General features: G+C 56.7%; 3 protein-coding genes across 3 annotated transcripts in view; 2 read left to right on the top strand and 1 right to left on the bottom strand.

The window, feature by feature from the left end:
• Window positions 1-32,212: 32,212 nt before the first annotated feature.
• On the top strand, window positions 32,213-43,017 carry LOC111152659 (cholinergic receptor nicotinic beta 4 subunit). Its single transcript, XM_022511205.1, has 6 exons — window positions 32,213-32,267; window positions 36,253-36,401; window positions 38,296-38,340; window positions 38,443-38,552; window positions 39,276-40,260; window positions 42,877-43,017. The coding sequence occupies exons 1-6, from the start codon at window positions 32,213-32,215 to the stop codon at window positions 43,015-43,017; spliced, it is 1,485 nt and encodes a 494-aa protein (XP_022366913.1).
• A 2,642-nt stretch (window positions 43,018-45,659) lies between these two features.
• On the top strand, window positions 45,660-60,941 carry LOC111152661 (cholinergic receptor nicotinic alpha 3 subunit). Its single transcript, XM_022511208.1, has 6 exons — window positions 45,660-45,799; window positions 47,373-47,512; window positions 47,621-47,665; window positions 48,590-48,699; window positions 53,109-54,120; window positions 60,813-60,941. Exons 1-6 carry the CDS (start codon window positions 45,724-45,726, stop codon window positions 60,939-60,941), a joined length of 1,512 nt encoding a protein of 503 aa, XP_022366916.1. The 5' UTR covers window positions 45,660-45,723.
• A 3,584-nt stretch (window positions 60,942-64,525) lies between these two features.
• LOC111152658 (cholinergic receptor nicotinic alpha 5 subunit) overlaps window positions 64,526-69,359 on the bottom strand; it is a 10,426-nt gene continuing 5,592 nt past the window's right edge. Inside the window, exons 3-5 of the mRNA XM_022511204.1 lie at window positions 69,071-69,180; window positions 66,735-67,566; window positions 64,526-64,687 (exon numbers count right to left, since the gene is read on the bottom strand). Of these exons, the coding sequence (XP_022366912.1) occupies window positions 64,526-64,687; window positions 66,735-67,566; window positions 69,071-69,180 (1,104 nt within the window). The remainder of the gene's footprint in view (window positions 64,688-66,734; window positions 67,567-69,070; window positions 69,181-69,359) is intronic.

Genomic DNA, 69,359 nt, shown 5'->3' with positions numbered 1-69,359 from the left:
GGGCAGGCTCAGGCCGGGCCTGGCCAACACCCCATGCTGTGGACCTCCCTCCCTCCTCTGAGGGCTGGACCAACCGGCCCCCAGGAAGCCACCCCTGGCCAAGGGCCAGAGCTCGATGAGGGGACACACAGCCCCAGATGCTCCCTCGGTGCTGCAGCATTTCTGGAAACTTCCCGATGGAGGAACTTTTTGTGCCAAGTGCTTCCACCTCACTGAGCCCGCCATCCTTCCCCGGCTGGAATGCGGCAACTGTCTCGCTGGCTCGGACGATCAGGCCCACTCTCCAGTGGGTGCAAGGAGACGCAAGGCAGATGGGAGAAGGTGCAGGAGCCCGGCCCCAAGGGGCCCAAGGGAGAGCGAGGGGCTGGCGAGGGGCTTGAGGAGAGCCTCTGTCCTCGGCAGGCGGGTTGGGACCTGATCTCAAACACCACCCTCTGCGGGGCCACCCGGGCAGGAGACCCCAGCGGTCAGGGAACAGAGCCGCAGCCACAGAAGTGATCTCAGAGCCTCCCGATGCACTGACAATGTGGGCACAGCCACACGCAGAATGGGGACCCCGAGATTCAGCGAATGGAGCAGAGACAAATCCCAATGCAGACGTCCGTCCCTGAGTGACTCAGATGCAGCCAGCCCCACACATGACTTAACAACAGATGCAAATCTCCAAAAGCCCCAAAACGGGACCTAAACCGTCAGTGGTTTCTCTAGGCTACGGAGGAGGGGCTCCTGCAGCACAGGACAAATGTCCCCAGGCCTCCCCCAGACACTTGTCCCCACACTGCCTCCCTCCAGTCCTTGCCATATCTGTCACGTTTTGTCTTGCTCCCTCCATGCCCTGAAGTCGAACCCTGTCTTTCTGCACCGGCCGCTCCCCCAGGAGCCCCCTCCTCCCCACTGGGCTTCTCCATTTCTCCACAAGTCTGTTCGGCCTTCCTTAGCTTCTCCAAGTCTGTCTCTCGACCCTTCTCCCTTCAACACACTATTGTTCCCAGGAGGACCCTCCCTTTAGAGAAGGGTGGACGGAGGGGACAAGAGATGTGACAGAGGGGACAAGAGATGTGACGCTGCTTCTACAGGCGGCACGGAGCCCCTCCCAGCCCAGCGGCACAGATCCATGACCAGCTCCCGTGAGGAGCTTGGGAACAAGCAAGCACGGCCAGGGAGCCTTCGATGAGGCCCTTGGCAGCCCCCCTGCAGCCCTCCCGTGCACTGACCCCTGAGCCTCCCCATTTTCCCACAGGGCTCCTGCCCAGGCTGTCACTGCTGGAGGTCCCTGGATGCTCACCCCAGAGCAGGCCTTACAACAGGACCAGCCGGGGTTTGGGACCAACCGGGAAGCTAACGTGGATGGGGCCGGCTCCAGGGTGAGCAAGTGGGCCGGAAGTCGGGGTCTAGAGCCCTCAGAAGTGACCCCTCCCCACCCCGGCTTCCTCCTGGCGTCGGTCCCAGATCCCCCCTGCATGGGCTGGGAGCCTGCGGAGCATGAGTGGAGCCCCACGCCTGTGCCTCGGGGATGGAGACGATGGGGCCCCAACAGCATCAAGAAGTCTCAAGGTCACAAAGCTTCTGAAAGAAGGGCCTGGACCCAGGTCTCAGGATGGCCAGGCCTGTGGTTTCCCCGGAGCCAAAGGAATGGCGTGATTTCCATGCTACGTACAGGGATGGTGGGCCGGTGTGTTGCAGTGAGTGGAACTGAAAATGCCATCACTTGTTTGCCTTTTAAGTGGAAGCCCAGGATCCCTGACTTAGCGGCAAATCTGCTGAGACAGGCTCACGGCGCCAGTATCTCAGGGCAGACGGCGGCCGCAGGACCCCACAGACACACTCGTTGCCCCAAGTTACACAGTGCACCGGGCTACAACGGTGCCTTTTCTGTCACATGTACTTCACTACGGTTACCGAGGATTCTGCTCAGCTGCAGTAAACAGAACCTGGAGGAAGGACAGGCCGGAGTCTGTTCAGCATCTTCCCTTCACCGCGGGGCCCGGGAAGGGGGGCGGCTACTACAGAAGGATAGACCGAGCGTGTCTCCATGGACAGCCATGTGGGGACCACCAGTTCCGTGTGTGGACAACGAACCCTTCCTCGCAGCTCCAGGGAGCAGGCCACCTCGCCCCTCACCCTCCCCTGCTCTCCTCTGCATGTCCCAGCCACCACCCCCCACCACCGCCGCAGGCTGCCCTCCCCGCCTCCCGGCTTCCTCCTCTGCCCTCAGCAGCCCCACATGGAGAGACACCAGGTGAGAACAGCCTGCCCTGCGCCCATTCACCCTCAGCAGAGCTTTCCCAGCCCTTTCCCGCAGGTTTACAGGCTCATTTCAGTCTGTGCGGGGCTGGGGAGGGGCTCCAGGGGGGCAGAGACCTCCAGTTACTCCAAGCCCATGACCTCAGGGAAGCTCTGGAAGTACCCCAGAGAGAGGATCCCATCCGGGGAAAGGGGGGACACGGGGTGGCAGCTGAACCCTTCCGCCCTGACCACCGGCTCTGCAGACCTGGGCCCTGACGCAGTGGGCAGGGCAACCGGGGGTCAGGGGGAGGGAGTGTCCACATCACCCCAAAAGCCACTCCTGGCTTCGCCAAGTCCTGGCCTCAAAGGCATTGACCCCCCCAGGGGCGTCTCTCCCTGAGACTTGGAGACACGCTCTGGTCCAGAGAGGGGAGGGAACAGGCCACGGCCCCCACACGGCCCCCCAAGGACCCTAAGCCTGAGCCCCGGGTGCGGCAGGATTCTGGGGGTGCTGAGCCGCAGACCCCCCACTTCCCTGCGGTGACCCCCGTGAGCCAGCCACCATGGCCCAGGGACCCCGCCACCAACCTCAGGGGACTGGATGAGGTCCCCAAAACTGCGGTCACAGATCACTGCAAACCCGATGGCTGGAAACCACGGAAATGTGCTCACATCCCAGAGGCCGAAGCCTGACATCGCAGCGTCAGCACGGCCACGTTCCCTGCGGCTAGACAGCGGGAAAAACCTCTGCCCCCGGTTCCCGACACAGGGCCCCCGAAACCTTTGTCACTTTCTGGGTGACAGGAGTGTTCCTTATTCTAATGAGGTGACCCCGGGTGGGCTCCTGGAAGGGGGTCTGATCATGAGAAAGACCCAGCAGCCATGACCCCCTCCCCATCTTCCTGAGAAGGGAGAGAGCCTGGAAATGGAGTTACTCGTTGATCATGCTGATGTGGGGAAGCCGCCATCAAAATCCCTCATGTATGAGGTTTGGGGAACTTTCGGGTCGGTGAACACATCCACGTGCCAGGAGGGGGACGCATCCCAAGTCCACGGGGACAGAAGCTCCTGCCTGCACTCGGGACCCTCCCAGAGCTGGCTCTGTCCCCCTTCATGGGGCTGTTCACCCACATTCTGTGTCCTGTCCTTTAACGAACAGGTACAAGCGTGTCCCTGAGCTCTGTGAGTCACCAAGCAGATCCAAGGGGAGGACGTGGGGCCGAGCTGTTCTGACCCGTGGCCATGTGGTCTGGAGGACAGAGGCCCCGGCCTGCAGGGGCAGTGCCGTCTCCAGGGGCGGAGGGGAGGGGTCAGAGGTGAGGGACCCAGCAGGATACCCAGCGTGTGCCGCAGAGACGTGCTGGCAAGGAACCCCCACACCTGGTGACCAGAAAAACAAGTGTTCCGCCTGAAAGTTCTGGAGACGCGTGGGACAGAGCGCTACCCACCTCCCACCACCCTATGCACTGCAAAGGACCTGCCGGTCCAGGCCCAGCCAGCTCAAGCCAGGGCCAAATTCTGAGCCTGGGGTCAGAGAAAAGCCACCATCCTACTCCTCTCCACAGTGTGGGAAGCACGGGCCCTCTCTGACCCTCTGGGAGCTGGGCTGAAGCCCGGGTTAGGGACTCTTTTTCATGAAAAGAAAAAGGCTCTGAGGTTCGCAGCCACTGAAAGGTAAAACAAGGCCAACATCACAGGCGGGGCGCCCTGTCCTCCCCCCGACAGCCTTCCCCCGAGCTGCCCCTAGAGAGCATGCGTGACCTTTGCACGCCCCACCCACCTGGATCCCAATCCCACTTCCTCAGGGCTACCTCTCCATGCACGACTGCCCCCACCTGTCCGAGGGCCTGCCTGCCGCTCACGGTCTCCCTTTGGATCCTTCCCTGCTCTCCCAGCTGAAACCCCTCTCCCTTCCACCCCTTAAAACACTCATTTTGCTGACGTCACATTGCAGTGAAATTCTGGATTCTCTTATCTCTCCAGCCCTCCCCCGTCTGCCTTCCGGTTTCCCTAAGTGCATCTCCATGTCCCGTCTCTCCTGGCCTCCCTCTCTGACCCCATCCCTGACTGTCAGGGTCCTCTGAGCCCCACACCGTGCCCTGCCCTCCCAGCCAGAGTCCCCCCTTCCAGGCCCTCGGCTTGGCCCTTCCCAGCCTTGTTTCTGGGAAGCCAGATTGAATTAGCGGCTGGACCCATCTGGCCGGCCCTCGGCCTAATACCATCTGACAGCTCATGCCTCAATGCCAACCCCAGCCCCGTGGCCTCACGGCCAGAAATCCAATTTGCCACCGCTTAATTGAGCCCTGGACTCCCGGGGGCACTGGCCCTCAGGCCCTCCCGCCCGGCCAGCAGCAGATTTCCCGGTGATTAGAAGGAGGGAAAAAATGACAGGAGCCAAGTTAATTTCAATTACCCTCGATTTCTCCCTGGAGCAGCCCGCGCCCCGGCTAAGTGCATCTTGGTGTCGGCTGCGGGGACACTAAGAAGTGTCCAGTATTCTGAGCGCTCGGGATACCCCAGACGCCCTGCACTGGCTGCTCCCTCTGCTGGGAGAGCGGAATGCACCCCCAGATATTGGTCCTCAGGCTTAGGCCTCTTTAGAGCCAGAGAAGGAGCTCTGAGACGCCCCCTCCCCCGCCCCCGCTGCCCCAGCCCCGCCTGCCACTGCTGGAACCGAAGACGGGGCTCCAGGAAGACTTTCTGACTGATGAGAATCACGCCACTCCCCCTCCTCCGCCCCGTCTTCCCGGGAGCTACCCTGGGGCTGCCGCCTTCACCAAGATCTCCTGGAGAGGGACCAGCTTTGCTGGGGATGGTCACCTGTCCTCTGCCTGGATACACCTCGGTCCACATGTGTGTCCAGGACAGCGGTCCACAGTTGCACTCTCTTGGTCCTTAGGGATGATGAGGCCCAACCCTGAGGCCCAGAGACTGGAGGCCTCATGCCCAAGGTCGCACAGCAAGTCTATGTGGTTCCAGTCCTCCTCTCCATTGGCCTGGGGAAGCAGATACTGGGGTGGGTTCCTGACCGAAGAGCCTGCTCCCTGGCACACCTCTGGGAGGGGTGGGTCCTCCGCCCTGGGGACGGGGAGGCAGCCTGGGGGAAACGGGACTCGGTCCACATCTGGTCCAAGGCCAGGAACAGGAAGTAGAACCTGAGGAATGACATCAGGCCACCTGACTCCTTCCCCTGTGAGCACTGGCAGAGGGCTGAGGAAGGTCAGGACCTCGACCTGAGTTTGAACCCGCCCCAGGCCGCCCCTCGTGGAACAAAGGGAGCCTCGGAGCGGATCTTCCAGCACAGGTGGGCCTGGCTGGAGCGACGGCCCCCACCCCCAGGGTTCTCCGGACTGCCGACTTGGGGAGACCCCAGGGCAGCCGTCCCACCGACCCCCACGAAGGCAGGCAGGGCCCAGGCAGCAGTGAGGCCCTGAAGAACCAGCAAGGATCTCACGGGCACGATCTGAAGCTGCCCAGGCCAGACAAGCAGACCGTGGAGCAGAGGGGCTCGAAGGGGGCGGGGTCGGGGGCAGGGAGATGTCGGTTGAAGGGGACAGACCTCCGGCACGAGACTAAAACATTCCGCGCATCTAGCGTGCAGCTAATACCACCACACAGGTAGGAAGCGTCGCTAACGCAGAGATCCAAGATGCTCTCCCACAAGAAACACGTGGTAGCTACGCGACACGGCGGACACAGTGGCCAATGCTGGAGTGATCACCCGTCTGTAGCCTACAGACGCATCAGGGCACCTGGGGGGCTTATTCGCTGGGTGTCTGCCTTTGGCTCAGGTCGTGGCCCCGGGATCCAGGGACCCCCGATCCCCCGCGTCAGGCTCCCTCGCTCAGCGGGGAGCCTGCTTCTCCCTCTGCTTGTTCTCTCTTTCTCTGACAAATAAATAAATAAAATATTTTTTAAAATCTGCAAATGCATCAAGTCAGCACACTGTAAACTCACACAGTATCATGCATGAGTCACACCTCAGTGCAGCTGTGAGAAAACGATCAGTGCCACAGAGGCTGGGTTTCTAAGGGTTTACCTACTGATTGACCATTTCAGATATTAAAACAGGTATTTTAAAGTATTTATTTCAAGATAACAATAAACCACTACATGTCCACATGTCTTATGGAAGCACATTTTCCAAAGCAAAAAGAGCGTAGAGGGAAGAGCGGCGTTGTTTCCCGCCCGACAAGCCTCCCCTCCCGTCGGGCTTGAACTGCAGAAGCCCAGATGCCCGACCCCGGGTCTGCGTTCCATCCATCCTAAGGTGGAGCTTTGGCTGAAGCAGATGAAGAGAAGACGGTCTCAGGGTTTTAATAAGAAACAGGAGAGATTTTCATAATCTTTTCAGATAGTCGCGCGTATTCTTCTCAAGTACTACCTAAAAATCAACGAGTGGGACTTGTTAAAGGCCAGCTGCCACGTGAAATCTGAAACCGCGTGAAAATCTGGTACTCTGACATCAAGATCCGTCCGTCTAACTTTGGATGAATCCTTAATCCACGCATCATTTGTGACATCACTCACCGGTCCTTCGGAAAATGCCAGTTTCCTGAGCTCTACAGATCTTCCAAACAATGACACATTTTGTTATACAATATTCAAAAAATAATCACTTTATTAATACTATCAGAGAGCTCATTGGACAGTTTGGAAAAGAACTCAGCTTGTGGCAGCGGATACAAGTTTTCCCAAATTCTCATCTTCGCTTAAAGATTTTATCGTTGCCAACAAGGACTGTCCATTGTTTTCCTAGAAAACAGCAGGGGCCAGGGCACACGGAGACACAGGGTCGGTTTGCCCGGCCCGTGACAGACCCATGCCTCCCATAGCCTCCACGCTGTTCCACACACGCCCTGCTCTGTGTTCAGGGTGTTTTCTTTTAAACACGTCCACACAAACGAGCTCTCGGGGTCTCTCTACAAGGCACTGGGTAATTCTGGGGGTCACAGAGGAGGACAGGGACAGTCACGGGGGATCACAGAGTCCGCTCCTCTGGTGATAGGACTGCAGGCATCTGGAGTCTTGGGGACAAAGGCCAGTGAGGGGAGGGTGGTACAAGGGCACCTGCTAGCAGGTCTTCCTTGGCCAAGAGCGGGAAAGCGGGGGAGCCAAGAGGAGGCGGGACTGGCCAGCTGCTAGGGACGGGCGAGGCTGCCTCCGTGGCGAATGGCACAGGATGCGGGTCTAGATGCCCGCCCGCCGGGAAGGGGTGAACGTGGGCCATGCAGAAAGGAACATCTGGTGTGAGCATGCTCTGCCCTGTCCGTCTGCAGGGCCTATCTGGGGGGAGCAGGCTGTGGGCCCAGGAAATGGCAACACTGTGCACAGATAGTCTAGGCCAGGCGCTGGGGGACTTTCCTGAACCACGGCTCAGAACCTCCCTCCAGAGTCGTTCGCGTGGCCATTAACAAAGGAGAAGACCGTGCGCGCTGTGCTAAGTGTCGGCGATTACGAGGACCAAGGAGGGGCCTAACTCAGCCTGGTGGGCGCCACGGGCTCTCTGGAAGAGGCGACCCAAGGGGCCGCGGATGCTAGAGGAGGACGTAGCAGTCCCTCCGCACGGAGCAAGCACAAGAGGGGTATAAGCATCCCTCCCCCACAGATGAACTTCAGCCACCCGGGGATACATGGCCCGGAAGGCAGATGTACCAGCTTGGCTCCCCGAGGAGCTGCAAAGACGGAGGCTGGAGACACAGACGGAGCCCAGCTCACAGCAAGCCTCGAAGGTCATGCTCAGGAGCGCGGATGGAACCCCGCTGGCTCTGAAGGTCAGCTGAGGAGTTCAAGCGGGGAAGCACCTCGTTCAGATCCCTTTCAGAAGGTTGCTCTGGCTGTGGTGGCTGTCCTGGGGGGCGGGGGGGCTAGAGGGCAGAGCAGCGAGGCTGAGACAGGGCAGCAGCTGGGCAGGAAGGCGGGGGGTGGGCAGGCGGGAGAGCCCCCCGGGTGTGCAGACAGTGTCCTCATGCAGTGGCCTGGGGACCAGGTACTCAGGGGATCCAAGCTATCCCATGACAACGGGACAGGCAGTGAGTAAGGTCCTAGGACCAGCGGGGTCCAGTTCAAGGCAAGAAGTCAGCCTTACACTCTCTGCCTCGGAAGCGAGGTGTCACTGCCACAAAGAGGCTGGGAAGAGACCCTAGCAGATGCAGGTTCTCAGCACACTTCTGGAAGAAGGAAGGGAGGAGGGGGCCTTTGGGACGGATTCCAGGGAGCAGAACCTCGGAGACCATCATCGCAGAGTGCGAAGTGAGAAGCCGGCCGGGTCTGGCGGAGCCCATGGTGCTCCCAGTGTGGGGCTAATGCCCTTTCCCCAGTGCGTGATCACGCCCAGGCCCTCAGCCCAGGAAGACGCCCAGAGCTTCCTCTCCATGGGCAATCAAATCAGCCGCCCGCTGGGAGAGGATATCGGCGCTCTTGACCGAGGCCCCCGTGTTCTAGCATTTTGGACGCCCATCTGCTCACTGCACGCCGCCCGCACACACTGCACCCCAGGTCTGCCGGTGCCAACACACGCACTTGATGAGAGCTCCCAACAGGGAGCCGCAAGTAACAGCGGTCCTCAGAGAGCACACAGAGCACAAAAGTTCACCTGAACAGGGCGCCTGGGGGCTCAGTGGGTGAAGCCTCTGCCTTCAGCTCAGGTCACGATCTCAGGGTCCTGAGATCGAGCCCCGCGTCGGGCTCTCTGCTCAGCAGGGAGCCTGCTTCCCCCTCCCCTCACTGCCTGCCTCTCTGCCTGCTTGTGATCTCTGTCTGTCAAATAAATAAAATCTTTTTTAAAAAGATTTTTTAAAAAAAGATCACCTGAAAAAGGCAGGAAGGCAGGCATATGTTGGAGTCATTGCAGGTCCGGGTCCAGACGACCGCCAAGAGTGCAACTACCACAGCAAGTAAAAAAAGAAACTCAGTATCCTCAGAAGAGCTCAAGGAGAAATGGCATCTTAGCAAGAAGAAAAGAGGGAAAGAGGGAGCAGAAGAAGAAAAAAAAAAAAAAAGAAAAGAGGGAGCAGCTAGAGAAAGAAACGACTGTTTAACAAGTGTTTACATGATAGGTCATTTACCATTTTAACTTTTTCTAAGCGCAGAGTCCAACAGTGTTAATACTACCACCCTGCTGTACAGCCACCACCGCCGGCCACCGCCAGAACTCATCTCACCTGGAGAAGGGTGAGTCTGCACCCATGGGACACCAGGCCCCTCCTCTCCCCCAGCCCCAGGCGCCACCCACTGCTTTGTCTGTAGGGGCTCCTCAACAACAGGGACCTCCTACAAGGAGAGCCATGCAGCGTATGTCCTGTTGTGACAGCTTATTTCTCTAGCACAATGTCCTCAAGGCTCGTCCTTGTTGAAACAGGTGTCAGAATGTCCTTTTTTAAAAAAAAAAAAAATATTTTATTTATTTGACAGACACGGATCACAAGTAGGCAGAGAGGCAGGCAGAGAGAGAGGAAGGGAAGCAGGCTCCCTGCCGATGCGGGACTCGATCCCAGGACCCTGGTATCATGACCTGGGGTGAAGGCAGAGTCTTAACCCACTGAGCCACCCAGGCGCCCCAGAATGTCCTTTTTTAATGCTGAAAAATATTCCATTGTATGTGTGTGCCACATCTGTTGATGGGCACTTGAGTTCTCTCTCCCTTTTGGCTAATGTGAATAATGCTGCTAGGAACACGGGGTATATAAATACAAAACAAATAATTTTTGAAATTAAAAAATATACTTGCCACCATAAAACTTCAAATAGATGATTTGGAAAATAAAGCTGGTGAGATTTCCAGAATGTGGAACGCAACATCCAAAAGAAAAATAAATAAGAGGAAAGGTAATACTGAGAGGAATAACTCAGGAAGTTCAATATCCAGTCAGCTGACATCCCGGAAAGAGAACAGAGAAACATGAAGGAGAAGGACTTATCCAAGAACTGATAAAAACAACGTTCCCAGAGCCACGGTTGGGCACGCTGAGGCCCTACATACATGACGCACCACGTGGACCCTGGCATTAATATGGGCGCAGTCCTGCCTCGTCCTTAAAAACCTGAGGGAAAGAGAGAGAGAAAAGCAAGCAGTTGCATAAGCTCATGTACAGGTGAACTCCAGAATGCACACCCCAAAGGAGGCCATGAAAACTGAGGCCAGGGCAGGGCTTCTGAGACCAGGACACGTGAGCTCAGGGAAGCAGGCAGGAGGGATGGAGGGCTGTCAGGGGCAAAGCCAGGGGGAGTGCATAGAGTCTGAATATCTACAAGAAGGGCGCGTTCTGGCCTGAACACTACAGGACCTCTTCTTCATAAAGCCGTTACTCTCAGGAGCAGACACATACCAGGCTTTTCTAACACAGAGAAGACAGAGACTTCGACAAAATGCCAAGATGGAGGATTTCATCCCAAATGAAAGAACAAGGTCAAGTCATGGCGAGAGATCTAAGAGAAACAGATAGAAGTAATACACCTGGTGCCGAATATTTTTTTAAAGATTTTTATTTATTTGAGAAAGAGAGAGCACAGAGAAGAGTAAGAGGGAGAAGCAGGCTCCCCACTGAGCAGGGAGCTGGATGTGGGGCTCGATCCCAGCACCTTGGGATCACGACCCAAGCAGAAGGCAGACACTTAACCAACAGAGCTCCCCAGGTGCCCCGCTGACACAGAATTTAAAGCAGAAATCATAAGGATATTCACTGGGCTCGAGAAAAGAAGAGAACACATTGGGGCACCTGAGTGGCTCAGATGGCTGGGCGCCTGCCTTCAGCTCAGGTCATGATCCTGAGGTCCTGGGATCAAGCCCCACATCAGGCTCCCTGCCCAGTGGGGTGTCTGTTTCTCCCTTTGCCTCTGCCTGTCTCTGCTTCTCATGAATAAATAAATACAACATTTTTTTAAAAAGAATAGAAGACATTGGTGAGACCCTTACCACAGACATGAAAGAGTTAAGAAACAATCACTCAATAATGAAAAATGCAGTAAGTGAGATTTGAAACAGACTGGATGCAATGAACTCAAGGAAAAAAGAATCAGAGGAAAAAACCAGTGATATAGATGATACTGAGTGGAAAATAATGGAAATAATGGAAAATAATGAAGTTGAGCAAAAGAGAGAACTATGGGTCACAAGAACAGACTTAGGACACTCTGTGACTACATCTAAGATCATAACATTTGAATCACGGGGTCTCAGAAGAAGAAGAAGAGAAAAGGGGGCAGAAAAATTATTTGAGGAAATTATAGCCGAAAACTTCCCTAATCTGGGGGAAAGAAACACATATCCAGATCCAGGAGGCACAGAGAACGCCCACCAAAATCAACAAAAACAGGCCAACACCAAAACATATTGTAATTAAATTTGCAAAATATATCAATAAAGAAGAGGTCCTAAGAGCAGCAAGACAACAGTCCCTAACTTACAAGGGAAGACCCATCAGGCCAGTGGCAGACCCCCCACAGACAACTGGCAGACCAGAAAGCAGGGGCTCGACACAGTCAATGTGCTGAAAGGGACAAACTGCAGTCAAGATGCTGTCCTGTAAGGCTGCCCCTCAGACCAGAAGAAGAGATAGAGAGCTTTCCAGACAAGCAAAAACTGAAGGCGCTCGTGACCACCAAACCAGGTGTGCAAGACATATTACAGAGGACTCTTGAGTGGAAAGGAGAGACCAAAACTGACAAAAACTAGCAAGGACAGCAAATCTCCAGAAACAATGACAAAATAAGTAATAAAACAACACAACATTCCTATCTTTCTGAATAATCACTCTCAATGTACGTGGACTAAATGCTCCAATCCAAAGACACAGGGTGTCGGAATGAATTTAAAAAATATAGGACCCATCCATATGCCACCTACAAGAAACCCATTTTAGACCTAAAGACACCTGCAGATTTAAAGTCGGAGCATGGAGAAACACTGGGCATCAAAAGAAAGCTGGAGTAGCCATACTTGCATCAGACAAACCAGATGATGAAAACGGGCACTATATCATAATAAAGCAGACTTTCCAACAAGAAGACCTAACAACTGTAAACACTTATACCCCTAACTTGACAGCACCAAAATACAGAAATCAATTAATAACAAACTTACAGAAACTCATTGATAACGATACAGTAATAGCAGGGGACTTGAACACCCAACTTAGAGCAATGACCAGATCATGTAAACGGAAGATCGACAAGGAAACAAGGGCCTTGAATGACACACTGGATCAGAGGGACCTCACAGATATGCTCAGAGCATCCCATCCTAAAGCAAAGGAATATGCATTCTTCTCAAGTGCACATGGAAACTTCTCCAGAACAGATCCCACAGTGGGTCACAGATCAGGCTTCAACAAGTACAAAAAGACTGATGTCATTTCATGCATATTCTCAGACCACAACACCATGAAACTCAAAGTCAACCACAAGAAAAAAACTGGGAAAGACCCCAAATACATAGAGGTCAAAGAATATCCTACTAAAGAATGAATGAGTTAGCCAAGACACTGAAGAAGAAATTTTAAAAATACATGGAAACAGATGAAAATTGAAATGAAAGTACAACAGTCCAAAACCTTCGGGACGCAGCAAAGGCGGTCCTAAGAGGAAAGGACATAGCAACACGAGCCTTGTTCAAGAAACAAGAAAAGTCTCAAATACACAACCTAACCTTATGCCTCGAGGAGCTGGAAAAGGAGCAGCATATAAAGCCTGAAGCCATCAGAGGAAGGGAAATAGTGAAGATTTCAGCAGAAATCAGTGATACAGAAACAAAGAACCCGGTGAAACAGATCAATGAAACCAGGAGCTGGCTCTTTGAAAAAATTAATAAATTTGATAAACCCCCAGGCAGACTTACTGAAAAGAAAGGACCCAAATAAGAAAATCATAAATAAGAGAGGACAGATCACAACCAACACCACAGAAATGCAAACTGTGAAAGAATATTATGAAAAAGTATATGCCAACAAACTGGGCAACCTGGAAGAAATGGACAAATTCCTAGAAACATATAAAACTGAAACAGGAAGAAATAGAAAACCTTAACACACCCACAACCAGCAAAGAAATTGAATCAGTAATCAAAACATCTCCCAAAAACAGAAGGGCAGGCCAGATGGCTTCCCAGGGGAATTCTACAGACATTTAAATGAGAATTACTACCTAATCTTTGCAAACTATAGCAAAGAATAGAAATGGAAGGAAAATTCTCAAATGCATTTTATGAGAGCAGCATTGCCCTGAGACCAAAACCAAACAAAGACTCCACTAAAAAAGAGAATTACAGGCCAGGGTCTCTGATGAACATGGAAGAAAAATTCTCAGTAAGATGCCAGCAAATTGAATCCAACAGTGCATTAAAAGAACCATTCACCTCTTTGACATCAACCACAGCAGCTTCCTTCTCGACACGTCTCCTGAGGCAAGGGCAACAAAAGCAAAAACAAACTATCAGAACTTTATCAAAATAAAAAGCTTCTGCACAGCAAAGGGAACAGTCAACAAAATCAAAAGACAACCAACAGAATGGGAGAAAATATTTTTGCAAATGACATACATGAAAAAGGGCCAGTATCAAAATCTATAAAGAACTTATCAAACTCAATACCCAAAACACCAATAATCCAGTTAACAAATGGGCAGAAGACAAAAATAGATATTTTTCCAAAGACATCAGATGGCTAAGAGACAAATGAAAAGTGCTCTACATCTCTCGGCATCAGGGAAATACAGATCAAAACCACAATGAGATACCACCTCACACCTGTCAGAATGGCTAAAATCAACAAGTCTGGAAATGACAGGTGTCGGCGAGGATGTGGAGAAAGGGGAACCTCCTACACTGTTGGTGGGAATGCAAGCTGGTGCAGCCACTCTAGAAAACAGCATGGAGGTTCCTCAAAAAGCTAACAATCTTTTTGTTAGAGCCACCCTATGACCCAGCAATCGCAGTACTGGGTATTTACCCCAAAGGATACAAAAATAGTAATTCGAAGGGATACATGCACCCCAATGTTTGTAGCAGCAGTGTCCACAACAGCCAAACTGTGGAAAGAGCCCAGATGTCCACTGACAGACGACTGGAAAATGAAGATGTGGTGTATATACACAATGGAACACTACGCAACCATCAAAAAAGAATGAAATATTGCCATCTGCAATGACGTGGATGGAACTAGAGTATTATGTTGAGTGAAATTAGTCCAAGAAGGACAAATACCATATGATTTCACTCATATGTGGAATTTAAGAAAGAAAAAAAAATGTACATGGGGGTGGGGGAAGAGAGGAAAACCAAGAAATAGACTCTTAACTGTAGAGAACTCACTGATGGTTACCAGGGGGAGGGGGGACACAGGTGATGGGGAGTCAGGAGGGCACCTGTGATGAGTGCCGGGTGTTACATAGATAGGTTCAATCACTAAGTTCTACCCTGAAACTAATATTACACGGAATTCAAATTGAAATTTAAATAAAAACAACAAAAAAGAGAAAGGATTATAAATAGTTTCAATGAGTTAAATACATTGGTACTCCCGTATGCTTCTACACTTGGGTTCACAACTACTTATATCTTAATAAAAGAAGAGGTTACTCGAAAAACACATGCGTGTGTACATACGTGCATGCGTAGGTATAACACATGGAGGAAGGCAGGCAGGAAGGGCAGGAAAGGAGGGAGGAATGAAGAGGGAGGGAGGGAGGAAGGCCGGCCTGTGTGGCTGGAGCTACCCAGTGGCCTCACGGGGGTGTGGGGGGTGAGGGGTGCGCAGACCTCTCGGGCTCCGAGGGTCCAAGGGCAGCAGGAGGCCAGGTCCCAGAAAGAAAGCAAGTCCCCAGGGAGACAGGAAATGCTTTCCAATCCTTCTGGACACCAGGACCATGAGCCTGCCCACTGGCTTGAGTCCTGGTGGGGACACCCTGCTCCAAGGGAAAGAGCTAATTTGGCCCACGGCACTGGGAGCGGCCCCCGAGGGAAGCACAGCCTGAGCCCTGACAGCCTGGACACAGGCTGTGGGGACATCCGGGCAGGTGTGGCCCCCGTTCAGCCGGCTGTCACGCCCCGCCCGAGGTACAATGGAGCCCCGCGTTCATTCTGCACACGCAGCCATTCCTTTGGGGTCCGTTTCTAGAAAGGGGATTTCTGGTGCAGAGATGGAAGTTTTTAGGACTCCCGCCCAACACAGCAGCTGTACCGGTTTCCGGCCCCAGAGGCAGCCTGTCGGCGTCGGCGTCTGCGCCCGCCGGCCGGCCGTCACTCCGGCGGGTGCAGCTCAGCAAGCCAACCCCGGCGCTGTGGGCTGCATTCTCTCCTCCCACCGCTGTGACGGTCATGGGACTACTAGCTGCCCCTGCACTGTGCTCGGCCACGCCTGCTGGGGGACGTGTTTCCTTTGTCGGATACACACTGACCTCGCCCGGTTATCCTTTGCTTAGTAACGTCACGACGTTTTCCACGCATACAACCTTTCGCTGTCACATTTTGCTGGTTTCTGCTCTCAATGTTAAGCTCAGGAACTTAGAATTATATAAGTATTTTCTCCTACTTTATTACCTTTCTGGTATCACCTATTACATATAACTCTTTATCCCATTTGGAATTTGTGTTAGTGTGTGGATCGGGGAAAATAAAACCCTTAATTTTCCAGCCGCATTTATGCACTTCTTACCCCTTCTGAAGTACCCCATGTGTCCTACTCTAAATGAAGTATCTTGGGGACCTCGGAATATCACAGCCTCCTCCGTCTTTTTTTTCTTTCTTCCAATATTTATTTGACTGTTTTCTCCCGGTTATTCGTAAGGTTTAGAATGAATTAATCAAGTTCACTACCCCTCTGCTCCCCTCAAGCAATTCCTTCACATACCGATTGGAACTTACGAATTGACTTGGAGAGAACGTCCCACTCACACATTGTTCTCTGTCCAGCAACGACACCCCACATGAGAGCATGTTAAAAAGAACCAAGGTTGGGGCACTGGGTGGCTCAGTCATTAGGTGTCTGCCTTTGGCTCAGGTCATGATCCCAGGATTCCAGGATTGAGTCCCGCATCGGGCTCCCAGCTCTGCAGGAAGCCTGCTTCTCCCTCTCCTACCCCACTGCTTGTGTTCCCTCCCTCGCTGTGTCTCACTCTGTCAAATTAAGAAATAAAATCTTAAAAAAAAAAACAAAACTAACTAAAGACAAAAGAACCAAGGTCAAAGGTGGTGGGTCCAGTGGGCTCCTGTGAGCCCCGAGTCTCCCTCGTCCCGCCCCAGCCTTGAAAGCTGTGTGGGGAGGAAGCGGTCCCTCCCTCCATCTTCATGACCCCCTGTGCCCCGTGAGCCAGGTCAGACAGCAGGAAGGGCCTCTGCTCAGCTCCCTGCCATGCCACCTGCCCCCGCCTCCGGCCCCCAAGCAACCGACAGCTGCAGGGAGAGGGAGGGAGCGTACCTGCCAGCACCCTGGGGTCCTGACAGCAGGGGTGGGCTTCCCTAGACAGGACAAGAACACAGAGGTCTCTTTATGTCAGTGGCAGGACAGAGAGAATGAGATTAAGAAAGGTTTCGAAACACAAGTAGAAGCTGAATGAGAGGGTCTTTCCCCCGAAGACACCACACCCCAGCTACCCGGACCTCAACCCCTCCATTTTGCTCCTCGCTGCCCAGCCTGCTCCAGCCCCATGGCCAAGGCTCTCCTGAAAGCGTGGCGCGCGGACCAGCAGCAGCCACCCTCCCCGGAAACCGGTTAGAAACCCCCGGGGCTCATGCCTTCCCGAGCGCCCTGTGTGTTGGGGGGGGGGCACTGAGGTGCTGGGAGCAGACTCATCGCCAGGGTGTCACCTCTACAAAGACTCTGTGTCTGAAAAGCGTCACACTCAGAGGTCCCAGGTGGAGTCAAACGCGAGGCGGACGCCGGCTGCAGCGGGGAACGGACTCCTCGGTGAGAACCATGGCGACGGCGAACGGCTCCCCAGTCACCGCCGAGCTGCGGGGGTCACCACACATTCCCGGGCGTGCAGGGGCAAGCTGGGCTCCGGCAGAGAGCAGGCTGGCTCGCTGGTGCTCACCCGCAGGAGAGGCCAGCCTCCGTGAGATGGGAGGTCGGAGGGCAGGAGCAAGGTGCCCACGGGCACAGGGAGAGCGTGGTCATTGCCCTGAATGTCTGTGCACCCGCGGCGCGGCTCTCAGGCCCTGGAGAGGGGGTTCTGGGAAGCGGAAGACGCATCGAAGGGGGAGAGACGATTTGTGTCTGCAAGGTTTCCAGAGTAACTGCCCAGGAGCAGGGGCTCGGGGTCTGTGCAGCACCAGGTTCTGGCTGGAACACACTGGAATTCCCCTGGCGGCTGGGGGCTCTCCCTGGCTGGTACTGCACACGGGGCCGGGGTCACCCCGAGATGTGGCCTTCACGGCTAGAAACTCCACGGTTGTTCAGGTCTTTCCCTGTGGGGGCCAGGGGTCGGCAAAATCCTCTGTGCCGAGAGTATGCAGGCTGTATATGCCAAAGTGGAGGCCCAGATGGAAAAAGGAGTCTGTCGCTGAACCTAAGTTTGGGGGAGACACCATCCGACCCCGAGGCCCCTCACTTCCCTCACTACTGACTCATCATTCACCTGGTGACCCAAGTCCATGCCCAGGAGCCATCCTTGACCTGCCCTGCCCCCCACCCTCCCACACGTCCAGCCTCCACACGTACAGCCTCCAGCAAAGCCCCCTGGCAGCTCCACGCCCGGCCAGTATGTTTCTTCCCACCTTGGCCTCTCCTGCCCAGGCCTGAGCCACCAGCCACTCTAGCCTGGGCTCCCAGGAGCCCCCTGACTGTCCCCTGCCACCACTTTGGATCCTTAGCAGGTGGAAGACGCCCGTGAAAACGATTACATCATGTCACTACCCAGCGTCCGGCCATCCAGAAGGAACCCTAACCGTCCCGCGTGACTGCGAGGCCTTCAGTGAGCGGCACTCCGGTCGCTGGTCCATCTCACCACGCTGTGCACTGCCCCCCCTCGTTCACACCGTATTCCACGCTTAAGCCACGTGTGCCGCTCCACCCGCTGGAGCCCAGGGGGCCGGCCCTGCCCCTACTGCCTGGAACACTCTCCCCCAGCTCCACAGACACGACCCCCGCGGGTCACCGGGTCTCCGTGCCAACGCCACCCACAGAGCCTCTCCCTGTCGTCGTCTCCCCCGCTCCTGTTCCACCTGTCTCAGGCCGCCCGCCGCCACCGCCATCCCGTCCTCTTCATTTACTCCCTTACTTGCTCCCAGGCCCCCGAGGACGCGCGAGAGCTGAATATCGTCGTGTTCCTTCCTCCGACCCCAAGGCTCGGCCAAGACTGGGACAGTGACCGAGGCAGAGCAAAAGAGCACATGCTGACCGAGAAGAGAGCCAGGCTTGCTTCTGGCCCCATGAGGTGCTGTCCCCAAGGCCCACCAGACTGTCCCCAAGACGGGCTGCTCACCCCAGCGGCCCAAAGCAGTGGGTCAAGGATCGCTTCCCGGCTGTCATCTCCAGACGAACGGACCTGACTTTCCGGGGGAAGGCCACTGCTTACAGGGCCAAGGCCTGGCTCAGGTCAGGCCCCAGAGGAAGCACCCCCAGTCTGTGGCTAACCACAGGCGCTCTCGGGAGGAGAGTAATGGCCTCCCCGGGTCTCGATTCATCCGGCGTCAGTGCCTCGCACGCAGGGAGCCCTTCCGGACCATTAGGTGGGAGGAGAACGAAAGGAGATCTGTCTATGGCAGACACAGCTTTCCTGGTGCGATGGGGGGAGGGGGTGCCACTGGTCTGTCTCGGAACCTGGAGGACTAGGTTTGTACCCCAGTTTTGCTGCTTCCTAACCAAGCAGCCCCTGACCTGCTTTATCCACTGTAGACAGAGAGCGACAGAACTCAGACCATGGTTAGTCATTTCCTAGTTGTACTTTCAGCATCCCAGGACTAGCAAGGGGACCGGGGACTGAGAAGGCAGCAGCCATCGTGGGGAATAATGACGCCTGTGTCCCCAACACCAGAAATACCCCAGCCTGTCACTGCCGGCCGCTGTGGTCTCAGTGAGGCTCCAGAGTGACGCAGGGGGACCCGCTCGGGCATGCAGACCTCCGTCGGCCTCCTTTCTGTCCTGACGCCTCCGACTTTATGGGAATAGCTCTGGGACTTCCACGCCAGTTCCGACAAGGCCGCCTCCCTCAGAGCGGGTACAGGGTAAGACCACGTTCCAGACCACGCGTCTTCACCCACGCGTCCACACAACACATGCGTGTTGGGACTCTCCCGCTACTCCTCTGGGAGCCAGAAAGGAAACCAGGGCTACGAACCCACACTGGAGGGAGGCTGGGAGTTCCATCCTGCAGGAACTGTTGCTTGGACGGGGCCTGTGGGCGTGTGGGCCTGGGGCCAGGGGAGCATTCCGGGGGCTCTGGAGTCTCAGGCAGGGGCTCCCCGGGAGGCTGAGAGGACTGGTGAAGACGCAAACCACGGGAGCCACTGGAGGCAGCTGTGAACAGCATCCTTGTACCTCAGGGCATCAGGACGGCCACCCCGCAGGGAAAGAGATACCCCTGCACCCGCCAGGCCGGCTCACAGTGTGGCTGGAAGAGGAGGACCTGGTTCAGCCCCTAAGCCCACATAGCCCACCCTGGCCTAGGTGCCCAGGGAAAGCTGGACAAGCTGTGTGCGGTCAGGTATAAAGGTTCAAATACTGATAGGGGACGTCGTTCAAGAGCTGAGACCGTACACACTGGGAGTAATCAGGGCAGGCTTCCTGGAGGGCACATGGGAGGTGACCCCTGAATGCCCACACGCGTGTGACACACAGGGACAGAGAAGGCGTTCAGGACAACGCAGGGCAGACACTTGGGACTTAAAGCCGGGCTAGGAGAGTCTGAGACACAGACCCTGAGAGCTGAAACAGCAGGAGTCAGCATCACCTCGTGGAAGGGAAACCCTCCTATGGAGCACCACCTGCACGCCTGCAGAGGAAGCGGGACACAAAGAGACGGAAGAGGCGACCGGCCGTCTTCTGACCTCCTCGTGCCCATCACGGCCCCAGCCCCGTGGTTCCCACCCTCTTCTCTCACATGGAGAATCCGTGGCAACTTGCCCAGCACAGGGCCTAAATAACAAGGACCTGTACCCAAGTCCTCACTCTGTCCCTGCACCATGGCTGCCCTGGGGTCATCGTCCAAGCACCTGCGGAGGCCCCCGGGGCTATTCTTCACCCAGGCCCCTCTCTCTGCCCTCAGAACGGCCCCACACACAGGGACGGGGGCAGGGAGCAGTCTGGAAGCCACAGAGGGCTGGGACAATGATGGAGAAAACCACCCCCCCCCCCCGCTACGAGACAGGGGAGGGCACCCGGTGTCCAGCCAGCAGCAGGGACTGACCAGGCCCCAGGCCAGGTGGAGCCCTCGGACACACCTGGGTGGGGGCTGGCCAGAGCCAGAGGGACGCGCCGCTTCTTGTCTCATGGCCCTTGGCCCTCGGGTGGGTGGCTGCACACACAAGGTCTTGGGTCTGAGTCCGTGTCCCCAGGCCTGATCTGGATCCCCCAAGCCCAGCACAGAGCCTCAGCTGTGCCCATGTGGAACCCACAGAGGAGAGGGAGCAGGTGCAGGGAGAGGGAAGCGGGGAGGGGCAGGGTCAGAGCAAGGGCCACAGATCTGACAGCGGCCACCTGGAGCCCCTGCAGGAGCGGGGTGGAGGGGCCGCGGGTACAGTTCCTGGTCGTCCTGGGGCCAAAGAGCAGCTCCACAAACTCCCACCCCCGACTTTGCTGTAAAATGCGCCAACAAAGACTTATGAGGACAAAACACAAGAATGAATCGTAACGTATCCAGCGCCGGGTAGAGGCAGACCACTGTGGCTTCCTCCCCATCTGCCCTAAGAAAGGAGGGTCCCAGACCCCATCCTGTCCCTGAGGCCCCTGCAGATGGGCAGGGGGCAGACTCAGAACTGCCAAGGGGCAGAGAGGAGGGGGAGGACATGTCCTGGCCCAGGGCTGGCCATGAAAGCCCGCCCGGAGGGAAGCGTCAGTGTGCAATCTGGCAAGAAACAGACCCCCTAGATTTATTTGAGGAAGCAGACGGCACACGGCTGGGCCAGGCCAGGGGACACAGAGGGCTGAGAAGTCGAAGAAGAGGCCACCAAGAGGTCAGTCTGCGAAGCCATGGCCAGCCTGCCACGCGGGACTGCCAAGGGAAGCACCAGGGGACTCTGTGGGCGGCTGTGACTCCCCGGGTCTGCCCTCAAGCACCGGGTGCCGGGCAGGGCCAGAGCTGGTCAGCAGGGTCAGCGGGCCGGAGGAAGAGCCAAGCCCGGGCACTGCTCCAGCCATCAATGAACACAGACCCGGGCGGCCTTCAGATAGGAACGACGGCCTCCTCTCCCTCCCAGATGGCCTGCAAGTTCCACTTCCGGCCCACTCTGCCCCAGAAGCAGGCAGAGAAGAGGGTTCTGGAAAGCAGAGCTCCCCGCGAGTACGCAGGCTGGGAGGAGCCCACACGAAGGTGAGCTCACCACTGTGTGACCGGCACCTGCACCCGAGGCCCGGACTCCGCGCCCTGAGCAAGCCCTCGCGCCCACTCAGCAGGGGTCCCAGCGGAGGCTCTGAGTAAACAGACGATCCAGGTGGTCCCGGGTTTGGGTTCCGAGTCTTTTCTACCGGCCGTTACTCCAAACCGCTGCTCCGTTACACCCCAAAGGACAGGGTTCGAAATGGCGTCCTTCAAAGCATGAACTTCACACTTCAGCCCCAAGTCCTCCCCCCGAATTCGAGAAGAAGGTGACAAGGCTGCCTTCTTACAAAACAGGGAGAGATGGTCGGCGACCTGCCCTGAGACAGGTGGTCACCTTGAGTCCACGACACCGGTCTCATCTGCGTTTCAAGTGAACGGTGAGGACACGTTCGGTCTAAGTATGTCCCGTGTGATACCTGGGTCACACTTTTGCCAAACTTGACGACCTTCCGTGAGGGTTGTTTGGAGGAGGCGGGAGACCCCCGAAAGGACAGTACTAGTTGGGGGGCGGGCAGTGTGGAGCGAGGGAGCCTTGGGGGTGTGCCCTGGGCAGGACCCCCACCTCGTACCAGGAGTGGCCCAGCAGCAGCCGCCAGCCTGCCCCTGTCCCCAGCCCGGGGACGGCAGACAGCTCCCAGGCGGAAGAGCCCTGCAAGGCCCCAGGGCTCTGACCCCCTGCTGCTTCCCTTGAGGCTCTCCCTGCAGGGCTGTCCCGGCGGTCGGTCCTGCACAATGCCCCACGGAAGAGAAGCTTCACAGGAAGACGGCACCTGTCCGCATCCTCCCACAAACGCCGCTAAAACCCCAAAGAGGGGCCCCTGAGAGGTGGAGACGCGCGGGACTGGCTGCGACCCCGGCTTTTGTTTCTGCCTGACAAACGCCCAGCTTGGAGCCCGCGAGGCCAGCCACCCCGCCCCGCAGACAAGAGCCCGCACAGAAGGCCGTTCTGTCTGACCTCACCCTGACCCCACCGCCGAGACGCGCGGCCCAGCGGACCCACACAACTGTTCTCCTCCGCACACCCTCCAGACGTGGCCTCAGCCCGCCCCCAGCAAAGGCCTCCCTCCCGGAACACCCGCGCCCTCAACCAGGGTGTCCGCGGGGTCCCCGAGGAGGAGGACAAGCCCCCCCCTTCCCCGGCCCCGCCGGACCGAGTTTAAGCGCCCCAGCGGGCACCTCGCCGTCCTCCGCACTCAGCACCGAGACAAAACCCCGAGTCCCAAAGCCAGAGGCGTGCACGTCCAGGACATGCCTCAGGCCCCGTCGTGACAGGAACCCGCGGACGGAGCCGCTCCCGCCGGGCACGGACACGCGGCGACAGCGCTTCCTCCAGGGAGACACAGGAGACAGGAAAGTCGGACGTTCCCCGGCGAGCGTCCGGCCTCCACGACGACCTGACTCCGAACTTACCTTCCTGCCCCCGGTCCGTCCGTCCACGCGTCCGTCCCACACTGAGCCCGCAGCTCCTCGCGCTCTCCCTGGAGTTGGGTCGGGCGGGCCAGGGCTCCAGCGGCTGCGTGTGCGCGCGTACGTGTCCGTGTCACGCACACGTCACTACGTGTGCATGCGTCCGTGTGCGTGTGCGTCTGTGTGCGTGCATACGACTGTGTGCGTGCGAGTACGTGTCGGTGTCCGTGAGTACGTGTGTGCGTCCATACGTCTATGTGCGTGTGTCCGTGCGCGCGAGTACGAACCCGTGTGCGTGTGTCCGTGAGTACATGTCCACGTCCACACACTGTGCATGTGCGCGAGTACGTGTGCGTGCATCCGTGTCCACGTGCGTGAGTCCATGTCCGTGTGCGTGCGTCCAGGGCGTCTGCGAGCGTCCGTGTGCGTGCGTGTGTGCGTGCGGCTGGGCGCGCGCAGGCGCTGTCCGCGTCCCCGCACGGGCGCGCGAATGGGAAAGGCCCGCCACACCGGGGTTAGAAGCGGGGGATCAGAGTGCGGCCAGCCTAACGCTGTGACCGCAGAAGAGGCTGAGCCCAGGCAGCAGCCACGGGCCTCCGGACCCTCCCCGGACCCAGGAAGACCCAGCGAGACCGCGCGGACCGCAGAGTCCACTCTGTCCGCGCGCGCGGAGAAAGCAGCCCCGCACGCCGCTGTCCAGCTGCAGCAGATCCCAGGTGGCCCCGCCGGCCGTGAGGCCAGAGGCTCGGTGCTGGAGCCTCAGCCGCGGGCCTCCCAGCTCAGCGCCGGCCCAGGCGACTGCACCAGGAGCAGGTGGTCTGTCGGCCTGGCCGGCGGACCAGCGCCCAGCCCCAGCCGGCCGGCCTCGGCCTCGGACGGCTCCGCCCACCGCACGGTCCTCGCTCGCCCGCGCCCACGCGCCCAACGGCGGGCTTGTCCTAAAAGCCTCAGACAGATGGATCTGCAGGAAATCGTAGAAACCTCTGGCTTCCTCAGATCTTAGTCCCATTAAGAGCCCTATTTGCCTTAGTTATTTTCTTGTTTAAAGAGATAAAGCACTTTCCTTTTTTGCATTTTTTAAAAATTTAACTGCAATAGCGTTACTGTACTGTTTTACGAGTGTCTGGTGTCCGTACAGCGATTCAGGATTTCTCATCAGAGCACGCGCGCTCCTCATCCCCATCCCCAGCTTCCCCACCCCCACGTCCCGAGGAAAACTCGAGACAAGGAAAGCCCCCAGAACTGCTCCCCAAGCCCATTCTTCCTCCTGCCCCCGGCGGTAACTGCTGTGAATTTAGAGTGGATCACTCCTGTGCAGTCTTTACTCTTCTGCGACTTAAGTCGCTATCTTGAAACATGGTTTTACTTTTTATTTTATTTTTTGACAGAGATCACAAGTAGGCAGAGAGGCAGGCAGAGAGAGAAGAGGAAGCAGGTTCCCCACTGAGCAGAGAGCCGGATGCGGGACTTGATCCCAGGATCCTGGGATCATGACCTGAGCTGAAGGCAGAGGCTTTAACCCCCTGAGCCACCCAGGCGCCCCCTGGTTTTATCTTTTTAAGATTTTATTTATTTGCGAGAGAGAGAAAGTACAAGTGGGGGGATGGGGCAGAGGTAGAAGCAGACTCCCGACTGACAAGGGAGCCCAGTGCAGGCCTCCAACCCAGGACCATAGAATCATGACCTTAGCCAGTCAGACACTTAATCAACTGACCTCTTCGGTCTTAAATACTTAAATACACTGTGCATATGCCCAGGTATCGTGCACAAGACTTGTACAGAGTATTCAAAATTCACTCCTTCCTCTCACACTATGTGGCAGAAAGAACTTCTGTTATTAATGTAACTCTAGATCAGGGATCAGCAAACCTGCTTTATAAAAAGGCAGCTAGGAAAGAGTTCAGGCTTTGCAGGCCACATTCGGTCTCTGTCACACATTCTTTGCTGGTTGCTGTTGTGATTTTATGGTCCCTTCCTGATGCAGAAACCTTCTTCCTTCCTCCACCCCGTATGAACACAGGCGTGGGCCATGTTAGGGTCCGTGATCAAAGGAACGAGACTGATATAAAGCGAAAATCAAACAAAGCTTTATTTCACGCCAAGCATCAAAAATCAAACAGACCGGTCAGGGCTATCTCTTATGAAAAGACGACGACGATGATTCCGACAAGGTCACTCCCAAGAAGGCCGCTCCGGATGAGGCTGCTCTGCAGATGAGGCCGCTCCCCCGTTGGAGCCCCTCCCAAGCAGAGGCTACTCTGGAGGAAGCTGCTCCCAGGACGAGGCTACTCCCAATGACAAAGAGGCGATGATGACCGCAATGATGACGAGGAGGACAACGCCCATGACAGACTGCTCCCCATGGCGCCACTCTGACAAGGCTGCTCTGGCAAGGCCACTCCCCAGACAAGGCTGCTCCGGCGAGGCCGCTCTGGAGAAAGCCTCTTTCCGGACGATGCTGCTCCCACAGGGCCGCTCACCAAGGAGGCCTCTTCCCAGACGAAGCCGCTGCCCAGAATGACACAGCTCTGGTGAGGCAGTGGCTCAGGGTTCCCGGTGACGTTGCTGCCGTCTAGGCCATTCCCCGAGGCACCGCTGCCGAGGGTCACAGTGTGTGGGTGGGGCCGCTGGCGTCAGGGCCACTGGCATCTCGGTGCCGCAGGCATCAGGGTGCTGGTGGCACAGGACCACTGGCAGCTCGGGGCCGCTGGCGGCTCGGGGCCGCAGGCGTCAGGACCGCTGGCATCTTGACCGCTGGCGGCTCGGGGCCGCTGGTGGCTCCGCTGCTCCCCCCAGTGCCACTGCCGAGGCCACGGTGTGGGCGGCGCTGCTGGCGACAGGGCTGCTGGCGGCTCGGGACCACTGGTGTTGGGACCGCTGGTGGCGCGGGGCCACCAATGGCGCGGGGCCGCCGGCGGCACTTATAGCTCTTAGAAGAGCTGTTACAGCTCTTCTTCTGCTCCCGCCGACTCTCCTTCTGCTCCCGCCGCTCCCCTCTCTGCTGCTCCCACTGCTCCCCACGACTCTTCTGCTGCTGCTTCTTCCTTCTTCTTCTGACAGCTCTCCTTCCCCCTTTCACCAGCCTCGAAGACCAACCTTTATGGGGGTGGTTGAGCCCCGCCCCTACACAGGTAGCCAATTGAATCCTAATTCACCCAGTGGATATACTCACGCCACACCGATTGGACGTCTCCACACAGCCCGCCCCGCCCCTACTTCCGGGGTCCACAAGCTAGTTCCTCCAGGAGGGGCAGGCCCTTACAGGCCACACTGGGCTCCACATCCTACTGGAGTGTATGAATCTCCCACAGATCATTCCTCTGGGTTCCCACAGATGGAGATCCCAGGGGGTCCAGACGGGCTCACACACAGGATTGCGCAGATCACTGTGTGAGTGCGTGAACGCACATCCAGAGGTGGAAGGGCTGGGCACTGGACACAGTTATCTTTGACGTCACAAGACGGCACCAATTTCCCCACAGACGGGCAGCACCCATTACCCCCCCCAGTTCCTATTGAGGCTGAATGTCTGTTCCTCTGCCTGCACGCCATACAATTTTCCTCTCCTGTGAATTACCTGTGCATGGCACTTGCCCATTTTTCTTTTTGGTTCATTGACTTTAAAAAATATTAATGTGCAGGGCACCTGGCTTGCTCTGTCAGTTGGGCATTCAACTCTTGACTTCAGCTCAGGTCATGATCTTGGGGTTGTGGGATAGAACCCTGTATCAGGCTCTGGGCTCTGTGGGGAGTCTACTTCTTTCCCTCTGCCTTTCCCCCCACTGGCAGGCTCTTGCCCTCTCTCAAATAAATAAATGAAATCTTTAAGATATTAATGTGTATAGGAATTCCTTAAATATCCTGCAGTGTAAGCTCTGTTGATTATATGAGTTGCTAAGATCTTCTCCCAGTCTGGGATTTTCTCAAAACTGAATTTGTAGGATGTTTGGTTGTCGGAGAGAAGTTTAAATACTTGTGTGAAGTCAGATCTATCATTTTTCTCTGGGGCTTCTGTTTTTAGCATTTTGTGCCAGATACTGCTTTCTGCCTATTATGGCCTGAAGGTTTGCGTCCTCATAAATTCATGTGTGAAGCCCCAGCCTCCAACGTGGTGGTGTTAGGAGGGGTCCTCTGGGAGGTGACAGGTCAGGAGGGTGGGGCCACTGTGACTGGGACCAGTGTCCATATGAGAAGAGACAAGAGAGCACTTGCTCCCTCCCTTTCTCTGCTCCACCATGTGAGGACACAAAGAGAAGGGGGCTTCCCTAGAAAGAGCTGTCACCAAGAAGCCACCAGGCTGGCTCCCTGATCTCAGACTTGCAGCCTCTGTCACTGCGAAGAAACAGAAGTTTATCAATAAACGGTGCTTTATCGAAGCCACTCAGTCCTCTCACAGCTGCCAAGACGGAGACCCCTCCTCAGCCACACTGATGCCCTCTTCCATGTCCTTCTCAAAGGTTTTCACGTTTTTCCATTTCACAACTAGATATTTAATCAGCCTGGAGTTTATCTCTGATAAGATGTGAGCTGGCGATCTAAGTGTATTTACTTTCCCTAAGGGGAACCCCCCATCCCAGCGCCCCACACAGAATATTCTGCCCTTTTTCCACTGATGTATAAGGCGACCTCTGTCTCGTTTCAAGTTTCCGGGGCTATGGGTCTATTTGTTAACCCTCTCGACAGCACTCCCCTGTCTTAACTTCTACAGCGTTGTGTCTGAGTAATAAACACCTCTTAGTGAGTTCCATGGAGAATTCCATTGGGATTTGCGTGGGAAATGCATCACATGTATAAATGTGGTGAGAAGTGATGTGTTTGTAATTTGAGTCCCCCATTCAGAAATTTGTACATTTCCAGTTAGATCTTCCTGCAAATCCCTGAGTGATTTTTATCCCATTCTTCATGAATGCTCTTCTTTATCTTTTCTCAGACGTACTCTTGGGGTATTTTGCTATTTTGAATAGAATATTTTTTTCTGTTACATTTTCTAATTTGGTATCACTCCTGTATATGAATGCTAGTAATTTTTTTACAGTCGACCTTGAATTCAGCAACCCTACTCTCCTACTAACCCTAACAATTTATCTCTTGGATTTTCTATATTCCGTTGGATTTTCTACACAATCATATCATCTGCAAATAGGGATAATTTTCCTTTCCAATTCTTAGGGTTTACTTCTTTTCTTTCTTTCTTTTACAGATTGGATCTATAAATTGCTGATGTGAAGAAGTCTGTGACCTAAAACAACATTAATATAATTTAACCTATATTCCCTTAAAACATTCCCAAGTCAATATAATTTAACCTACCTTCCCTAGGACCTTCAGTGCAATACTGACTAGAAACCATGCTAGGAAGCACCTTTGTCTAAGTCCTGACTTCACTGAAAACTGCTTCTGAAGTTCTACCATTAAGTATGATCACTGCTACATGTTTACTGGGTCAAGGAAGCTAGCAGGCTAATAGTTTGCACTGAATGAGTCATCTGTTAGGGTAAGCATATCCCATTAGTGAGTATCTGATGTTGACTCACTCTTGTGTCCTTGGAATAAACCCTGCTTTATCATGATACAGTATTTGTTTGTGCACACTGGCGATTCAATTTGGTATTAGCTTATTAGAATTTTTGATTCTTAATAGCTAATAGCAGCTCACATATATCAGGTGATTTGTATGTTCGAGGCACCATTAAGGCGTTTCCATTAATTGTTTCATTTCAATCTAGAAAGCTTAGCATGAAGGCTATTTCCTCCTTTGAAATATGAGAGAATAGGGGCACGGAAAAGTCAAGTTACTTCCCCAAGGTCGCAGAGAATGTGAATAGTGACACGGATACAAATCCAGACCGCCTGACTCAGAAGCCCTATGCACTAACCACTACTCTGCCCCCTCCAATGTCCCCCAGGGCAAAGACGGGCATTCAGATTCTGCTCTTTTCTTGGGTGCTCTACTTCTCGATTAGTTTCCTCAGCAAATAGGTTCCACGGTGTTTTCTCTTTTTCCTTTCTTTTTAAGAAATATTTATCACATTTCTATAAAAATTGTTTTCGCCTGCAGTGAATGTGCTCATTTCTTCATTTTGCTGGCTATCTTTTCCCAGTCCTATGTCAAATCTTGGTTTGAATGCTCATTCTGCCTTTTTTTAAAGCTCAAATTTGGAGAAAAGCTGCGAGTACCCTAAAAAGCCCTCCTTCTCGCTGCATCAACTGATTATGCTTACAACACATCACGCCCCATCATCTCTGGTACTTTCGTGTACGGTTTCGGCAAGATATTCTCTGGTAACACGAAAATACAGCCCTCAAAGCAGAAGTGAACACCCATGTATTACTACCATCCACCCCTTGGGCCCCGTTCAAGTTTGGCCGGTCGTCCCAACAATGTCCCAACAGCAAAAGGACCCACTGCAGGACCATGTGTTGCCTTTACTTGGGATGTCTCGTCAGTCTTCTTCGCTTTCATAACCTTGATGTTTTTGAAGAAAACAGACCAGTTATTCTGTAGAATATCCATAATTTTGGTGTATCCGACGTACCCTCGTGGCTCAGTTCGAGTCCTACATCTTTGGCAGGACTATCCCAGAAGGATCCGAGTTCTTCCTGCCACGTCCCACCAGGTCCTATGCCCTTTGGATCTCCCCCATTCCTGATGGAGTTACTGTCGACCTCGTGGTTAAGGCGGTCTACTAGCTTCCTACTTAGGCTGTAACAAATGACTACAAATGGAGTGGCCTGAAAGAACACAACGTAAGTTTTCTTCTCTTATAGGTCTAGCAATCAGAAGTCTGACATGGGTGTGACATGGATGAAACCAAGGTTATCGGCAGGACTAGTTTCTGCTGAAGGTTCAGAAAGAGAATCCATTCCCTGCCTCTTCCAGCTTCGGGAGGCTGCCTCACTCCAACCTCTGCCTCCCTTTTCTTTCTTTTTTTTTTTTTTTTAAATTTTATTCATTCATTTGACAGAGAGAGAGAGAGATCACAAGTAGGCAGAGAAGCAGGCAGAGAGAGGGGGAAGCAGGCTCACCGCTGAGCAGAGAGCCCGATGCGGGGCTCGATCCCAGGACCCCGAGATCATGACCCGAGCCGAAAGCAGAGGCTTAACCCACTGAGCCACCCAGGCGCCCCTGCCTCCCTTTTCATATCACCCCACCCCACCAGGACCCCTGCCTCCCTTAGGTAAGGACCCAGGACCCCTGTGACCGCAGCATGCCCACCAGAAGAACCTACCCATGCCAACTGCCTTCATTTAATCACTACTGCAAAGTCCCTTTCACTATATAGGATAACACTGAGAGGCTCTGACCGGAGGATGTGGACACCCTTGGGGGTCATCCTTCAGCCTACTGTGGGTGGCACCTGCCAAGCTTCACCCTCGGAGAGATAACTCTTTATCCCCTTGTAATTAATAACTATTTTGTGGGAAGGTACTTTGAAACTCTGTAGGTAACCCTTTTCTTACCAAACTTCCATTTACTCTGATATATGCTTAGTTTATTGTATTCAGTGAGGGTTCATCACTGACGAGCATTACTTTAATGCTCAAATTGCCCCAGATGTGGTTGGTGGCGCCCCTTCAAGATGGCCCGCGTGTCCCTCTGTCCTGTCCCCATCATCCTCCAAGCCCTTCCCTTCCTTTCTGGCACAGCTGTAGGCGGTTTTGAACGGGTGTTGTATTCTCTCCCTCGCTGTCCTCCCGCCCTCGCACCTGTGCTCACCTAACTTACAGTTTGGTGGCTGCTTCTAGGAGGGCATTTTTAAGCTCCATCCTCTGGTTTATCAGGGAAAACATGCACCCCATAAAGCTAGGACTCCAGACAGCAGACCAGCAGCAGGCCTCCCCTGCCAGCTTCCTTTCAGGGACCAAGGTCCATGCAAATGCCCAGCTCCTGGTCGAGTTTAGTCCCTCTTTATCCCAAAGGACCTGCCCCAGCCTTTGGCTTCTGGCCCAGCAGGCTCCAAACTTCAGCGCCCCCCCCCCACCCGCCCCGCACTCGGGATTTCTTCTCTGATTCTGATTCATGGAGATTTTGTTTTTCAGCGTGTCTGTAACTTTAATTTACTATATGTATTCCCCCTTTTTATTGTTGCAGTGGAGAAGAGGGGACCCCCTGGAACCTAACTTCTCCAAAGCATCCTAAAACAAAAGTCAACAGAGTTCTTTTAAAAAAAGATCTACGCAGACATATCAGATTGTAGCAAAAAGATGCTAAGGGAGGCGATATGAGAGCAAGACTGAGAATCCTGGGAAGAAGGTGATCACGCCCCCAGATCGTGCCCTCTGCTTGGTTTCTCCAGTAATCCACAGGGGAGGAGGAGTGGAGCTGGAGGGACAGGCTCTGGCCAGATCCCTAAACAGGGATGCCCTGCCCAGTGCTGATACCTGTCCAGGGAGGTCCCCAGCCCCCAGGGAAATAGTACTGACCCCAACACCTGGGTAGGACCACCGGGCTGGAGGAGGGCCTGCGCGCCCCCTTGAGTCACCTGAGCAGCACCACCCCTCCCCCACCACCCTGATCCGCCCAGGTAGCAAGGCCAAGGTGGGGAAGGGGAGAGGAGGGTACATGCAGCCTACTCCAGGCCCCACCCAATCCCTTCCACTCTGCTGGCTCCCGCAGTTCCCCAAGCTGGGTCAGGAGACCCTGAGCTGGTCACCGTCCCCAGTGCCATCCCTTGTCTGCAGAGAGCCTAGCCCCACTCCGTCTGTCTCGCTTCCTACTCCCGGCGAAGCCCCTTTCATTCGGCAAACCCCAGGGTACGGACCCTTCCCGGGGCACAGCTACGTGCCCGACCAGTGCGGGGACCCTGCGCCAGCGTCTCCGCGCGTCCCCATCCGAGGGCGGGGCGGGCGCAGCGGGAGCAGGTGGGAGCCGGGTGGGGGCGACAGCCAGCGGCAGCGGGTCCCCGAGCCAGCCGGCCCCGCCCCTCCCCGAGTGGGCGGGGCTCAGGACGGCCGCCCCCGCCGGGCCCTCCCGCGGAGCCCTAGCGCCCGTCCGCGCCGCGGTCAGACTCCAAGGCCCACGCCCGCGCTCTCCGCCCGCTCGCTGCTCGCGGGCGCCGGGCTGCTCCCACCGCTGGGCTCGCCGCGGCTGCCTCTGCGGCCCCCGCCCGCCATGAGGACTGCGCAGCCCCTCGTCCTTTTCTCCCTGGTTGCCCTTTGCCGGCGCGGTGAGTTCTTTTCGGGACACGAGGGAGGGGCTCCTGTCGCGCCGCCGGGCAGCAGCGGCCACAGGTGGGGGGGGGGCGCCGCGCCCGGGGGATGGCCGGAGCGTGTCCCGGCCGGACGGGTGTGGGCAGGGTGAGTCCACTGGCCTAGGCCCCGGGGGCGGGCTAGGGCGGCGGGACTCCAGGGTTTGGGGTGGGGACGGCCTCTCCTCCCTGCGCACCTGCCGGGGCAGCCTCGACCTCTGGGCTCCGCACCCGCGCGAAGGGAGTCTGCGGGACACCGACGTCAGGAGGCTACAGGCTCCTCACCTGCCAGGTGTGGACGCCCGGGAGCACCCCCGCCGCTCGGCCCCGGGAGAGAGGGCTCGGGGCTGCAAGAGATCGGGGAAGCTCAGCCGGGACGGGAAGGGGCTGGCCCAAATCGCCAGACCCGGGGTGGTTTGCGGTGTGGGGCGGTCCCCTAAGAAACACTCTAAGACACCGCTGTCTCTGGTCACCCACCGCTGGGGCTGGGCTGGCTGGGACAGACAGGGTGGCTGAGGGTCAGGCCATGGAGATGAAGCGCCAGTACCTGACTCCTGGAAGGGAGACCCCACTGGCCCTTCCCAGGCAGAGTCCGGATGCGATGAGGAGTGCCTTCTCCCGGCCTCAGTTCCACCCCGATTCCAAGGACTCTTAGCTCCTACTGTCTGGCCCAAGCTTGTCCTCTGAGCCCTGCTTGGCGCAGAAGACCAGGCAGGACTACATCTTCCTCGGACAGGACACACCACTGGGGGTGCCGGAGGCAGGACTTCGAGGACACACAAGTTCCTAGAGGGAAATGACGCTCTCACCAAAGACGGTGTTCCCATACTGTGTGCGTCCTGGCTCTGTCACCACTTGCCAGGTGGCCCCTGCCATTTCTCTCCTCTCTCAGGCCTCAGTTTCCCCGTCTATTCTATAGGAACGGTATGTCCTGCCTACGTCCCTGGGGACTCAGACGTGAGTCCGCTGCAGTGTTTAAGTGTGGTCCCCGGCCGCCTGCATCAGGGCTCAGGATTACCCCGCACAAACTCTCAGCCTCATGGGACCAGACTCTCCAGAAACAGAGCCTGGGCACCTGCGTTTACCCAAGCACAGGGGTGATTCTTACACATGACTGGTGACCTGTGAGGAGATTTTTGTAAAAAGTAAAAATCTCAACCTTAAAAAAAATCCAGAGCTGCCTTTAATAAACACAAATGCCCTGTCCCTTTCCTCAGTTAAGGACACTCGCCCCAAACTGACAATCACTCCGCTTTCCGGAAGCCGCCCTGCCGGGGGATTCTGTCGTCTTTACCTTCTGCGGTTTGTGCTCCAAACCAGAGCGAACACCTCTTCACTTTTCCAGTATCACATTTTCAGATCACACTTTGCCGACCTGGACACACAGCACAGTGGAGGCCTCGAGCTGTGGCTTCCTCTCAGGTGTCCACCCCTTACTGCCCCCGGAGCTGGTTTTCCAGAGAAGACCTAGGAAGGCCTGCCCAGGCCTGGACAGAGGAGGCACAGACCCACAACTCCTCAGAGTCACTGGGTCATGACTGACCCCTAGTGGTGGCCTCTCTGTTGGACTGTGTTGACCCCAGGGCTGGGACGGGAACCGAAATGCCTGCAGGAGGCTCCTCCCATTCTGAGGCACCCTTGTCATGGAGAGGTGACAGGCCCTTATCTTTGGAACCCAGCAGGCCTCACAGGCAGAAAGCAACCACTGTGCGTTATTCTGAGCTCCCGCTGCCTTTTCGGCGGGGACGGGAGACCATTAGAGCCCACAGCAGCAGGGCTGGCCAGTCCCACCCCCACCCCCACCCCACCACACACACATACAAGCGCAAGCAGGCAACAATGGGGACACACTTGGCTTTGGTAACGGTACGGACTCTGCAGGACAGTCTCCTTTTGGGGACATTAGCAAGGGCAGGACAGAAGGCACTGGGGTCCGGGAGGGCCTGTCTCTGACCTACTGGGGCTCCTCGAGTAAGTTCCTTCCCTCTTGGGTCTTAGTTTCCCGGGTAAGAAACAGGGAACGCGCAAAACAGTCTGAGGTTTTCAGGACCCCTAACTCTGGAGCCCACAGCCTGTCCTCGGCACAGGGAGGGTCCCTCAGGCCGGCTGAATGCCCAGGAGGCAGGACAGCCAAAAGGTGAGCAGCCTGAGTGTAACGGGGCTGCAGGGATGGGGGCTCCGGGCTTCCCCTGTCCTAGAGCACCAGGAGCTGCCCTGGCCTCAGAAATGCCAGAGGGGCTGGGTCGAGGGACATGACCCACTTTCTGCCAAAATACCTGCACTGGAGAGGGGCTGTGGGAGGGACCCGGCTCTAGTCCGGAGCCACAGGCTGGCTTCCAGAGAATTCTAACAGCTGGCCTCTGGGAGGGGTCGGGGTACAGAGGCAGAACTCAGAATCTAGGACAGGCATCCAGAGGACCCCTGTGGGCAGCCCCAGGCAGTCGGGGGAGGGGCAGCGGGTAGCAGGTGTGCCGGGAGCCTCGTGTGCAAGGCACTCAGGATCGCATCTGCTCCAGATAGGCAGCGAGTTGGAAAGTGCACAGAGCCGGCTGGTGGCTCAGCACCCACACAGGGGGCCACTTCAGACCCCCTTCAGGGCCATTCCGAACTCTCTGGCCCCACCCAGAGGGAGGGATTTGGCAAAAAGCCATGCACAGGCCCGTCGGGGAAGGACCCCTCAGGGAAGGACATCATGGGAACCCCATGCCCCACAAGGCCCAGCCCCTCCCCCGCAGCCCCACCCCCAACCCCTCAGCAGCCTTGGCCCCTGCTCTGGTCCTATCTGCTCTTCGTGCCCCGCTCTCCTGCCCCATACCCGCTGCCCTAACCTCCCCTCCCCTGCTGCTGGGCTTTCCTGCCAAGCGACCTTGATCTTCCCCAGAGTCTCCTTCCAAGACGCCACCCCACCTCGGCCCTCAGCAGACTCATTCTCCCAAGACACCAGCTAAACAAGACCGGGTCCCTGTACCTCACGGTCACTCCCAGACGTGTGAAGGGGATGGGGCCAAGACCCACATCCCGCTGGGCAAGATGGCCAGGCCTGTGGGAGCTCAGGGGGCCTATGCTCATCACGGCCCTGAGCCCACCCCTCTCCTCTAAGCTTTGCACCCGGAGCCACCTGTCAGCCTGGACCCCAGCATTGGGGGTCCCAAAGGCCCTTCGCAGTCTGAAGCTCTCAACTCAGGAAATTCCCCATGGCCAGTCTGTTCTCTCCCCATGAACACAGCACCCTCCACCCCACTCCGCCCACAAAACCCATGGTGACAGTCCTCCGCCACCACACCGGATGGAAACGGAGGCAGGGGTCCCTTCTGGGGTTCTGCTCGCTGTCATCCCTGAGACCTAACACAGCGCCTGGCACAAGGCAGATGGCCATCTGACGGCTGGTGGCCGTGGGGCCATGCTGGCAGGAGAGAGAGTGCTCTCAGAGACTCAGAAGCAAGACAGTAAAGACGGGGCGGGGAGAGGGATTCAGGAGCAGAGTGCTGACCGTCTGGGGGACCGGAAGCTTCAGCTTGAGGAGAGCAGGCTGGTGCCAGGGCCCAAGGGCTCTCTCTCCCACCGGCTCTGAAAGCTGCAGGCAGGGAAGGCCCCAGTGAGGCCACGGCCACTGTCGCACTGTGTGGCACGTGGTGGCTGGGCAGAGTCGGGCGGGGCACCACGACGAGGGCTGCGGGGGTGGGTGGGAGGATGGTCGGACGGACTCGGAGCACAGAGAGACCAGCAGGCACCCCACTTCTGAACGCAGTGTCTGCGTGTGGGCTCCCTTCAGCCTAGCGGGCATAGGGGAGGGGGTAAGAAGGGGCAGCGCGGGGCAGGACGGAGCTCGGCTCTGCCTCGGTCACACGGAGCGGGCCCAGTCCCCCTTCGCTACTCCCGCCGCCCCTGGCCCTGTGTGCCGCGCCCCACTTGCCCCTTCGCAGCCGGCAGTGAGGGCCCATCGGGTCTGCCTGTGTCTCCCCAGGGGACTGCCGCATGGCCAATGCGGAGGAGAGGCTCGTGGACGACCTTCTGAACAGGACACGCTACAATAACCTCATCCGGCCGGCCGCCAGCTCTGCCCAGCTCGTCTCCATCCAGCTGCAGCTGTCCCTGGCCCAGCTCATCAGCGTGGTAGGTGCTGGCGGCCCATCCGGGCCACGGGGCTGGAGCGCAGGGCTGGAGCACGGGGCTGGGCGCGCCTCTGGCTTGGCCCAGGCTTCTGGACACGGTCAGGCCACTCGTCTACTCCTTTCCCATGTGCGTACAACCACAAGTCGCCGAAACTGGGGGCCCGACTGCCTCTGTGCCGTGACTCTTTGGTCCCGGAATGCAGTCTGCGCCTCATGCCCCTTCCTCGCTGGGCGAGCCTGCCTGCTGCGTGCCCACTGGTCCCGCTGGTCGGGGCACCGCTGGGGACGGACAGAACTGACACACAGGAAGGTTCCTAAGTGACAGATCCTGAACGGAGGGGCCGTGGGGTAACAGGTTTGCTCAAGTAGATCAAACCATTCGCTTAAGACCTATGTGTCTCTGTGTAAATTTTACCGCAACTTTAAAAAAATGTTTCTACGGACAGATGCAGGCCTTCAGCTCTGCAAATTAGCTTTTCCGTGAGAACAACCAGAAAAGCGGGAACAAAATGCCCCGGGAATCTCCAACCATCTCGGAGAGCTCAGCCGGGACTCAAGGGACCAGGTTCTGGGAGGGGACCCTCTGTCTACGGCACCTTTCCCCAAATGCGATGGCGGGTGCATGGGAAGAGATGGAGGGGCCAAGGACCTGGGGGCAGCGCGCTGGTGCCAGCGGGGGTCCCGCCGAGCGTCGGGCACTGGCGCAGGACTGGGGGACACACACCAGCGTTCGAGCCCCACAGGATGGGGGGCCCTGAAAAGACCACCCATAAAAATAGAAATGAGTCAAGAACAACAGAACCAGCTCATGGACTAGATGAAGGGGGTCTGCCCCCCTATAACTGCCTGTCACTCCTGGGGGGCTGTGGAGGCAGACAGGAGTCCCTGGGTGCACAGTAAGACAGGATGAGGCGAGAACAGCAAACAATGGAAGCAGACGCACAGAGGGTTTCCATGCGGGATGATGGAAGATTCCACAGCAAGTGCCATTAACGTGGCCCATTTTATGTTATGGGCCCTTTAGCACGATTAAAAATAAATAATAAAGAATTTTAATAGGTTTTTCTGAATAAATAAATTTTCTTAAAAGGAAAGTAACAGCCATCTGTACGTTCGAGACAATTACGATGATGGAAAATTTAAAGTTCGTTGGATGGGGCTAACAGCAGATTAGTTACAGCAAAAGAGAAGGTTAATGGTCTGGAAGAGAGGTCAACAGAAAATGTCCACACAGACGACAGGAAAGAGGATGGAAAATGCAGAGGAGACTGTAACATGGTCCATGACGGATGTGGGGTTCGAGAGCTGATGGGGAGGACAGAGGAGGGATGCTGGGGACACAGGGAAGGCGTGGGGGGTTGCAGCAGAGCAGCACAGTCTGGGAAGTTGAGAAAAGCCTTTGAAAGGATACCCTGGCTGCAGAGTAGAGACAGCGAGGGCAGGGATGAGGAGGCCTGGGGCAGAGAGGAGGACCCGCAGGGAGGAGGAGGATCAGAGGGGAGGCGACTGTGGTCATCCAGCTGGTGGATGCTGCCGGCAGCCGAAACAGGAGCAGCAAGTGGGAGATGCACGCAGGGGTGGGGGTGGGGGGTCCACCTACAGGACTCCCGGGGGGCTCAAAGAACGGCGCGTCATGTCAGAGCCAGTCCCCAGGTTTCCGGCCAGTGGAGCTGCATGGCTGGGGAGGGAATGCCAGCAGAGGACCGGATCTGGGTGACAAGCACAAGATTTGTCCCAGACACGCGGGGAGGGAAAGAGCTCTGAGCCATCCTGGAAATGGTGGGTCAGCGGCTGGGCACGGGGGCCTGAGCCCCCAGCCTTCTGTGTGACTCCGCGGGGTCTGTGCCCAAGGCTCCTCCCACCCGGTAAACGGATATCCCCGTCTCCCTCCCCAGAATGAGCGAGAACAGATCATGACCACCAACGTCTGGCTGAAACAGGTAACTGCCCGCGGGGTCCCGCCAGAGAGGCATCTCTGGGGCCGCCCCCTCCCCTGGGTGGCTGCGGGCCCCCGAGTGACCAGGCCATGCCTGTCCGCCCAGGAGTGGACCGACTACCGCCTGGCCTGGAACAGCTCCCACTACGAGGGTGTGAACATCCTGAGGATCCCGGCCAAGCGCATCTGGCTCCCGGACATCGTGCTCTACAACAAGTGAGTGGGGAGCAGGAGGGGACGGCCGGGCGGGCGGCAGGCCTAGCCACTGCAGGTGCTTGGCCGGAGCCCAGCCCTGGGCCTCATCCGTGTGTCACTCCAGGCAGTCAGGCTGGCAGAGGAGGTGGGCAGAGCCAGCACCTCCATGGGCGGGGGGGGGGGGGGGGGGGGCGGGGCCGGGGGGGGGCGGGGGGGGGGGGGGGGGGGGGGCGCGCGCCGGGGGGGGGGGGGGGGGGGGGGGGGGGGGGGGGCTGAGTCCGGGAGAATGCGGGAGAGCGTCACCTGCTCATTTGGGCACAGCAGGGCCCAGGGCCACCATCCTAACCCCGAATCTGGTGCTCCTTCTGGCCTCCCCCCTTGTCTTGCTGGCCTCGATGCTCTCATCGCTCTCTGGGGGGTGGAGGGAGCTCGAGGGTCCCGTGGGGTCACAGTGCTCCCGGCAGAAGCACAAACCAAGTTCAGGTCCTCACCGGGACTGCTCCCTGGTTTTCTGACCTTGAAGAAATCACTTAACTTCTCTGAGCCTCAGTTTCCCCGTCTGAAAAACGGGGATCGTGATAAAGCCCACGTCGAATGACGGTGCGGCCCACGGGAGCTCGTCCACGTGAGGGGCGCCCTGTGCCACGCGGCTGCCACGGGAAGCGGGCCTTTCCAGGGAGGGCGCCCGGGGCGGGAGGAGGGCCGGCAGGCCAGCTCGCCACGTCCTCCTGTCCACGCCCCCAGTGCTGACGGGACCTACGAGGTGTCCCTCTACACCAACGTGGTGGTGCGCGCCAACGGCAGCGTCTTCTGGCTGCCGCCCGCCATCTACAAGAGCGCCTGCAAGATCGAGGTGAAGCACTTCCCATTCGACCAGCAGAACTGCACCCTCAAGTTCCGCTCCTGGACCTACGACCACACGGAGATCGACATGGTGCTCCGGTCGCCCACGGCCAGCATGGACGACTTCACCCCCAGCGGCGAGTGGGACATCGTGGCGCTGCCCGGCCGGCGGACTGTGAACCCACAGGACCCCAGCTACGTGGACGTGACCTACGACTTCGTCATCCGCCGCAAGCCACTCTTCTACACCATCAACCTCATCATCCCGTGCGTGCTCATCACCTCGCTGGCCGTGCTCGTCTTCTACCTGCCGTCCGACTGCGGCGAGAAGATGACGCTGTGCATCTCCGTGCTGCTGGCGCTCACCGTCTTCCTGCTGCTCATCTCCAAGATCGTGCCGCCCACCTCCCTGGATGTGCCGCTCGTCGGCAAGTACCTCATGTTCACCATGGTGCTCGTCACCTTCTCCATCGTCACCAGCGTGTGCGTGCTCAACGTGCACCACCGCTCGCCCGGCACGCACACCATGGCGCCCTGGGTCCGCCGCTGCCTCCTGCACCGGCTGCCCGCCTTCCTCTTCATGAAGCGCCCGGACGGCGGCCCCTCGAGGACGCCCCCGCCCGGCCGGCCTCGCCTGACCCAGCCCGATGCCGCCGGCGCCCCCCACCTCTACGGGGCCTCCATGTACTTTGTGAACCCCGCCTCTGTGGCCCCCAAGTCCCCGGCAGGCTCGGGCTCGGCCTCTGGCTCCAGTTCGGATGCAGTGGGCCCGGCCCGGGATTCCTGGCTGAGGTCGTCGGGGAGGGGCCGGCGGGACGTGCAGGAGGCTCTGGAGGGCGTCAGCTTCATTGCCCAGCACATGCAGAGTGACGACCAAGACCAGAGCGTAAGTCCCCTTGTCCCCGTCCCCCCATGCCCGTCCCCCCACCCACAGCTCACTCCCAGGGACACAGCGCCTAGACCCTGGGGTGGAGTGCGAAGCCCAAAACTGAGCCGAGTCTCAGTGCAGCTCCGGACATTAGGGAGGAGGATGGAGGTACAAGGATCCCTTTGGGTTTGTCTTGGGGTCCCCAAAAGCAGCCCTGAGGCAAGGCCCAGGCACAAGCCGGTCACCTGTGGAGCGAGCTCAGGGAGGATGCAGGGGTCACCAGGAAGGCAGAGCAGGCTGCCTGTGACTGCCTCAGGCTCTGGGGGTTCTGAGGGTCTAGGGGAGCCCACAGCCCTCGGCTCCCACCCCCAGGACAGAGGGAATCCAGGCGGTCACTCCAGCACATCCAGCCTCTTGATGGGACAGAGGAGGGAGGAGCCCCAGGCAACCCTAGCTGGTGGCTGTCACTGGGAGAGAAGATGACCCCAGTCTTGGGGACAAGGCTGGGGAAGGTACTGAGGGTATCTGCCCCTCACCTCCCCCCGGCTCAGAACAGGACAGCTTTGGGGAGTACGGAACCGGCAGTTAGATCGTCTTTGCTCGCAGGGTCATGACGTGGAGTGGGATCGCTGACAGGTCTGTAAACAGAGGCGACATTTACTGTCACAGGACAAAGCCAGGGGCGCGAACGTGGAGGGTCTCCTGGGTCTCGCAGGAGCAGGAAGGCCCAGCCTGGAGACGTCCCTGCACACGTCCACATTGGCCAGGATGGCTGTGTCATGGGGTCACATGTGCTCTCCTTCCAGCACCTCACAGACCGGCTCTGTCCCCATGGCGGCCTGCCGGGAGGAAAGGAGGGCACGGTCTCGCTCGCGCCCTCATTTCCGGTGCCTGGCCTGGAGGAACGGGAGGCCACGGAAGCTCCCGCTTCACCCTCAGAGGGAGAGCACGTGACCGACGGGTGGCGGGACCGGAGCTCCTGGGGGGCCACACGCCCGCCTGCCAGTAGCACTGCAGCCCCAGCCTGGCCCCTCAGGACTCAGGGTCTGCGTCTGTAGCGGACTCCAGGACACATTCCAGCTCCAGGAGCGAGGAGCATGGCTCTCGGGGACCCTCCGATCTCGCGTTCTCAAAGACGCTCAGGATTGTGCTTGCTTTGAAAACAAGCCAGCCGCTTGGGTCAGCTCGGCCACCGGGTCCCAGATGCTGAAATGCAGTGTGGGGCCCCAGGGCTCCAGGGAATCTCTGAGTGACCGTTCCTGGTCCGGCTCTGGGGCCACCAGGGCCACGTCGGAGCACGCCCGGGGCTCTCCGGGAGGCCCCCCCAAGCCCACACTGAAACCCGGACCCCCAGGCTGCACGAGCACATGCCACTGAGAAGCCTGCTGTCCGTGCTCCTGGCCGAGCGGCCCCCTGCCCCCAGCGCCCTCCTCTAAAGGTCCCGCTTGGGCACTCACAGGCCTCTCCCCGTTTCTGATGCAATTAAATAAAAGCTAGGCAGGATCCCCCGTTATTGTGATCACCGTTTCCCAGAACTCCAAGCACACACCGGGTGCTCCGCCAGGTCCAGGCCTACCTCCAGGCCAAGACCCCAGGAACTGCGGCAAGAGGCACCTACCGATGCAAACCCACTGCACATCGGGGAGCCAAGGCTCAGAGACGGTGCTGCCTGGCCCCAGGCCAAGCCACGCGTGTCCACGCTGCCTCGCCTGCCCCCAGCACTTGCCAGCCGCCCTCCTAGAGCCCAGCGTGTCCCCCTCGGAGCACGGCTACCCCTCTGCCAGCCCAGGCTGCGGCTCAGCTCCAATACCTGCGCTCCCCTCCCCCACCGCGGGATTAAGCTGTAAATAGCACACAAGTATAAAAAGAGGGGCAAAGACACACCAAAGATACGGTCCTCTGAAACGAAATGCCAGAGAGCCAAGCAGAGGCCGCACGGGGCATGCTGCTCGGGGCCTGCCGATCCCGGTGCCAGGAGCAGGGGGCCTGACACAGGATCGCTCTGGAAGGGCCCCGACAAACTGGGTCACTGACGTCAGCTCGTCTGCCGCTGCCCAAATTTGCAAGCCCAGAGCCTCTGCTGAGTTTGGGTCGGGCCACTGTCCAGCGAGGAGCACAGAGAGAGAGGTCACAGGGGCCTGGGTGGGGGACGACAAGCCAGGGTGCCCACAGTGGCTCTGGGCAGTGGGGGGCCAGGGAGGCTGGTCTCTGCCCACAGTGTTAGGAAACCAAGCAGATTCCGCAGCTGGGGATGTCCTGCCCCCCCACAGCGAGGTGGACCCCGGATCTTCCTTCGGGCAGAGCTCAGGCAGGAGGCTGGGGCTGAAAATGAGAGAAGGGGCCTCGCTGTGGCATGGTTCTCCAGCCACACTGCCCAGAGTTCCTGGTGTTGCTGTTACCAGCGTCCTGTCCTGCCTCGTGCCCACGGAGCTGGGGGGGGGGGGGGCCTTAAACTCTGGGGGGGGGGGGGGGGGGCAACAATGCTGGGGAGCAGGGGTCCTGTGATGCTGCGGGTGGCGACGGGGGGTCCACACCAGCCTGAGGGCGCCCTGGCCCCACAGCGACAGCACCGCACGGGGGGAGGAAGGAGAGCAGGGAGCTCGGGCGCCCATAACAGCTGCTGTCTGCCCACAGGTCGTCGAGGACTGGAAGTACGTGGCCGTGGTGGTGGACAGGCTCTTCCTGTGGGTGTTTGTGGTCGTGTGTGTGCTCGGGACCGTGGGGCTCTTCCTGCCTCCCCTCTTCCAGACCCACACGCCTTCTGAGGGGCCCTAGGCTGCTCTGTGTGCCCCAGGGCCACAGGGTCATGCAGTGAGAGGACCTGAGTCCCTCGGCCATCCACCCTGTCAAACAGCCACAGCCAGGGGAGAACAGGACGGGAGCCGGGGCTGCCCTCACTTAAGGCCTCGGAGGACCTACAGGGAGCCCCAGCAGCAGGGCTTCAAACAGTGTGACTCCGGCCAGTCTCCTTCCCTGCACCGGGGACAAGGACGTGCCAGGAATCTTGCCCCCCCTCAGCCCCACTGTCACCCCATCGCCCTCTGCTACCCTGCCCACAGGCCCCCTGGTCTTCTCTGAGACCCTCACACACTTCAGGATCCTTTCCAGCTCAAAGCCTCTGCACTGCCGTACCTTCCTCCCCTAGGGACCCCCCACACTCCTCCAGTGGCTGCAGCACCCCATCCACGCTCCATCCCAGTGTCATCTCCCCACCAGGCCTTCCCCAGTCACCCTGCCTTCCTCCAGCCCTCCTGGGGACCAGAATTCTCACTGGCTGGTGTGTGTGTTGTCCACCTCTCACCCACTCCAGTGTGAGCTCTGGGACAGCAGGAACCCGGTACTTCAAGTTCACTGCACTACCCCCAGGGCCTGGGACAGCGCTCAGCACACAGCAGGTGCTTAATAAATGTTGAATGAACGACTGACTCCTGTTCCTTCTTCAAGCTCACATGCCCCCCCACCCCAGCAGCCAATCCCGGCTCCCCTTCTGACGGAAGGACTCTTGGCCACACTCCCCAGCCAGGACACATGCTCCAGATCAAGGCCAGACTGAGCTGTTTCCCTCGCTGACGCTCTAACTGGTCCTCCCACTGGTTCGCCCAGTGCCGGGCACATGACAGGCTCGTAAAAACTTGTGCAATGCAGGATTTCTTTTTAATTCCATTGTTTTCAATTATACAATAAAATTGGCTTTTTGTGTATCGTTCTCTGAACATTAACACACGTGTAAATCCGTGTCCTGAGGACCCAGGAGAGCTCGATCACCCCAACGCCTCCCTCCCAGCCAGTCCCTGGCGACCACTGACTGGTCCCCACCCCAGGGTCTGGTCTCAAGAACGCCACGCCCACAACCACACAGCCCGCCACGGGAGAGCGGGCAGCTGTCGTCCCTCAGCATAAGGCCCTTGAGATCCCTGGGGTCACTGCGTGCACCATCCCCTGCTGAGCAGTGAGAAGTCCAGGCCTCGAAGGACACACATTCAGGTAGTGACCAGTCTGGGGCAGCTGTGATCAGAGCCGCGGTAAAGCACTCAGGTGCTTGGGATTCTGTGTGATTCTGTGTGATCGAGAGTTTTCACTCCCCTAGAGAGGCGCCCAGGAGTGGAGTCACCGGGCTGCGTGGGGAATGGCTGCTGGACCTCCTGGACCCAGCCAGACGGGGCTGTGGAGCAGCCGGGCCACCCTGCGTCCCCACCAGCAAGCAGCGAGAGAGCCACTCGGGGTCCTGTCTGCTCGGGCTATGGGTTTATCTCCACCATCCCCGTAGGTGCCGAGTGCTGAATTAGCTCTGAAGTTGCTTTCCCTGACAACCAACATTGTGGAACATCTTTTCATGTGATTTTGGGGGTTTTGCCTACGTACATCTTATTTGGGGAAGTGTCTGTTTAACTCCTCTGCTCACTCTTTAAATTGGGTTTTAGTTTTCTTACTGTTGAGATTTTAAAAACAACTTCATTAAGGTATAACACACCTACTATAACACTCACCCACTTTACGTGTACAATTCAATGAGTTTTAGTAAGTTTATCACCATAAACACTCGCATCACCCACACAAGACCCTCACACCTCTCTACTCTGACTTCTGAGTTTTGAGGCTTCTGTATATCTTCAGGATACAAGTCCTTGGTTGTGTGTCCGACTTGCAGTGTTTTCCAAATGCAGGAGCTTTTGCCTAGAGAATGAGAACGCCCTAAATGGGCACCTGAGACATTGGCCCCAATTCTTACATTTCCTGGGTCCTGCAAAATGCCTCCTTCCGTTTGGGGTTAAGGCGACGCATTTTGGAAGTAATAAAGATGACTCCCTTGCAGGTGCAACCCCCCACCGCGAGCAGGTCGTCAGAGGAGCTGGATGCTGGGGCGGGGGTGCTGAGGGGGCAGGGCCGCCAGCGGGGACGCCCCGGGTGCAGATGCCGCAGCTCCATTTCCAAGCCTCATTCCTTAGTTTCTTTTCCCTGTTATCAGGGAGCATTTCAAACCCATGGTGAGGAGCGCGATCGAGCAAACACGCAGGTCCCCCTCCCGCCTCGCGACAAGCATCTCCGAGCGGAGGACCCCGTTTCCGCCCCCCCAAACTATAAGGAAAACACGAACCCCGCGATCCCAGCATCACACCTGGGACACTTCGCACTTACTCAGCGGCGTCAGGACCCCGCGCGCTTCGGAGGATGTGTGGGAGTCTCTCCTGCGGCCCAACCGCCCCGAGGTCCCCAGCGCCGGGCCGGACCAGCCCCTCTTCGCCATCCCTGCGCGCTCCGGGGGCGCTCGACCCCCGTGGCCGGGAGGCCGCGCACGCCCCGCACGCCCCGCACGCCCCGCCCCGCCGAGCGCCGCCCCCGCCCAGCCTCCGGCGCCCCGCGGGCGGGAGGGGCCAGCGTCCGGCTCCGCGCCTCGCGCCTGGGCGTCCGGCTCTGCGCGGGCGGGCTGCGTCGGGAGCCGCCGCGGAGTCAGCCTGCGTCTCGGCCGCGCTCCCCGCGAGCATGGGCGCCCATCCGCGTCGAGCCGGGGTCGCGGGGCTCCCGCTGCTGCTGCTGTCCCTTCTGGTACTGCCGCCAGGTACGGGCGCGGGACCGGAGGGATGGGCGGGGGGCGCAGAGAAGGGGCGCCGGCCGCGTCGGGGAGCCCGGGTGCCCCTCCGGCCACCCCTCCACCCCGAGTCGTCTGGGGGCGAGCCGGGAGGGCCGGGGTTCGGGCGTCGGCGCCCTGGTCGTCGGTTCCATTGTCTGCCTCCCGCCCAGCCCTTCCTTCTAGGAAAAGATGAGGAAACTGAGGCCGGTGCCACCTACGGGAGGGGGGCATCGCGGGAGGCTGGGGGCCCGCGCGTCCTCCGCTCCCCCCGCCTCTCCGGGACCCGGGCCGCGCCTTGCGCCTGGTGCCGGGTCTCCGGGAGGAGGCCGCTGGCCAGAGCCGCACGGAGGAGCGCGCCGCGCCGGAGGGCCTGCGGGCGGCGGGGAGGGCGGGCAGATGCCCAGAGCCCGGGGTTCATCAGGGTTACACCGGGAGTCGGTCAGGGGGGCGCCGTTTCTGTCCCCTTGATGCTGGGGATCCCAGCACTCCGAGTCCCTGCGCTCCTCTGCAGCCCCTGCCTGCGGTCTCTGATGTGTTTGGGAGGGGGCAGCGGGCAAGACCCCATTTCAGGACGCGGGCAAGTTGGGTTAGACTTCCCCAAGGATTCCCCTCCTGCCCTCGCTGCGCTGTCCTCAGACCTCTCAGTGGGAAGGACAGAAGGCTGACTCAAGTCGCCTAGGGTGTGGCTTAGGAACAAAGGGAATCCCCCTACCCCTTTCAGGGAGGTAACTTTGACCACGCTGGGAAAAGATTGAGATTGGCCATGGGTCTCACTCCGAGATCATGGGAGCCACACAGACACCCAGCTTCCCCGAGGTTTGGTGGGGAAACCCCTACAGAGTTCTGGGCGGCAGCAGCCTCCTACAGGCTGGGAGGCAGAAGGGGGAGGGGGAGGGGGTGGGGCACGCCCTGGGAACGCACTGGCCATCTGTCCATCCTGGGAGTGGCTGTATGGAAGCATACTGGACTTGCACTGCCCCTGCCCCATGTGAACACTAGAGTGAGGCCCCCGCCCTGTGAGAGCCCTGGAGGTGAGACCCCAGCCCCATGTGAACACTGGAGGTCAGGATCCAGCCCCGTGTGAACACTGGAGGTGAGGCCCCCGCCCGGTGTGAACACTGGAAGTGAGGCCCCCACCCCGTGAGAGCCCTGGAGGTGAGATCCCAGCCCCATGTGAACACTGGAGGTCAGGATCCCACCCCGTGTGAACACTGGAGGTAGGGTCCTTGGTGAGCCCTTCACTTGCTGCAACTCTGGGGTGGATACAGATTAAAAAGATGTTCTCTGAGTAAAGGAAGTCGGGTTCAGAGAGGTTGAACCCCTTGCCCAAGCTAACACAACTACCAAGCAGTCTGGCAGGATTTGCACCAGATCTATCCAAACTCCAGCCCAGGCTTGTGATCATGCTGTCTCCCTGGATGTGCGTGACCTCATGCGTCTGGTGGGCCTGTTTCCCAGTCTGTAACTCGAGGCACTGCAGCAGGAAGCAGCAGCAGGCGATGAGGGTGCCGGGGTGGGGGGTGTCCCTGGCGCAGGGAAACGTGGAATGTCCTTCCCTCAGTGGCCTTGGCCTCCGAGGCCGAGCACCGTCTGTTTGAGCGGCTGTTCGAGGATTACAACGAGATCATCCGGCCGGTGGCCAATGTGTCCGACCCAGTCATCATCCAGTTCGAGGTGTCCATGTCCCAGCTGGTGAAGGTGGTGAGTGCGGGAGCCGCGACTGGGGCATGGGGTGCGGGTCTTGGAAGAGCCTCTCCCAGAACCAGCCGGTGTTTGTGTTCAGGCGTCCACTCCTGTCTCTCCTTCTAGGACGAAGTCAACCAGATCATGGAGACCAACCTGTGGCTTAAGCAAGTGAGTGAGCAGACCTCGGGTACTGCTGCCCCCTGGTGGTGTCTGCGGTCTCTGCTGCGCCACCCAGAAAAGCCCAAAGATCGGGGTCTCTTCCAGGGCTTGGGATCACCTGTGCTGCTGTATGGGCCCCCCAGAAGTTGGCCCCTCAAGTCACACATGTCAGGTTGTCACCTAGAGGGAGACAGCTCCACAATCACACAGAGACAGACCTGGGCCCGGAGCCGGCCCCTGACTCCAGGCTAGTGTCCAAGCCCACCTCCTTCCCTTCTTGCCAAAAATCGGTCCTTTGGTAAAATCAGATGTTGCTGTTTTCTCTGGTAAAACAGAAACAAGGGCTCTGGATTTTCCTCTTCAGACTGAGGCCAAGGACACGGGCTTCCACAGCCCCAGGAGGCCTTGTCCAGCTCTGGACAGATCACTCCCTGGGTTAAGGTGGCCATTTGCATGCCCACGCAGGCTTCCCGTGCCCCAGAGCCTGGGGAGGCAGGAGGGTCTGGTGCCCACCGGACACCTGTTCACAGCCTCACCCGTCCTCCCGTCCCCCAGCCTGTGTTCCTGAATTCTCCTTGAGCCCCGGGGGTGTCCTAGCTCCTTCCCCAGAACCGTCAGACACCAATCCCGCTTAACCTGGCGTGGCAGAGGGTTGTGGGTCATCAGCTCCCTGTTCTTGGGCTGGGGCGGTGCGGATGGGTGTGGAGAAGCTCCTGGAGAGCAATTTCAGGATGTAAACATCAGGCACTTGCGGCATGCAGCTGGCCTGCACTAGCGGCCACCCCCGGCAGTCAGTTTGGGGCTGGGCGGAGGCAGCCGGCACACGCAGCCCGGCATGGGCGCCCGAACGGGCTCAGGGACGTGCCTCGGAGGTGCGGTGGAGGGAGGAGACCGTGTGCGTCCTTCCGCTGCCCGCCCCGCTCGTCCCCCCAGATCTGGAACGACTACAAGCTGAAGTGGAACCCCTCTGACTACGATGGCGCAGAGTTCATGCGCGTCCCCGCGCAGAAGATCTGGAAGCCGGACATCGTGCTCTACAACAAGTAAGCGCGGGGTGGCCATGTGCCTGAGCCTGGGCCCTGCCCGGGACCGTGTCCAGGGGTCTTCGAGGATGGGAGAACTCCACGGGGATTTACCGAGCACCTGCTGTATGCCTGGTGCTGGAGCCGCCCACCCTGACCCCAGCCCGTTACTGCACCCCGGGGGTGGGTGCAGGAATCACCCATCACCTCCAGGTGTGCAGCTGCCCACCGGAGGGACAGCCAGGGAGGGGACGCGGCCACCGAGGCCCTCTGTAGGACGGGACCTTCCGAAGGTCAGACCTAGGGGAGCTTCCCCCCCCCCCCCCCCCGTGACTCCGGGCCCACAGGTTCTCCACCTGCGACTCGTGGCGCCTCCAACACCCGCTTCTTTCCCTGAACCTGATGCTTCCCGCAGCGAAGCTCTGTTACTGGGCAAACGTATGGGCTCCCGCGGTGTGTCCTAGTTTGTTCTCCACGTGTGGAAAGCAGCGTTTCTGCCTCGGTGCTTTCTCTCTGAAGTCACCACGTTTCAGCCACGAAGCATTTTTCAGAAAAGCACTTGGTACAGAGTTCATCTAATCTTAACAATTCAAAGCATTCTGCATTTAGGCTTTTGTGCCAGATTAGGACAAACTAATATGCTTTAACTGCTAGGACTGAAGAAGCTGTATTTTGGCTGAGTCCCATTTTGTGATCTCTGGTGAAGTGAGTCCAGCCCGGAAGATGGGCCACTTTTTGCTTTGTTGTCATTGTTTGTTTGTTTGTTCTGTTTTCCCAAGGAAATACATCCATAAATGTTTCTTTCATGCAACTTATATTTGTAAATTTAGTCTGCACGGAACTGGAACACAAGATAAACTCAGCCAGTTTGCAAAGTCTGAGCACCCAGAGAGAGGGTCCTGGGGCGCTGGCCAGGGTGCAGAGAATTTTTGCTGAGCTGGAATTGAGAAAGTGTGCAGAAATTTTAATCTCATGGTGCGAATGTCAGGGCTGCTTTCTTGCTGGCAATCTCGGGTGAACGGCTGGAGGACGGAGGCCGTGAGTGTAACAGCCTGAGTCACCGTGAGCTGCTTCCCATCAGACGTGGTGAGGAGCAGGTAGCGTCAGGAATTCTCCTGGGATCTGGAACTGAAAATAGGTTCTAGAGGAACCCACACAGCTCTTCTCTCTGGGTTATGGCTGGAGTTTCTCAGAACTGGTCCCTCTGTGGAGAGTTTCTCTTCATTTTGACACATGAACAATGTCTTTGACAAGTTCAGGCCAGAGTTCCCCTGGGGTTTCCTTGTTTTCTGAAGTTCCTTCTCTAGCAGGACCCTCAGCACTCGTGGGCACAAGACACCCCACATTCTCACACGTTCCTAACACATTGTAGCCTTCTTACGTAAAGCTTAACTGGAAGTAAAACCCTTGCCTGCGACCTTCCTCACATCGAAGTCTTAAAAACGCTGAGAAGTGTCTCTGTGGAAATCACACGCCTGTCTAAGCGGGCGAAATCGGGTGATTTCGGGTAGACAGCGGGGGCCACTGCCACGTACAACGGGACCATGACCTGAACCGGGACCGTCTGGGGCGACTGGGGAGCACAGGCCTTGCAGGAGGCTGTTCCCCTGGCTCAGGCACCCGAACTTCCTCCCTTTGTCCGTGAAGTTCTGTTGTTGGGGCGGCGCATGGGATAAGTCTCGACTTTCCGAGTCCCGGACGTGAGATGTGTTCCGCTGCTTGATTTTTCACTCCGGGAACTCCGTTTGCACGTGCATCGGAAGTCCACCCACGCTCTGGATGCTTCTCTGGGGTTCCCGTTTCTGTCCGACGTCGACCTCAGTCCTTTCCGGGTTCACTCCCGCGACCGCGCTTTCGACGCCGTCTTGTTGCTTTTACGCTTTGCTCCGAAGCCGGTTTTCCTTCTCGTGATTCTTTCTTCAGCTGCCAACTCTGGACACACCTGCTGCTGTCCGGCCGGGTTGTTTAACTTCTTCCTGTTACGCCGCTCCTTCCGCTTCCGGAGCTCGCGTCCCGCCTCTTGCTGGGCACACCAGACCATCCATTTCCCCGGCCCGGGAGTCCTTCCGGATGTGGGCTTCTCTGCTGGCGCTCTGGCCATTCACATTCCTAAGTCTCGCACCCCACCCCCCCAGCGGCTGTTGTGGAGATAGTGGCCTTTGTCGAACTTTGAGGACAGGGTGGGTGGGTGTCTCCTTTCTCCCGCTCGAGAGCGTCTGTGTCGGCGGGCCCCTGGGTCGGAGCGTGGCCCCCGCTGGACACCTGCTTCTCAGACCTGTAAACGGTCTTATTTCTCTTCTCCACCTGTTTCTGACCCCATTTTTTTTTAAAGATTTTATTTATTTATTGGACACACAGAGATCACAAGTAGGCGGAGGCAGGCAGAGAGCGAGGGGGAAGCAGGCTCCCCGCTGAGCAGAGAGCCCAATGCGGGGCTCGATCCCAGGACCCCGAGATCGTGACCTGAGCCGAAGGCAGAGGCCTTAACCCACTGAGCCACCCAGGCACCCCTTTCTGACCCCATTTAACTTGCGTCCTACCCTAAGCAGCATTTTTCTGGGTGGGTCTTTGTCTGCTCAGGAGGGAGTTTGGGGGATATCTGAGACTCGAGCCCACACCAGCTCCGATGGCCGTCCCTGCAGACCATCCATGGACCCTGCCCCTCCTTGCTTCTCCCCACAATCGAAGCCACAGGCCCCGTTTCACTGCTCCCCTTGCAAAGGATTCAACAGAGAGCAGGGGCCTCTTTCTGGAGGGGCAGGTGCTTCTTGTTGGTTTCTGTGTCTGGGGCCCCTGGGACACGAGAACTCCTCTCCCCCGGCCATCACTGCCTCCAGCTCACCTTAGGGCACGTGGGTGGTTTAGTGACCCCTCACTCGTGCCCCAAGTTCCGGTGGGTCAAGGCCCTGCCACTAACACTCCACGGGAGCCCACGGTCTGACCGTCAGCATCCTCTTCACAAAGGCACTGGACTACAGAGGTGGCTAGGGAGGGCTGGCCAGTGACTATTCTAGACCTGGGGGGGGGCGGTGGTCCAAGCTGCGGTCCTCTGCCCTCATCACCCAAAAGCAGCCCCAGCCACGGACAGTAGACAGCGTGGCTGTCTCCCAGTGGGCACGTTCACAGAGAAGGGAGTGGGCCTGCACACCGTGATCTGGATGTCGCGCGGTGATCCAGAGGCCTCTTTCTGTCCCCATGTTTTGTGGCCCTGGGACGCGGCAAGGAGGTTCTTCTGGGGTCTTTTCAGCCCCCCTGAGCAGACCCCATGGGTTCTTCGGGAGAATCAGAGTCAGGGCCAGGTGGACACTGCCCACTCTTCCTGCCTCCTGTCTGTGTGGAGCTGGAGCAAGGAGGAGCGTATGAGAACGGGGTGCGCGGCGGGTGACCTGAGGCTGAGCATGAATAGAGCCGGCAGGGCACCTGTGGGGCAGACCGGCCGACCAGAGGACAGGGAGGCAGTGGCCTGTGTCCTCCAGGAGCGATGCCGTCACATGCCTTCATGGAGGCAAGGGAGGCGGGGCAGAGACCAGCAAGACCCATCCCTTCTGTGTCCACATGTTCTCACTAAATAACGGAACACAGCTGTCCCCAGCCTGTTCAAGTGTGTCCTGTTTGCGGCCCTCAGGGCGGACAGGTGTGGCGGCCTCTCCTTCTGGAGGGTATGGATACCTCCAGCGCAGAACTCAGAACTCGAGGAGACCACTAGGGCCCCCGGGCGAGGCCACGGCTGTGACTGTCAGATGTAGGACTCAGGTCCCCGGGGCTGTGTGCAGACAGGTGGGGAGTGTAGAGGTGAAAGGAGAGAACTGGGGAGGCCGGAAAGCAGGAAGCTAAAGGAATCTGTGCACAGGGTCTGAAAGACAAGGCATCAGAACCTGTGATTGTTCGAGCAGAGCGGGGCTGGACGTGTGGGGAGAGCAGGGTCGCAGGCTGCGTCTGGTGTGAGCCCAGCTGTCGGGGCTCCGGGTGGGAGGAGTGGGCCCCCTGCCGTCTCACGGCCCCATGGCCTGGCCCTACGCACCCACATGCACTTAGCAGGTGCGCACCAGAGACTGAGTGAGGGGCTGACGGGTCTAAACCAGAATGAGGGGCAGACACGCCCACAGGTGTCCCGCCTCAGGGACAACCTTCACCCCATTTCTTTAAAGGGGAAAGAATCTCTTTCGGGTCTTTGGAAGCATCTCAGTAAATATCAAGGCAGACTCACAGTTGTGGAGCAAACTAGCGACATGTCCTGGGGTTGGGGGGACACAGGCTTGGGCCGCGGTGTCCCCGTCGGTCAGCGGCTGGTGGCCTGGGTGACCTTCTCCGGCACGCGCTCCTGCCGCGTGGTCTCGTAAGCGTTTCCCAGCACCCGCTGCCTGCGGTGTGAGAAGCGGGCCCAGGTGAGCGCGTGGTCGTGACCCCGGACCACCGTCCTGTCTCCGCAGTGCTGTCGGGGACTTCCAGGTGGACGACAAGACCAAAGCTCTCGTCAAGTACACGGGGGAGGTGACTTGGATCCCGCCTGCCATCTTCAAGAGCTCGTGCCGGATTGACGTGACCTACTTCCCATTCGACTACCAGAACTGCACCATGAAGTTTGGCTCCTGGTCCTACGACAAGGCCAAGATCGACCTGGTCCTCATCGGCTCCTCCATGAACCTCAAGGACTACTGGGAGAGCGGCGAGTGGGCCATCGTGCAAGCCCCCGGCTACAAGCATGACATCAAGTACAACTGCTGTGAGGAGATCTACCCCGACGTCACGTACTCGCTCTACATCCGCCGCCTGCCGCTCTTCTACACCATCAACCTCATCGTGCCCTGCCTGCTCATCTCCTGCCTCACCGTGCTGGTCTTCTACCTGCCGTCCGACTGCGGCGAGAAGGTCACGCTCTGCATCTCCGTGCTGCTCTCCCTGACCGTGTTTCTCCTGGTCATCACCGAGACCATCCCGTCCACCTCGCTGGTCATCCCGCTCATCGGCGAGTACCTGCTGTTCACGATGATCTTCGTCACACTGTCCATTGTCATCACCGTCTTCGTGCTCAACGTGCACTACCGAACGCCCACCACGCACACCATGCCCGCCTGGGTGAAGACAGTCTTCCTGCACCTGCTCCCCAAGGTCATGTTCATGACCAGGCCGGCAGGCGGCGAGGGCCCCGGCCAGAAGCCGAGGCCGGCCTGCAACGCCGAGCTCTCCAACCTCAGGTGCTTCAGCCGTGTGGAGCCCAGAGGCGGCAAGGAAGGCTGCCCCTGCCAGGACGAGACGTGCGGCCAGTGCCACCACCACAGGATAAAAATCTCAAATTTCAGCGCCAACCTCCCGAGAAGCTCCAGTTCGGAGTCCGTGCATGCCGTGCTGGCCCTTCCGACGCTGTCGCCGGAAGTCAGAGAAGCTGTCCAGAGCGTCAGGTACATTGCCGAAAACATGAAAGCACAAAACGAAGCCAAAGAGGTAAGAAGCCGTTACTCCCTGGGGCGGATGGGCAGGGTGGGCCTGAGTTTGGCCCGGGGTCGACGGCCGACCCAGCGCCTCCATGAACCAGGCCGCTGTCCTGGACCAGCGGCGTCACTGCTCCCAGCAGGGGAGCGGCCCCAGAGGCTGGCGGGTGGTGCAGAGAAGAGCCGGAAGCTGGCTTCCTGGCTGGAGAGCACGTGGCCTCCACGTAGCCCGAGCAGCTGAGCTTACACTCACACTTCCCTTTCCGACCGCGTGTTTGCCCCATTTAGGTGTCAGGTGCACATGAGTCTACATCGCGTGGACACCCGTGTAACACCCGTGTAACCCCGAGCTGAGTAAGGACATGGGGTGTTCCTGGCGCCCCCTCCCAGGGACCCCCGACCTCCTGATATCCGTCAGCTTTACCTTCCCTTGGCCTTCATCTAGATGGAATTCCGTGGCGCACACCCTTCCACAGCTGACCCCTTTCATTCAACACAACGTCTTGGAGGTTTGCTTCCCGTGTCACCTGCGCTGCGGGCGCAGCTTGTCCAGTTTGGGGCTGTTGGGAAGGAAGGCACCGCGCGTACTCTCATGCGCGGCTTCTGGCGGACACGCGCACCCGCAGCTCTTGCTGAGCTCCGCAGGGAAGCATTGACTTCCTTGGTGGGCACCGCGAGGTCCCCCAGGCATTCGGCCAGGGTCGTCCCCCCGTCAGGCGGCGTCTGCGCGTTTCCGTGGCTGCACGCCCCTGCCCCAATGTGTGTGAACCAGAGCCTCGTTGCCGTTTTCATGAGCTTTTCCCTGCTGAGAAGCGAGTGGGAATCTTTCCCGTTTGCTCAGTGGCCGTTTGTCCGTCTTCTCCTGTGAGGGATCCAGGCGACCTCTCCTGCTCGTCGTTTCTCATTGGCTGAGCTCCTGTTTCCTCCACAGATCTCACACTAGAAGTGACGTGAGCGTTAGGGGACGTTTTACACTTCGTGATAGCACGTGTGTGCTGCTCCTCGACCCTGCATTTACCCCCAGGGTTGTCAGAATCACACACGACGCTTTTGTAAGAAGCTCTGCTTTCACAGGAACGGGCTGTGCCTCAACTTTTGAGTCGCAGGGAGCTGACGAATGGATGGTTCCAGCCCCGGGCGCACGGCAAGCAGTTAACGCGGGTGTGGAGCGACTGGAGCCTCTTGTGTTCTGCTCCGAATGCCTGGGACAGTGGAGGAGACAGGAGGGAGCCCGCAGCCACTGCCTGTCCTGTGCCCCACTGTCCTGCACAGCGGTGAGCTCACCACGGCCACGGCCACCGTGGGGCCTCCCGCTCACCCGTCGTTGAGCCACAAAGTCAAGCTCCCCTTTAACTTCAGCGGAAGCGGCTGCTGGAGCGGAAGTACCTGATCCGTGACAGCCTGTGGCCCCAACGCTGACAGCCCAGGCAGGTGTGCTCGACCCTGCCCGCGCGCCTCACAACTTGTTTCAGTTAGCAGAGACCTCGTAACCACTGAAATCCGAGGACTCGCACACAAGCCTCTGTCGAGCTACCAAACTAGCTCTCGGGGTGCCCGGGTGCTCCGTCTGTTAAGCGTCTGCCTTCAGCTCAGGGCAGGATCCCAGGGACCTGGAATCAAGTTCCGCATCGGCCTCTCTGCTCCGCGGGGAGTGGGCTTCTCCCTCTCTCTGCTGCTCCCCTGCTTGTGCTCTGTCTCTAAAACAGATAAAATCTTAAAAAAAAAAAAAAAGGAAAGGAATTAACTCGATTCCAAAGTTACTAGGCACCATACAAAGTGTTAGAGTGTCACGAGCATCTTTTCTACAAAAGGACACTGTTAAAAATTGTTACTAAAATGGAAGTTGCCACTGAAATGCCCAAAGGTAAATTAGCGGCCAGTGGGTGGCACGTGCAATGGGCAGCCATGGCTCAGCTCTGGTCATCTGTTGCCACAGGGGCTGTGGGCCGGCTGTTAGCTCTCCTGTTTCTCCAGAAATGGCAGAAATCTGGCCCACAGGCCACTGGACAGCAACGTATGAGCGGGCAGCGGGAGCCGGGACGCCCGCCCTGTGCTGAGGACACGCAAGCTGCCTGGAGGGGCCCTCCCTCCCCTGGCTTGTGATCCATAGTTTTCCAGAGAGGCTCCCACTCCCCAGGTCTGTGGATTGGCCTCACCAGTTCTGGGTGCACTCGGCCCCCTCAGAAGCTCACCACAGGGCTGGGCTTCCAGTCACGGCCGTGCTGGCCCCCACGGCACAGGAAGGCCCGGTGACCCTGGCGAGGCGGCTCCCTTCTCCGGGCTGCTCATGGGGGTCACCGCGTGCTCCCGCTTGGTCTCGCAGTAAGAGGAGGGGTTGTAGTCATCCTCGAGCCTGGGGTCCCTCGGAGGTGCTCTTTGCTGACGGCATGGTTCGCAGCTGCCGGTCGCCGGCTCTCGATCTGGGAGGCGCACCCGCGCCCGGGGCTCGGATCCTCCGAGCTGCCAGTCCGCAGACAGCTTGTCTTCTGCCGGCTGGAGACAGACGCACCGTGTGCGTGATGTCATGGCGCAGCGTGGACGGACGCTCCCGCCTTCCAGCGTCTCCCTTCTGAGTGGAGCCTTGTTCGTTCCGTGTTGTGGGTACTGTCGTGTCAAGGCTCAGTTGCGGCCATCTCATTGTATGTTTTCCACTTATTTTCTTTTTTCCTGGAGTTCGTGCTGTGCGCTGTGAAGTCTGAATCGTGGCTGCTTGGAAAGCCGCGTCTTCGGTTTTCGTTCGTTTCGGGGAAGCTGTGCATCTGAGAGTCAGACCCACAGCATCGCCTGGCGTCCGTGTCTCGCCCCCAACTGCTCCCTGCTCCCCTCCGCCCTTCCTGGCTGCCCAGCCGCCCTGGATGTTACCGGGGCTGCTGCTGGATGGGGGAGGCGGAGGGATGGATGCGTCCCTTCCTCGCAGTCGGCTTCCCGCACCAGGCTCTCACCCCGGGAGCATCCTGGGGCGTCCTCCTGCCCCTCTCTCCCTGCAGCACGTGCCTTCTCCAGGGCTGACAGTGGAAACTTCAGAGGCCTGGGGGCTTCAAAACGTTAAAACTCTCATTTTCAAGGGAGTTTAGCTGGATCGAAAATTCTCAAGTTGAAGTTCTTTTCCTTAAACACTGAGAAGGTACTACTGGTTCAGTGTCACTGATGAGCAGTTCCCAGTGAACCTGACGCTGTTTGTCTGACTGCCGGATTGTGTGCAGAAGCCTCTGGAATCTGAACGCCAGGACCGGGGTGTGCGCGGGTCTCTCCTAGATGGACATTCTCACCAACCGCTTGCCCCGAACGTCCCACCTTCAGTTCTCAGGGGCTCCAAGTTTTCTGTGAAGATTTCTCCCTGTTCCTCTTTCCCTGAACTGCATGCCTGTGCTTCCGGCCCCCACCTCTCCCCTCCTGCCCTCCCCCCCCCCCCCCCTCCCCCCGGTCCCCTCCCTCCCGCCCCCCCCCCTGGTCCCTCCTCCCTCCTGCCCCCCACCCTTTCTCACAGTCCCTTCCTTCTCCCTGCCCCCCACCCACCTCACCAGTTCCTTCCTGCCTGCCACCCCACCCCTCCTCGCAGGTCTCCTGCTGACTGTCCCATCTCTTGGGTCTTTTCCTTGACTTGTCTGTCTCACTTGTTTCTTCTGGGACCCTGCTCCCTCTACTTCACATTTCTAATACTCTGTCATCTCCGCGGATCTCGTGTTTAGTTTAAATCCTTAACCTGTCACGTGAATTTCCTTTCGAATGACTAAGTCTGCGCACTGAGGTCTGAAAACTCACTTCTTCTGGGTCAACCATCCTTGCAGCTTGTTTGGGGAAGTGCCCACGTGGCCACAGGCCAGATGGACTAGACCACCCTTCAAAGGTGCCTCTTTCCCTCTGCATGACCTTGTCACTTAAGGGACATCTCGACCTCTGGCTTTTCACCTCCACCAGGCTCTTGTCCGCTCCCAAGGAGCCTGCATCTCTGGGCAGGGAGTGGACAGTCTGAAAAGAGGCAGGGCATTCGGGGTGAAAAGAGCACGGCCCAAAGCTGTGCCCGGCCCACCCTCCTCCGCCCGCCCACCCCAGCGCACCCAGGCCAGCCCCAACCTACAGGCTCCTCTGGCTTTGGGGACATTCCGGGGCCGGGCTGGCAGAATGAGCCAAGAGCTTGTGCCAGTTCCCCGTTCGGTCTGACGCCTCTGTTATCAGTAGTTCCAAAGTTTCCACGAACCACCCCGTGTCATCGTGCCTTCAAGACTCTAACAGACCTAAGGCCAGTTCTCGCCCCGCTCTTTGTGCAGCACATGTGTGTTCCTGGGTGAGACCCACGTCCCCTCCTCCTGCACCAGGCTAAGCCCACGAAGACATTAGAGGAACATGTGTAGTTGGAGAAGGGTGGGGTGTCTGTTCGGCCTGAATCCCAGCAGGTGTTGTCCACAAAGGACTGTGTGCCCTGGAAGGACCACGTGCCCCACCTCATCTCACTCCGCAAGTCATCGCACTCACCCTCGAGGGGAGTACTGTCCTTTTTTATTATTTAAATACAATGAATTACAGAGTATGTTGTTAGTTTCAGAGTTCAGTCTCTCTAACACCCAGCACTCATAGAAAAGAGAGGGGCCCTACAACCAGCAATCACACGACTGGGCACTTACCCCAAAACCACAGATATAGTGATCCAAAGGGGCACCTGCACCCCAGTGTTTACAGCAGTGACGTCCACAATAGTCAAAGTATGTAAGAACCCAGATGTCCACGACAGATGAATGAACACAATGGAACGTTCCTCAGCCATCGGAAAGGATGAACACTTACATGTGCGTGGACAGGGATGGAACGGGAGGGGATTATGCCAAGCGAAACAAGTCAGTCAGAAGAAGAGTTATGTGATCTCACTGATATGTGGAATTTAAGGAACAAAACAGAAGATCATAGTGGAATAGAGGAAAAAAGGAAACAAGATCAAACCAGAGAAGGAGACAAACCATAAGAGGTTCTTGAACAGGAAACAAACTTAGGGTTGGGGGAGGGGCGGGGGGTTGCGGGACTCCGGAGAGTGAGTACCTGCATGTCACAGACGGAGAAACCAAGGTAAACCGAGGTCACGTAATTGACCCAGATTCTCAGACTCCGGGATTGAAACCAAAGTGTCTCCAAGTCTGTGTTTCCGCCCTCTGCCTTGACAGCCTTTGGGGGGCAATCGGCTGGCCGAGGGACCAGCGGAATCCCGGGGTCTGTTCTGTATTTGAGGCGCTTACAAACCACAGCCTGGGTCCTGGGAATGCAAACAGGGCATTACATCTAATTGTAGCTGAGCCTAATGTCTTCAAGAGCAGCCCCCGTGCAGCTCACGATGGGAGCGACAGTTCTCGTGCCCCAGCCCATTTCCGTGCACTTAATTCGGTTACTGAATCACATGCTGCCCCTTGATTACATGATTATTTCTTCAAAATCCACTGATTCATGGGTTCTCTCTTCCTCAATTCAATTATGGCTTCCTTGCTTGCGGAGTCGTCTAGGACTGTAATTAACATGCGGTTCTCCTTCCTGTCTCAAGCCTGAACCGAAGCTGTGTTATATGCAATTAGTCTTGCTCTTTCTTCCACCTCTTACTTTATTGTCAGCAATTACGTCTGATTTCCAGCCTGTCCCTGTCCGTGGTGCTCAGGCCTTACGGTGGAAGAGGATCTTTGGTTAGCTGGGCCCGGGGAGGGGCCGCGGGAATGACGCCGGCCTGACCCTGATGTGCTGGTTTTGTGGGCGGAACAGATGCTGAAAGGAAATTAGTATCTAAAACAGGGTAAGAACAGCACTTGGAAGCAATGGGAAATGACGGTTGGATTGTATTAGCTTTTCTAACAAGGTCCAGGAGCCCTCCCACAGGCACAGGTCAAAGAACTGGTTTTACCAACCTTATAAATTAGAAGTCAGTTTAGGAAAAAATAGATTATGGGGCATCTAGTGGCTCTGTCAGTGAAGCACTCAGGTCGTGATCCCGGGGTCCTGGGATGGAGCCCCACATTGGGCTCCCTGCTCAACGGGGAGCCTGCTTCTCCCTCTTCCTCTGCCCCTCCCTTGCTTGTGCTCAGTCTCTCTCTTAAATAAATAAATAAAATCTAGGGGTGCCTGGGTGGCTCAGTGGGTTAAAGCCTCTGCCTTCGGCTCAGGTCATGATCCCAGGGTCCTGGGATCGTGCCCCACATCGGGCTCTCTGCTCCATGGGGAGCCTGCTTCCTCCTCTCTCTCTCTCTGCCTCTCTGCCTGCTTGTGATCTCTGTCAAATAAATAAATAAAATCTTTTAAAAAAATAAATTAAATCTAAAAAAGAAGAAATAGATTATGTGTACATTAAGAAATTTCTGTGGATTTTTTTGGGTTTTTTGTTTGTTTGTTTTAAGTAAGCTCTACACCAAACGTGGGGCTTGAACTCACAACCGTGAGATCAAGAGTCACACACTCTACTACTAACTGAGCTGGCTGGGCACCCCAAGAAGTTCCTGATTCAAAACAGACTCCGCATGAGTGTTTTATGCCTGTTTCTTGCAGGGCGTGGAGGGACTTGGGACCGGTGGGCGTCTGCGGACGGCGTTAGGAGCACGAGCTTTCTTGTGTCAGGAGGCCAGATGGTTTCAGCCGCCGCAACGTGTTGACTCGATGTTCCTGCTGGAAGTGGGTTCCCTCTGCGGCCCTTCGGGCTTTATTTTTTCTGCTTTCCTGATGTGTGTTTTTGTTTTTCAGATTCAGGATGACTGGAAGTACGTGGCCATGGTCATTGATCGCATCTTCCTGTGGGTTTTCATCCTGGTGTGCATCCTGGGGACGGCGGGGCTGTTCCTGCAGCCTCTGCTGGCGAGGGACGAGGCATGAGGCCGTGCTGGGTTGGCCGGCGGCTCACCGGCCTGGGCATGGGGTGCGTTGGTTCCTTCTGGTGGGAAACGTCGCTCCCCTAGGATGTGGCCCGTGCCCATCATTGGGAGGCACCCACTTCAGTGCAGGACTTCCAGCCGTCACCCCCACCTCCAGACCCTCCTCATCCCAGAAACCACGAGCCCCCCGCCCCTCTCCCCCGGCACCCCCATGCCACTGTTTGTAGGATTTTGACTGAGGACCCCATATAAGTGAATTATGCAGTACTCGTCTTTTTGTGACTGCCTCCTTTCCCCGAGCGTAATGCCCTCCAGGCCCGTCCGCACGGTGGCAGGTGTCTGAATGTCCTTCCTGGTCACGGCTGAGCAACACTCTGGTGCACGAGTGGATGTTCTGCGTATCCGTCCCTCTGTTGGTGGACGCCAGGGGCTCCCGCATTTTGGCTGTTACAGACAACGCTGCTGTGAATGTGGGTGCCCAGGGATCTGTTGGAGACCCTGCTTCCAGTTCTTTGGGGTAGAGGCCCCGAGGTGGAACTATTCTATTTTTAATTTTTTGAGGAAGCACCGGATGGCTCTCCACGGGTGTCTGCACCGTCTCCCGCACCCCCGGGGCTCCAGCTGGCCTCGTCGCCATCAGGGCTCGCTCCCTGTGCTTTCGACAGCGCCCGTCCTCCTGCGTGGGAGCCGGGGTCTCGCTGCCATTTTGATTCACATTTACATGATGATAAGGCTGAGCATCTCCTCCCGAGCCTCTCGGCCCTCTGTGCGGCGCCTTCGGGGATGCGTCTGCTCAGGTCCTCTTCCGCTTCGGGGCGGGTGTTTGGGTGTTTCAGTTTGGGTGTTTCAATCCTTAAGTTAAAGGAGTTCTCTGTGTGTCGTGGTTATTAAGCTCCTATCAGGCATGTGATGTGTGATATTTTCTCCCCGTCCGCGGGTTGACTTTTCACTCTGTCGATAACGTCTTGTAATGCACAGAAGTTTTAAATTTTCATGAATTCCACTTTGTCAGTTTTTTGTCACCTGTGCTCTTTTGTGTGATATCCCAGAAGTCACGTCAAATCCCGCGTTGTAAAGAATCCGTCCTGTTGCCTCCAATAAGTATTACATTTAGGCTCTTTCTCACGGTTTCTTGACCTCGAGCTACCGGCATTGGATCTCGCATTTCAAGGCTTACTTATTTATCCCGTCGTCTTCATTTTGTCAGAAGAGATTCATGGAAGAAAAACGTCAAGAGTATTTATTATAGATAAGTGAATGTTTAAACTGGCTTTCTGGTAAAGAAACATCAAAATGGGGCACCTGGGTGGCTCAGTGGGTTAAGCCTCTGCCTTCGGCTCAGGTCATGATCTCAGGGTCCTGGGATCGAGCCCCGCATCGGGCTCCCTGCTCAGCGGGGAGCCTGCTTCCTCCTCTCTCTCTCTCTCTGCCTGATTGTGATCTCTGTGAAATAAATAAATAAAATCTTAAAAAAAGAGAGAGAGAAACATCAAAATACAGCTTTTCTGCAGTGTTGGGCAGTATGCTGTATCACAGACCGTGTGAAAATGGCCGAACTAGGAAGACTGTCTTCTGCTGGTGGTGGTGGAGGCATAAGTGAGACCCGGGCGTGTCTATTTAGGTCGGTTCGCAGCAGATTTCCCGAGGCTTCCTTCCCCAGCCCGCGGCCCGCTCCAAGTGTCGTGCTCTCTCAGCAGCAGCCCTCCCTACGCTGGCTCTGACCCTGCACCCTGCTCCCCCCGCCACCCAGTTCCCAAAATTCTGAGGGTCGCACTTCCACCATGGAGCCCGCGCATGTCCCAGAGCAGCCTGAGTGACCACTGGGAGACGTGGCAGCTGTTCCCACGGTCACAGTGGATGGACCTCAGCAACAGCCCTTCCCAGCCTTGGCACCAGTGACGTTCTGCGTCACTGCGCTGGGAGGACTGTCCTGGACATTTTGGGATCTTTAGTGGCCCCCTGGGGTCTGCCCAGTAGATGCCAGTGACACACCCCCGGTCCCTTGCCGGTTAGGACAACCAAAACTGTCTCAAAAAATGAAGTGTCCCCTCGAGCACAAAACTACCCAATTGAGAACCACTGCTTGAGACAGATTATTTAGAAGCGAGTCTCCTGGACCAGAGGCCAGAGTCTGGGTGGCCACTGGTAGGAGACAAGGGTTCACAGAGACCATTTTGATCTTGCCACTAGTCGTTTGGATGTTTAGGCTACGCAAAAATAAAACCGACAGAACTGTAGCCTGCGCTGACTTGTGTTTCAGTAAGTCGAATGAAGATCTCTCTAAAATTTACTCATACAAGTTACAAGCAGTGGGAATGCAGACCGGAGAGGAGTTAGGGAGTGAACGTGTTAAGCTAGCTAACGGGCAGTTTAAACTCGGCAAACCCAATGTTCACTTGCTGAGGGACACCGAATGTGTGTCCACAGTGAGACAGGGAAGAGCCCGTCCACTCCCGCCTCCAGAGAGCACCAACGCCCTCAGACGGTTACTCACCGTAAACAAGGCGTTTGTTCTCTAAGACCCTGGAGTCATGCATCAAACCCGGGCTTTGGTCTTGCTCTCCCGGTTCGGTCACAGCTGAACTGGGACACGAGAGAGGGAATCTAACTCGTTTACTGGCGACAGCCCGTCCGTCCCGAGTGAGCAGTGAAAGGCTAAGCCCGCACATCTCCCAGCCCTCTCAACTCCAGGGCTCTAGCACGGTCACTGTTGGGATGAGAGAGAAACCGAAACATTCCAGACACGTAACCATGAGCTTCTGCCTGGTTAGAATCCACCTGTCCCTGCGGAAGACGGTTTCTGCTACGATTTGGTATTATCCACAGCAGTTTGGTTTTTTTAAGTTTTAAAACTGAGATTCACTTCATTGTAGTTCTAAGGTGAAGGGTACAGAAATGCTACAGTTTATACAGAAGATGGTTATTGTGGGAAATGTGGACAAGGGGGTAGAAATCATTAAGGAGACACTTGTGCATGTCTGTGGGAGCTGTCTATTGTATGATTTTACAACGGACAGTAAGCTCCGAAAATAGTAAATACCGTAATTGTTCAGTTAAAGCATCTAAGAAATAAAGTAAGCCTTCAAGGAATTCCCGCTTTTCATTTTTTGAAACGTCGGTTCTAGAAAATCAGCATCGCACTTTTCGTCACGGCACCAAGTAGCTGGCTCATTTACCACCGCCGCGGGCCACCGTGCCAAAGATGAAATGGGGGTAGAGGACAGGGACATTTAAAATGTGTGCCTTCTACCAAACGCAGGAGTAGTTCTGAAACCCGTCTTCAGACACAGTCAAGCAGCACGCGCCCTGTGATTACAGTGGGTGTTATTCGCCAGGACCCGAAGGCCGGGTTCATACTAGTGCAGTTCAGATGTGGGATCACTATTTCTAAATCAGATGCTGAGCCAGTGCCTCACTCGTGCGGGTGAAGTGTTCCAGTGGGCAATCCGGTAGGGTAAACCAGTGCCAGCTGCTGTTGGTCTGATCGAGCTGGCGTCAAATTTCAAGCACAACTTACATTTTCTACGGTGATAGGTACAGAGCTATGCGTGTCTTTCGTAACTAAGTTCCTGCCAGGGGGAGGCATCACTTGCTTGCCTGTCCGATGTGAACCGGGACTGTTATGTTGGCCCACTTGTGAATAACAGGAACAAAAAGCCCGAGAGATCCAACAACTGAAACCAGAAGAAAAGTCCACAGAAACATCCGGTCCAGCACCTGGGCTATGAATTTCCAGTCTTCAACAACCTGTTGCAGAAGAAGAAAAAACACACATACGTTTAACACGTGAGTGAAAGTTGCATAATCAAGATATTACACACTGAGTTAGAGGCCAGGCCAGCTTCTGCCGCCCACCCCCGCTGCGTGACAGCGAGGGACCCTGTGCTCAGAGCTCAGGACGCGTACAGTCTCCACGAGCTTGCAGGACCACTGCACACGCTATTAAATTACAAGTTGATTTGTAATATATTCAAGTGGCATATTTTGACATGTTCAGTAAAGTCAGGATATACTACTTGATTATTATAAGATAAACTAAAAAAACCTCTCTGATTCTTTTTCTATAGTTATTTCTGTTACTTACTCTTGCCCAGCAGTGCTTACTTATTTTAATTTGTGAAGAGAGCCCAGCCTGAGGTTAATTAATTTCAAGCCAAGTTAAAAGTTGGTTCAGAATAATATCTATTGGGCAGTCCCAAATCTTCTTCCCTGCCCCACAAGCTGCATCATTTGGTTTTGGATTCCCTGGGGGCCTTTTAATCTGAGCTCGTGAATTCAGCTCTGCTGGCCTGGACCTCAGTTCATCCCATTTCGCAGCCTAAGCGGGGAGGGAGCTCAGCAGCTCTCAGTGACCTCAGAGGAAGGGCAAGGGGAGACCAGCCCCTGAGCACCAGAAGTTGCCCCTGCTCTCATGAGGCACGAGGTCCCCTACAGGAGCTCTGCCCCCAGGTGTGGGACAATGTGGACTTCAGGGGGCTATGAACACTCTACTGATTGTCTGAGTCTCCCCGAAAATAAAATCCATTTAGTGCCTCCAGGGGATGAGTGCTGGTCCTTTCACACAGCCCTTTGCAGACATCAATTAAATTCCATCTCTATTCCAATCATCACTTAACATTTATATGTTTTAAGACCCCATCGATTGCTTCAGACCTCATAAACTCATCGTACTAATCATGAAATAGAAACCTTACAAATCCACAAGCATTACACGTTTTTCCGGAATCGATGTCCTACGCTCCTTCCGGGGGGAGGGCTGTGATGTTACCAGATTCGCTCTGATGCTTCTTCCCACACCTGCTAAACATTTTTCCATTTAAAGAAGCTTTAGAAATGAGAATTCATATAATTTTAATGGGACTGTCCCAAGTAAATTCAATTATGAAAATGCTATATTCCTAGCTTTAAAAATATTATACACGAGTAAGAATGGTGGGATGCCTGAGTGGCTCAGTGGGTTAAGCCTCTGCCTTCGGCTCAGGTCATGACCCCAGGGTCGTGGGATCGAGTCCCGCATCGGGCTCCCTGCTCAGCGGAGAGCCTGCTTCTCCCTCTGCCTCTCTGCCTGCTTGTGTGCTCTCTCTGACAAACAAATAAACAAAATCTTTAAAAAAAGAGTAAGAATGGTGACACTGAAATGTGATGTTTTGAAAGTTCAATCTAATATCACATTAGTAGAATGTATTCATGTTCAATTCTTACTTTAAATATTAACCTTAAGAAGCCAGTGAGAGTTATTTTCCCTAATAAAGTTTGACATGAATTTTTATTTTTAAGCAAATTAAGCATATTATTAAGCACTATTGCTAAACTTCACATGAACACTTCGGCATGTGTGACACCCAAGAATACCTTACTGCTTTTAATTTCACTGATATTCTCTTGTAAATGAACAACAAAAGGACATATTCTAGAAGAAATATCTTGGCTATATTTATAAAGCCTCCATTAGGCTCATTGGTTAAAAAATGAAACAAATTCTGATCAATGATCGTGCCAAGTTGTGCCGACAGATCAGCACAGAATTCAGACACAAAATTATGGAAGATAGAATTAAAATAATCATGGCAGGATTGTCACTCTTGAGAATGACGGAGTGGCTGGGGGGACGGAGAAGCAAGGGGGGTAGAGATGCTGATGTTTTGACTGAAGCCAGTTCCAGTAAAGACCTTCTAAGGACAGTGCCCCAACATTTGTGGCCCTCGACATTGGGGTCCCCTCGAGGTCCTGCCATTTACTCCACCACACTCAGAACAGAAGCAGCCGCTTATCGCAAACACTACATGGCACAGACCTCACGGACGTCGTTCTCCTTCATGACGTGTCTGGTGATGTAGCGGATGGAATCCAGCGCAGCCTCCAGTGGGTTTTGAGAAGACTCTGGTCTCCCAGCGCCCTCAGTCCCCTCTTTCGGAGCAAAGTACCGGTCCACGTGGCTTCTCATGCAGAGCAGTTTGGGAAGCTTGTGCAGAAAGACCCTGCGGACCCAGGGCGCCATGGCGTCGTGTGTTGAGGAGGAGCGGTGGTGGATGTTGATGGCGAAGACGGTGACCATGATGGACAGCGTCACAAAAATCATGGTGAACACCAGGTACTCTCCGATCAGAGGGATCACTTTGGAAGACGAGGGGATGATCTCCTCGATAACCAGCAGGAAGACCGTCAAAGAGACCAGTACAGACGTGCAGAGACAGATCTTCTCCCCTTCGTGGGAGGGGAGATAGAAGACGAGCACGGTTAGGAAGGAGAGGCCGATACAGGGAATGATAAGGAATAAGGTGTAGAAGAGAGGCAGGCGCTTGATGACAAAGGAGTACGTGATGTGCGGGTACCAGCAGGAGCTGTCCGTCCTGTTCCCTTTGCTCCCCGTGGCGCTGACAATCTCCCACTCTCCGTTGTCGAAGAAGTCTCTCTTGTCTACGTCTTGGTCCTCCAAAATGATATCAACCTGTGATCCATCGTAAGTCCAAGAACCAAACTTCATGGAACAGTTTTGGAGATCGAATGGGAAAAACGTGACATCGATGGTGCAGGAACTCTTGTAGTTTGCAGGTGGCGTCCAGGTCACCGTGCCGTCATGCCTGACGACAGCTTTTGTGCTGGCCCCCTCAAAACGCCCGTCTGCGCTGAAACACACACACGTACAGGACAGTGAGAGATGAGACAGCCCAAGCCCGCACTTCACGAGCCTTCTGTGAAAGAAAACCTGTGCCAAAACACGAGACACTTCGTAGATGAGTGTGCCGGAGACACGGGGACTCTGTTCTAAGTCCATCTTCCTCAAACACGGGACCCTCCGGGAGCCGAACTCCTTCCACATCCTCTCCAAGACTGACGAGCCAGCTCGACTTCCCAGCATCCTGACTCGTGAGAGGCTGAAAGATCTCACCTGACCTGTGAACTACAACTGGGCGACTTAAACAGTCAGAGAGCAGCTGGAGCCCGACTCCACGCACCGAGACTCCCCCACAGTGCTCTTCCCTCTGCCACAAACACTGGACGCCAGCCTGTGGGCCTCTCGAGCTCTGCCACCCCGGGAACTCACATCCTGGAGAAGTCAACCGACAAAAGCTTTCTTTGAAATACCAGTTTCTTTTATCTTAAAACTCATGTGACTTTTGTTAGACTCATGCCTATGCAGACATGCTATCAGCAGCCCGGAGTACAGGACACTCCAGGGAGCTCTGTCCTGAGAACGCACACCTTGTTCCCTCTTCACCTGTGGAGAAGCGAGCAAGGAAAGGGTGTCTAAAGACTGGTATTTTTGCATAGCGTTTGCTCTGACTTCATGCCAAATGCCTTCTTGCAAATACCACAAAGTGCTTTAGGAGAAGCACAAATTCCCAGATTTGCCATGGGTGGTCCTAGAAAACCTGAAAGTCGATCCCAGAATTATCCTTTCCCCAGTGAGAACCATCCTGAAGACACGGCAAGGTAGGACGCCCGTGGAGATGAGTGGACTCAATGACCCTCATCAAGGGATAATTCCAATGCAGAATTTAAGAAAATTAGAAGCAAAATTTATTTGAACATGAAGTAAAACTTCAACAATTTTTTTGAAAAAATACCCCCCAAATCTGGAAGGCAATCTGGCAGATACGTAGTCTATTGAATCAGAAGGTAGGTCTGACGTCAGGCTGCCTCGTGGGAAGCCCACTCAGACACCGGCAAACTGTGGGGTCATGGCCAAGGTTGTAACGCCAGTCCCCGTTTGTCCATCAGCAATGCCACCCAAATGATAGTCAGGCTTGGAGCTCGGAGCACGCGGCCAGACACGGAGTGAGTCCGCTGTACGTGTCGGCTACTGTGCACGTTGCCTCCAAGTGTGGGATGATGGGGTTATTATAGGTGACCCCCCCCCACTTCCTTACACCTTCCTGGACTTCCCAGATGCTCTAAAAGTCTTTAAAAAAAAAAAAAAAAAAGAACACGTTTACGATCAGGAAACAATATGCCAAGAAAAGGAGAGGATCCACAGAACCTACGTGTAGGTTCACAAAAAACATAGGATCAAGTCATTTGATCTTAGAGCTAAACAATGTTCCAAGAGAAGAAAAAATTACTAGTGCCTCATAAAAATACAAGTGTTTCCTTTTAAAAACACAAAGTGGTATTTAGAATATAACTTACTTATCAAACAAAACGATGTCTGGAGTCCAGAGAGAGTCTGAAGGGACACGTATAACTTTTATTCCTCCGTACTCCTCAGGATGCCATCTTAACTTCACGTCCGTCCACTCCTTCAGAACAAAGACAATGGCCTCAATTGCCAATTCCAATGACATCGACGGTCAAGAGTAGTAAAAACTACACTTTTTACCAAATCCAGAAGTTCTAGACACAGAAAGCATCTCTGCTCGCCACAGAGAACACTCAGCTCCACATCTTTCTTGAGAGCACGGGAGCACAGCCCCTGGTC

This window comes from Enhydra lutris, unplaced genomic scaffold, assembly GCF_002288905.1.
Source record: "Enhydra lutris kenyoni isolate GAN:26980312 unplaced genomic scaffold, ASM228890v2 scaffoldscaffold29, whole genome shotgun sequence".
Taxonomy (NCBI): domain Eukaryota; kingdom Metazoa; phylum Chordata; class Mammalia; order Carnivora; family Mustelidae; genus Enhydra; species Enhydra lutris.
This window is presented reverse-complemented; position numbering and strand designations above follow the sequence as displayed.

Coding starts and splice junctions, on each gene's coding strand:
- LOC111152659 (XM_022511205.1), top strand. CDS start 32,213: ATGAGGACTGCGCAGCCCCTCGTCCTTTTCTCCCTGGTTGCCCTTTGC. Junction 36,402..38,295: donor TGGCCCAGCTCATCAGCGTG/GTAGGTGCTGGC, acceptor CTCCCTCCCCAG/AATGAGCGAGAACAGATCAT. Junction 38,553..39,275: donor GACATCGTGCTCTACAACAA/GTGAGTGGGGAG, acceptor CCACGCCCCCAG/TGCTGACGGGACCTACGAGG.
- LOC111152661 (XM_022511208.1), top strand. CDS start 45,724: ATGGGCGCCCATCCGCGTCGAGCCGGGGTCGCGGGGCTCCCGCTGCTG. Junction 45,800..47,372: donor CCTTCTGGTACTGCCGCCAG/GTACGGGCGCGG, acceptor TCCTTCCCTCAG/TGGCCTTGGCCTCCGAGGCC. Junction 54,121..60,812: donor CACAAAACGAAGCCAAAGAG/GTAAGAAGCCGT, acceptor TTTGTTTTTCAG/ATTCAGGATGACTGGAAGTA.